We start from the raw sequence: 72,089 nt of genomic DNA, 5'->3' as shown, positions 1-72,089 counted from the left end.
CTCAACTTTTCCCGTAAACGCAGAAAAAGCACAATTTTCAGGAGAAACGAGACAGACATCCCCTCCCTCTGCCACCCACCCGCCCAACTGACAGCCCGCCATTAGACATGCACAGATAGTTCTGAGGGTCTGTCTGTGATGTCATAAAGGGCCTACTGATCAATGGGCAGCTTTCTGATTGGCTGCTGTATTTGATTGAAGAATGGAAGCTGGCAGCTGATTGGCTGTCTAGCCTAAAGTGCTTTACACACCTCCCTGATGGTACCACTGGCTAAGACTCCACCTCAGCTCGTTGGGAAATGAAAAATTTAGAACAATTGATGGATGAAAGCAGGCAGGCCGGCCATTTTGGGATGCTCATTGGACTTGTTTAATGAAATGCACCTTTGTATATTCACATGCATTCGCTTCATGCTGTAACCACTGTGCATAAAAATTTGGAAACATGGCATACAGTGTATCATTTGCTGTCTAAGTCATGTTTCCCATATTTTCCCTTCCCAGATACAAGCCCGTTTGAGTGTTTGGGGCACTTTTTAGCTAAAATCAACCTACGGGGCCTAACTGCATATGCTAAAGCCTGCCTATTTTGAATGGTGTAGTGGCCCCTGCAACCTCCAAAAATATCAGGACTTACTTCCCCAATAACCTGCTAACTCACCCCTGAAATACATACTTATTCACCCTATTTTGTTCATTGGACTCAATTCTCATTTGAAATGCCCATTTTTGGGGGGACAGAAATGTGCGTCTTTAAAAGGTGATTTCTACGATACCCCACTTTTGCGCGTCGGACCTCAACTTTTCCAGTAAACGCAGAAAAACCGCAATTTTAGGGAGAAACGAGACAGACATCCCCTCCCTCTGCCACCCACCCGCCCAACTGACAGCCAGCCATTAGACATGCACAGATAGTTCTGAGGGTCTTTCTGTGATGTCATAAAGGGCCTGCTGATCAATGGGCAGCTTTCTGATTGGCTGCTGTATTTGATTGAAAGATGGAAGCTGGCAGCTGATTGGCTGTCTAGCCTAAAGTGCTTTACACACCTCCCTGATGGTACCACTGGCTAAGACTCCACCTCAGCTCATTGGGTAATGAAAAATTTAGAACAATTGATGGATGAAAGCAGGCAGGCCGGCCATTTTGGGACACTCAGTGGACTTGTTTAATGCAATGCACCTTTGTATATTCACATGCATTCGCTTCATGCTGTAACCACTGTGCATAAAAATTTGTAAACATGGCAAACAGTGTATCATTTGCTGTCTAAGTCATGTTTCCCATATTTTCCCTTCCCAGATACAAGCCCGTTTGAGTGTTTGGGGCACTTTTTAGCTAAAATCATCCTACGGGGCCTAACTGCATATGCTAAAGCCTGCCTAATTTGAATGGTGTAGTGGCCCTGCAACCTCCAAAAATATCAGGACTTACTTCCCCAATAACCTGCTAACTCACCCCTGAAATACATACTTATTCACCCTATTTTGTTCATTGGACTCATTTCTCATTTGAAATGCCCATTTTTGGGGGGGCAGAAATGTGCGTCTTTAAAGGGTGATTTCTACGATACCCCAGTTTTGCGCGTCGGACCTCAACTTTTCCCGTAAACGCAGAAAAAGCGCAATTTTCAGGAGAAACGAGACAGACATCCCCTCCCTCTGCCACCCACCCACCCAACTGACAGCCAGCCATTAGACATGCACAGATAGTTCTGAGGGTCTGTTTGTGATGTCATAAAGGGCCTGCTGATCAATGGGCAGCTTTCTGATTGGCTGCTGTATTTGATTGACAGATGGAAGCTGGCAGCTGATTGGCTGTCTAGCCTAAAGTGCTTTACACACCTCCCTGATGGTACCACTGGCTAAGACTCCACCTCAGCTCATTGGGTAATGAAAAATTTAGAACAATTGATGGATGAAAGCAGGCAGGCCGGCCATTTTGGGACACTCATTGGACTTGTTTAATGCAATGCACCTTTGTATATTCACATGCATTCGCTTCATGCTGTAACCACTGTGCATAAAAATTTGGAAACATGGCAAACAGTGTATCATTTGCTGTCTAAGTCATGTTTCCCATATTTTCCCTTCCCAGATACAAGCCCGTTTGAGTGTTTGTGGCACTTTTTAGCTAAAATCAACCTACGGGGCCTAACTGCATATGCTAAACCCTGCCTATTTTGAATGGTGTAGTGGCCCCTGCAACCTCCAAAAATATCAGGACTTACTTCCCCAATAACCTGCTAACTCACCCCTGAAATACATACTTATTCACCCTATTTTGTTCATTGGACTCATTTCTCATTTGAAATGCCCATTTTTGGGGGGCCAGAAATGTGCTTCTTTAAAAGGTGATTTCTACGATACCCGACTTTTGCGCGTCGGACCTCAACTTTTCCCGTAAACGCAGAAAAAACACAATTTTCAGGAGAAACGAGACAGACATCCCCTCCCTCTGCCACCCACCCGCCAAACTGACAGCCAGCCATTAGACATGCACAGATAGTTCTGAGGGTCTTTCTGTGATGTCATAAAGGGCCTGCTGATTAAGGGGCAGCTTTCTGATTGGCTGCTGTATTTGATTGACAGATAGAAGCTGGCAGCTGATTGGCTGTCTAGCCTAAAGTGCTTTACACACCTCCCTGATGGTACCACTGGCTAAGACTCCACCTCAGCTCGTTGGGAAATGAAAAATTTAGAACAATTGATGGATGAAAGCAGGCAGGCCGGCCATTTTGGGACGCTCATTGGACTTGTTTAATGCAATGCACCTTTGTATATTCACATGCATTCGCTTCATGCTGTAACCGCTGTGCATAAAAATTTGGAAACATGGCAAACAGTGTATCATTTGGTGTCTAAGTCATGTTTCCCATTTTTTCCCTTCCCAGATACAAGCCCATTTGAGTGTTTGGGGCACTTTTTAGCTAAAATCATCCTACAGGGCCTAACTGCATATGCTAAAACCTGCCTATTTTAAATGGTGTAGTGGCCCCTGCAACCTCCAAAAATATCAGGACTTACTTCCCCAATAATCTGCTAAATCACCCCTGAAATACATACTTATTCACCCTATTTTGTTCATTGGACTCATTTCTCATTTGAAATGCCCATTTTTGGGGGGCCGGAAATGTGCGACTTTAAAAGGTGATTTCTACGATACCCCACGTTTGCGCGTCGGACCTCAACTTTTCCCGTAAACGCAGAAAAACTGCAATTTTCAGGAGAAACGAGACAGACATCCCCTCCCTCTGCCACCCACCCGCCCAACTGACAGCCAGCAATTAGACATGCACAGATAGTTCTGAGGGTCTGTCTGTGATGTCATAAAGGGCCTGCTGATCAATGGGCAGCTTTCTGATTGGTTGCTGTATTTGATTGACAGATGGAAGCTGGCAGCTGATTGGCTGTCTAGCCAAAAGTGCTTTACACACCTCCCTGATGGTACCACTGGCTAAGACTCCACCTCAGCTCATTGGGTAATGAAAAATTTAGAACAATTGATGGATGAAAGCAGGCAGGCCGGCCATTTTGGGACACTCAGTGGACTTGTTTAATGCAATGCACCTTTGTATATTCACATGCATTCGCTTCATGCTGTAACCACTGTGCATAAAAATTTGTAAACATGGCAAACAGTGTATCATTTGCTGTCTAAGTCATGTTTCCCATATTTTCCCTTCCCAGATACAAGCCCGTTTGAGTGTTTGGGGCACTTTTTAGCTAAAATCATCCTACGGGGCCTAACTGCATATGCTAAAGCCTGCCTATTTTGAATGGTGTAGGGGCCCCTGCAACCTCCAAAAATATCAGGACATACTTCCCCAATAACCTGCTAACTCACCCCTGAAATACATACTTATTCACCCTATTTTGTTCATTGGACTCATTTCTCATTTGAAATGCCCATTTTTGGGGGGGCAGAAATGTGCGTCTTTAAAAGGTGATTTCTACGATACCCCACTTTTGCGCGTCGGACCTCAACTTTTCCCGTAAACGCAGAAAAAGCACAATTTTCAGGAGAAACGAGACAGACATCCCCTCCCTCTGCCACCCACCCGCCCAACTGACAGCCCGCCATTAGACATGCACAGATAGTTCTGAGGGTCTGTCTGTGATGTCATAAAGGGCCTACTGATCAATGGGCAGCTTTCTGATTGGCTGCTGTATTTGATTGAAGAATGGAAGCTGGCAGCTGATTGGCTGTCTAGCCTAAAGTGCTTTACACACCTCCCTGATGGTACCACTGGCTAAGACTCCACCTCAGCTCGTTGGGAAATGAAAAATTTAGAACAATTGATGGATGAAAGCAGGCAGGCCGGCCATTTTGGGATGCTCATTGGACTTGTTTAATGAAATGCACCTTTGTATATTCACATGCATTCGCTTCATGCTGTAACCACTGTGCATAAAAATTTGGAAACATGGCATACAGTGTATCATTTGCTGTCTAAGTCATGTTTCCCATATTTTCCCTTCCCAGATACAAGCCCGTTTGAGTGTTTGGGGCACTTTTTAGCTAAAATCAACCTACGGGGCCTAACTGCATATGCTAAAGCCTGCCTATTTTGAATGGTGTAGTGGCCCCTGCAACCTCCAAAAATATCAGGACTTACTTCCCCAATAACCTGCTAACTCACCCCTGAAATACATACTTATTCACCCTATTTTGTTCATTGGACTCAATTCTCATTTGAAATGCCCATTTTTGGGGGGACAGAAATGTGCGTCTTTAAAAGGTGATTTCTACGATACCCCACTTTTGCGCGTCGGACCTCAACTTTTCCAGTAAACGCAGAAAAACCGCAATTTTAGGGAGAAACGAGACAGACATCCCCTCCCTCTGCCACCCACCCGCCCAACTGACAGCCAGCCATTAGACATGCACAGATAGTTCTGAGGGTCTTTCTGTGATGTCATAAAGGGCCTGCTGATCAATGGGCAGCTTTCTGATTGGCTGCTGTATTTGATTGACAGATGGAAGCTGGCAGCTGATTGGCTGTCTAGCCTAAAGTGCTTTACACACCTCCCTGATGGTACCACTGGCTAAGACTCCACCTCAGCTCATTGGGTAATGAAAAATTTAGAACAATTGATGGATGAAAGCAGGCAGGCCGGCCATTTTGGGACACTCATTGGACTTGTTTAATGCAATGCACCTTTGTATATTCACATGCATTCGCTTCATGCTGTAACCACTGTGCATAAAAATTTGGAAACATGGCAAACAGTGTATCATTTGCTGTCTAAGTCATGTTTCCCATATTTTCCCTTCCCAGATACAAGCCCGTTTGAGTGTTTGTGGCACTTTTTAGCTAAAATCAACCTACGGGGCCTAACTGCATATGCTAAACCCTGCCTATTTTGAATGGTGTAGTGGCCCCTGCAACCTCCAAAAATATCAGGACTTACTTCCCCAATAACCTGCTAACTCACCCCTGAAATACATACTTATTCACCCTATTTTGTTCATTGGACTCATTTCTCATTTGAAATGCCCATTTTTGGGGGGCCAGAAATGTGCTTCTTTAAAAGGTGATTTCTACGATACCCGACTTTTGCGCGTCGGACCTCAACTTTTCCCGTAAACGCAGAAAAAACACAATTTTCAGGAGAAACGAGACAGACATCCCCTCCCTCTGCCACCCACCCGCCAAACTGACAGCCAGCCATTAGACATGCACAGATAGTTCTGAGGGTCTTTCTGTGATGTCATAAAGGGCCTGCTGATTAAGGGGCAGCTTTCTGATTGGCTGCTGTATTTGATTGACAGATAGAAGCTGGCAGCTGATTGGCAGTCTAGCCTAAAGTGCTTTACACACCTCCTTGATGGTACCACTGGCTAAGACTCCACCTCAGCTCGTTGGGAAATGAAAAATTTAGAACAATTGATGGATGAAAGCAGGCAGGCCGGCCATTTTGGGACGCTCATTGGACTTGTTTAATGCAATGCACCTTTGTATATTCACATGCATTCGCTTCATGCTGTAACCGCTGTGCATAAAAATTTGGAAACATGGCAAACAGTGTATCATTTGGTGTCTAAGTCATGTTTCCCATTTTTTCCCTTCCCAGATACAAGCCCATTTGAGTGTTTGGGGCACTTTTTAGCTAAAATCATCCTACAGGGCCTAACTGCATATGCTAAAACCTGCCTATTTTAAATGGTGTAGTGGCCCCTGCAACCTCCAAAAATATCAGGACTTACTTCCCCAATAATCTGCTAAATCACCCCTGAAATACATACTTATTCACCCTATTTTGTTCATTGGACTCATTTCTCATTTGAAATGCCCATTTTTGGGGGGCCGGAAATGTGCGACTTTAAAAGGTGATTTCTACGATACCCCACTTTTGCGCGTCGGACCTCAACTTTTCCCGTAAACGCAGAAAAACTGCAATTTTCAGGAGAAACGAGACAGACATCCCCCCCCTATGCCACCCACCCGCCCAACTGACAGCCAGCAATTAGACATGCACAGATAGTTCTGAGGGTCTGTCTGTGATGTCATAAAGGGCCTGCTGATCAATGGGCAGCTTTCTGATTGGTTGCTGTATTTGATTGACAGATGGAAGCTGGCAGCTGATTGGCTGTCTAGCCTAAAGTGCTTTACACACCTCCCTGATGGTACCACTGGCTAAGACTCCACCTCAGCTCATTGGGTAATGAAAAATTTAGAACAATTGATGGATGAAAGCAGGCAGGCCAGCCATTTTGGGACACTCAGTGGACTTGTTTAATGCAATGCACCTTTGTATATTCACATGCATTCGCTTCATGCTGTAACCACTGTGCATAAAAATTTGGAAACATGGCAAACAGTGTATCATTTGCTGTCTAAGTCATGTTTCTCATATTTTGCCTTCCCAGATACAAGCCCGTTTGAGTGTTTGGGGCACTTTTTAGCTAAAATCATCCTACGGGGCCTAACTGCATATGCTAAAGCCTGCCTATTTTGAATGGTGTAGTGGCCCCTGCAACCTCCAAAAATATCAGGACTTACTTCCCCAATAACCTGCTAACTCACCCCTGAAATACATACTTATTAACCCTATTTTGTTCATTGGACTCATTTCTCATTTGAAATGCCCATTTTTGGGGGGCCAGAAATGTGCGTCTTTAAAAGGTGATTTCTACGATACCCCACTTTTGCGCGTCGGACCTCAACTTTTCCCGTAAACGCAGAAAAAGCGCAATTTTCAGGAGAAACGAGACAGACATCCCCTCCCTCTGCCACCCACCCACCCAACTGACAGCCAGCCATTAGACATGCACAGATAGTTCTGAGGGTCTGTTTGTGATGTCATAAAGGGCCTGCTGATCAATGGGCAGCTTTCTGATTGGCTGCTGTATTTGATTGACAGATGGAAGCTGGCAGCTGATTGGCTGTCTAGCCTAAAGTGCTTTACACACCTCCCTGATGGTACCACTGGCTAAGACTCCACCTCAGCTCATTGGGTAATGAAATATTTAGAACAATTGATGGATGAAAGCAGGCAGGCCGGCCATTTTGGGACGCTCATTGGACTTGTTTAATGCAATGCACCTTTGTATATTCACATGCATTCGCTTCATGCTGTAACCACTGTGCATAAAAATTTGGAAACATGGCAAACAGTGTATCATTTGCTGTCTAAAGCTGGCCATACATCAGAAAGATCGATCTTAAGATCGATTGCACTCATGATTGTGTACAATTTCCCTTGAAATCCCCAGCAGTCCTTGGTGGTTTTTGGACACACAATCTACACACAATCCATCATACAATCAGTCATACAATCCATCTGCTGCATGATTTTGTACACAAGATGTGCACACAATCTGCATACAATCCATCATACCATCAGTCATACAATCCATCTTATGATTGATTGTATGATTGTGTACACAAGATGTGCACACAATCTGCATACAATCCATCTTACAATCAATTGAGATTGTATGATTGGGTACAATATCTTTCTGATGTATGGCCAGCTTAAGTCATGTTTCCCATATTTTCCCTTCCCAGATACAAGCCCGTTTGAGTGTTTGTGGCACTTTTTAGCTAAAATCAACCTACGGGGCCTAACTGCATATGCTAAAGCCTGCCTATTTTGAATGGTGTAGTGGCCCCTGCAACCTCCAAAAATATCAGGACTTACTTCCCCAATAACCTGCTAACTCACCCCTGAAATACATACTTATTCACCCTATTTTGTTCATTGGACTCATTTCTCATTTGAAATGCCCATTTTTGGGGGGCCAGAAATGTGCTTCTTTAAAAGGTGATTTCTACGATACCCCACTTTTGCGCGTCGGACCTCAACTTTTCCCGTAAACGCAGAAAAAACGCAATTTTCAGGAGAAACGAGACAGACATCCCCTCCCTCTGCCACCCACCCGCCCAACTGACAGCCAGCCATTAGACATGCACAGATAGTTCTGAGGGTCTTTCTGTGATGTCATAAAGGGCCTGCTGATTAAGGGGCAGCTTTCTGATTGGCTGCTGTATTTGATTGACAGATAGAAGCTGGCAGCTGATTGGCAGTCTAGCCTAAAGTGCTTTACACACCTCCCTGATGGTACCACTGGCTAAGACTCCACCTCAGCTCATTGGGAAATGAAAAATTTAGAACAATTGATGGATGAAAGCAGGCAGGCCGGCCATTTTGGGACGCTCATTGGACTTGTTTAATGCAATGCACCTTTGTATATTCACATGCATTCGCTTCATGCTGTAACCGCTGTGCATAAAAATTTGGAAACATGGCAAACAGTGTATCATTTGGTGTCTAAGTCATGTTTCCCATTTTTTCCCTTCCCAGATACAAGCCCATTTGAGTGTTTGGGGCACTTTTTAGCTAAAATCATCCTACAGGGCCTAACTGCATATGCTAAAACCTGCCTATTTTAAATGGTGTAGTGGCCCCTGCAACCTCCAAAAATATCAGGACTTACTTCCCCAATAATCTGCTAAATCACCCCTGAAATACATACTTATTCACCCTATTTTGTTCATTGGACTCATTTCTCATTTGAAATGCCCATTTTTGGGGGGCCGGTAATGTGCGACTTTAAAAGGTGATTTCTACGATACCCCACTTTTGCGCGTCGGACCTCAACTTTTCCCGTAAACGCAGAAAAAGCGCAATTTTCAGGAGAAACGAGACAGACATCCCCTCCCTCTGCCACCCACCCACCCAACTGACAGCCAGCCATTAGACATGCACAGATAGTTCTGAGGGTCTGTTTGTGATGTCATAAAGGGCCTGCTGATCAATGGGCAGCTTTCTGATTGGCTGCTGTATTTGATTGACAGATGGAAGCTGGCAGCTGATTGGCTGTCTAGCCTAAAGTGCTTTACACACCTCCCTGATGGTACCACTGGCTAAGACTCCACCTCAGCTCATTGGGTAATGAAAAATTTAGAACAATTGATGGATGAAAGCAGGCAGGCAGGCCGGCCATTTTGGGACGCTCATTGGACTTGTTTAATGCAATGCACCTTTGTATATTCACATGCATTCGCTTCATGCTGTAACCACTGTGCATAAAAATTTGGAAACATGGCAAACAGTGTATCATTTGCTGTCTAAGTCATGTTTCCCATATTTTCCTTTCCCAGATACAAGCCCGTTTGAGTGTTTGTGGCACTTTTTAGCTAAAATCAACCTACGGGGCCTAACTGCATATGCTAAACCCTGCCTATTTTGAATGGTGTAGTGGCCCCTGCAACCTCCAAAAATATCAGGACTTACTTCCCCAATAACCTGCTAACTCACCCCTGAAATACATACTTATTCACCCTATTTTGTTCATTGGACTCATTTCTCATTTGAAATGCCCATTTTTGGGGGGCCAGAAATGTGCTTCTTTAAAAGGTGATTTCTACGATACCCCACTTTTGCGCGTCGGACCTCAACTTTTCCCGTAAACGCAGAAAAAACGCAATTTTCAGGAGAAACGAGACAGACATCCCCTCCCTCTGCCACCCACCCGCCCAACTGACAGCCAGCCATTAGACATGCACAGATAGTTCTGAGGGTCTTTCTGTGATGTCATAAAGGGCCTGCTGATTAAGGGGCAGCTTTCTGATTGGCTGCTGTATTTGATTGACAGATAGAAGCTGGCAGCTGATTGGCAGTCTAGCCTAAAGTGCTTTACACACCTCCCTGATGGTACCACTGGCTAAGACTCCACCTCAGCTCGTTGGGAAATGAAAAATTTAGAACAATTGATGGATGAAAGCAGGCAGGCCGGCCATTTTGGGACGCTCATTGGACTTGTTTAATGCAATGCACCTTTGTATATTCACATGCATTCGCTTCATGCTGTAACCGCTGTGCATAAAAATTTGGAAACATGGCAAACAGTGTATCATTTGATGTCTAAGTCATGTTTCCCATTTTTTCCCTTCCCAGATACAAGCCCATTTGAGTGTTTGGGGCACTTTTTAGCTAAAATCATCCTACAGGGCCTAACTGCATATGCTAAAACCTGCCTATTTTAAATGGTGTAGTGGCCCCTGCAACCTCCAAAAATATCAGGACTTACTTCCCCAATAATCTGCTAAATCACCCCTGAAATACATACTTATTCACCCTATTTTGTTCATTGGACTCATTTCTCATTTGAAATTCCCATTTTTGGGGGGCCGGAAATGTGCGACTTTAAAAGGTGATTTCTACGATACCCCACTTTTGCGCGTCGGACCTCAACTTTTCCCGTAAACGCAGAAAAACTGCAATTTTCACGAGAAACGAGACAGACGTCCCCTCCCTCTGCCACCCACCCGCCCAACTGACAGCCAGCAATTAGACATGCACAGATAGTTCTGAGGGTCTGTCTGTGATGTCATAAAGGGCCTGCTGATCAATGGGCAGCTTTCTGATTGGTTGCTGTATTTGATTGACAGATGGAAGCTGGCAGCTTATTGGCTGTCTAGCCTAAAGTGCTTTACACACCTCCCTGATGGTACCAGTGGCTAAGACTCCACCTCAGCTCATTGGGTAATGAAAAATTTAGAACAATTGATGGATGAATGCAGGCAGGCCGTCAATTTTGGGACACTCAGTGGACTTGTTTAATGCAATGCACCTTTGTATATTCACATGCATTCGCTTCATGCTGTAACCGCTGTGCATAAAAATTTGGAAACATGGCAAACAGTGTATCATTTGATGTCTAAGTCATGTTTCCCATTTTTTCCCTTCCCAGATACAAGCCCATTTGAGTGTTTGGGGCACTTTTTAGCTAAAATCATCCTACAGGGCCTAACTGCATATGCTAAAACCTGCCTATTTTAAATGGTGTAGTGGCCCCTGCAACCTCCAAAAATATCAGGACTTACTTCCCCAATAATCTGCTAAATCACCCCTGAAATACATACTTATTCACCCTATTTTGTTCATTTGACTCATTTCTCATTTGAAATGCCCATTTTTGGGGGGCCGGAAATGTGCGACTTTAAAAGGTGATTTCTACGACACCCCACTTTTGCGCGTCGGACCTCAACTTTTCCCGTAAACGCAGAAAAACTGCAATTTTCAGGAGAAACGAGACAGACGTCCCCTCCCTCTGCCACCCACCCGCCCAACTGACAGCCAGCAATTAGACATGCACAGATAGTTCTGAGGGTCTGTCTGTGATGTCATAAAGGGCCTGCTGATCAATGGGCAGCTTTCTGATTGGTTGCTGTATTTGATTGACAGATGGAAGCTGGCAGCTGATTGGCTGTCTAGCCTAAAGTGCTTTACACACCTCCCTGATGGTACCAGTGGCTAAGACTCCACCTCAGCTCATTGGGTAATGAAAAATTTAGAACAATTGATGGATGAATGCAGGCAGGCCGTCAATTTTGGGACACTCAGTGGACTTGTTTAATGCAATGCACCTTTGTATATTCACATGCATTCGCTTCATGCTGTAACCACTGTGCATAAAAATTTGGAAACATGGCAAACAGTGTATCATTTGCTGTCTAAGTCATGTTTCCCATATTTTCCCTTCCCAGATACAAGCCCGTTTGAGTGTTTGTGGCACTTTTTAGCTAAAATCAACCTACGGGGCCTAACTGCATATGCTAAACCCTGCCTATTTTGAATGGTGTAGTGGCCCCTGCAACCTCCAAAAATATCAGGACTTACTTCCCCAATAACCTGCTAACTCACCCCTGAAATACATACTTATTCACCCTATTTTGTTCATTGGACTCATTTCTCATTTGAAATGCCCATTTTTGGGGGGCCAGAAATGTGCTTCTTTAAAAGGTGATTTCTACGATACCCCAATTTTGCGCGTCGGACCTCAACTTTTCCCGTAAACGCAGAAAAAACGCAATTTTCAGGAGAAACGAGACAGACATCCCCTCCCTCTGCCACCCACCCGCCCAACTGACAGCCAGCCATTAGACATGCACAGATAGTTCTGAGGGTCTTTCTGTGATGTCATAAAGGGCCTGCTGATTAAGGGGCAGCTTTCTGATTGGCTGCTGTATTTGATTGACAGATAGAAGCTGGCAGCTGATTGGCAGTCTAGCCTAAAGTGCTTTACACACCTCCCTGATGGTACCACTGGCTAAGACTCCACCTCAGCTCGTTGGGAAATGAAAAATTTAGAACAATTGATGGATGAAAGCAGGCAGGCCGGCCATTTTGGGACGCTCATTGGACTTGTTTAATGCAATGCACCTTTGTATATTCACATGCATTCGCTTCATGCTGTAACCGCTGTGCATAAAAATTTGGAAACATGGCAAACAGTGTATCATTTGGTGTCTAAGTCATGTTTCCCATTTTTTCCCTTCCCAGATACAAGCCCATTTGAGTGTTTGGGGCACTATTTAGCTAAAATCATCCTACAGGGCCTAACTGCATATGCTAAAACCTGCCTATTTTAAATGGTGTAGTGGCCCCTGCAACCTCCAAAAATATCAGGACTTACTTCCCCAATAATCTGCTAAATCACCCCTGAAATACATACTTATTCACCCTATTTTGTTCATTGGACTCATTTCTCATTTGAAATGCCCATTTTTGGGGGGCCGGAAATGTGCGACTTTAAAAGGTGATTTCTACGATACCCCACTTTTGCGCGTCGGACCTCAACTTTTCCCGTAAACGCAGAAAAACTGCAATTTTCAGCAGAAACGAGACAGACATCCCCTCCCTCTGCCACCCACCCGCCCAACTGACAGCCAGCAATTAGACATGCACAGATAGTTCTGAGGGTCTGTCTGTGATGTCATAAAGGGCCTGCTGATCAATGGGCAGCTTTCTGATTGGTTGCTGTATTTGATTGACAGATGGAAGCTGGCAGCTGATTGGCTGTCTAGCCTAAAGTGCTTTACACACCTCCCTGATGACCAGTGGCTAAGACTCCACCTCAGCTCATTGGGTAATGAAAAATTTAGAACAATTGATGGATGAATGCAGGCAGGCCGGCAATTTTGGGACACTCAGTGGACTTGTTTAATGCAATGCACCTTTGTATATTCACATGCATTCGCTTCATGCTGTAACCACTGTGCATAAAAATTTGGAAACATGGCAAACAGTGTATCATTTGCTGTCTAAGTCATGTTTCCCATATTTTCCCTTCCCAGATACAAGCCCGTTTGAGTGTTTGGGGCACTTTTTAGCTAAAATCATCCTACGGGGCCTAACTGCATATGCTAAAGCCTGCCTATTTTGAATGGTGTAGTGGCCCCTGCAACCTCCAAAAATATCAGGACTTACTTCCCCAATAATCTGCTAAATCACCCCTGAAATACATACTTATTCACCCTATTTTGTTCATTGGACTCATTTCTCATTTGAAATGCCCATTTTTGGGGGGGCAGAAATGTGCGTCTTTAAAAGGTGATTTCTACGATACCCCACTTTTGCGCGTCGGACCTCAACTTTTCCCGTAAACGCAGAAAAAGCGCAATTTTCAGGAGAAACGAGACAGACATCCCCTCCCTCTGCCACCCACCCACCCAACTGACAGCCAGCCATTAGACATGCACAGATAGTTCTGAGGGTCTGTTTGTGATGTCATAAAGGGCCTGCTGATCAATGGGCAGCTTTCTGATTGGCTGCTGTATTTGATTGACAGATGGAAGCTGGCAGCTGATTGGCTGTCTAGCCTAAAGTGCTTTACACACCTCCCTGATGGTACCACTGGCTAAGACTCCACCTCAGCTCATTGGGTAATGAAAAATTTAGAACAATTGATCGATGAAAGCAGGCAGGCCGGCCAATTTGGGACGCTCATTGGACTTGTTTAATGCAATGCACCTTTGTATATTCACATGCATTCGCTTCATGCTGTAACCACTGTGCATAAAAATTTGGAAACATGGCAAACAGTGTATCATTTGCTGTCTAAGTCATGTTTCCCATATTTTCCCTTCCCAGATACAAGCCCGTTTGAGTGTTTGGGGCACTTTTTAGCTAAAATCATCCTACGGGGCCTAACTGCATATGCTAAAGCCTGCCTATTTTGAATGGTGTAGTGGCCGCTGCAACCTCCAAAATTATCAGGACTTACTTCCCCAATAACCTGCTAACTCACCCCTGAAATACATACTTATTCACCCTATTTTGTTCATTGGACTCATTTCTCATTTAAAATGCACATTTTTGGGGGACCAGAAATGTGCGACTTTAAAAGATGATTTCTACGATACCCCACTTTTGCGCGTCGGACCTCAACTTTTCCCGTAAACGCAGAAAAACCGCAATTTTAGGGAGAAACGAGACAGACATCCCCTCCCTCTGCCACCCACCCGCCCAACTGACAGCCAGCCATTAGACATGCACAGATAGTTCTGAGGGTCTTTCTGTGATGTCATAAAGGGCCTGCTGATTAAGGGGCAGCTTTCTGATTGGCTGCTGTATTTGATTGACAGATAGAAGCTGGCAGCTGATTGGCAGTCTAGCCTAAAGTGCTTTACACACCTCCCTGATGGTACCACTGGCTAAGACTCCACCTCAGCTCGTTGGGAAATGAAAAATTTAGAACAATTGATGGATGAAAGCAGGCAGGCCGGCCATTTTGGGACGCTCATTGGACTTGTTTAATGCAATGCACCTTTGTATATTCACATGCATTCGCTTCATGCTGTAACCGCTGTGCATAAAAATTTGGAAACATGGCAAACAGTGTATCATTTGGTGTCTAAGTCATGTTTCCCATTTTTTCCCTTCCCAGATACAAGCCCATTTGAGTGTTTGGGGCACTATTTAGCTAAAATCATCCTACAGGGCCTAACTGCATATGCTAAAACCTGCCTATTTTAAATGGTGTAGTGGCCCCTGCAACCTCCAAAAATATCAGGACTTACTTCCCCAATAATCTGCTAAATCACCCCTGAAATACATACTTATTCACCCTATTTTGTTCATTGGACTCATTTCTCATTTGAAATGCCCATTTTTGGGGGGCCGGAAATGTGCGACTTTAAAAGGTGATTTCTACGATACCCCACTTTTGCGCGTCGGACCTCAACTTTTCCCGTAAACGCAGAAAAACTGCAATTTTCAGCAGAAACGAGACAGACATCCCCTCCCTCTGCCACCCACCCGCCCAACTGACAGCCAGCAATTAGACATGCACAGATAGTTCTGAGGGTCTGTCTGTGATGTCATAAAGGGCCTGCTGATCAATGGGCAGCTTTCTGATTGGTTGCTGTATTTGATTGACAGATGGAAGCTGGCAGCTGATTGGCTGTCTAGCCTAAAGTGCTTTACACACCTCCCTGATGACCAGTGGCTAAGACTCCACCTCAGCTCATTGGGTAATGAAAAATTTAGAACAATTGATGGATGAATGCAGGCAGGCCGGCAATTTTGGGACACTCAGTGGACTTGTTTAATGCAATGCACCTTTGTATATTCACATGCATTCGCTTCATGCTGTAACCACTGTGCATAAAAATTTGGAAACATGGCAAACAGTGTATCATTTGCTGTCTAAGTCATGTTTCCCATATTTTCCCTTCCCAGATACAAGCCCGTTTGAGTGTTTGGGGCACTTTTTAGCTAAAATCATCCTACGGGGCCTAACTGCATATGCTAAAGCCTGCCTATTTTGAATGGTGTAGTGGCCCCTGCAACCTCCAAAAATATCAGGACTTACTTCCCCAATAATCTGCTAAATCACCCCTGAAATACATACTTATTCACCCTATTTTGTTCATTGGACTCATTTCTCATTTGAAATGCCCATTTTTGGGGGGGCAGAAATGTGCGTCTTTAAAAGGTGATTTCTACGATACCCCACTTTTGCGCGTCGGACCTCAACTTTTCCCGTAAACGCAGAAAAAGCGCAATTTTCAGGAGAAACGAGACAGACATCCCCTCCCTCTGCCACCCACCCACCCAACTGACAGCCAGCCATTAGACATGCACAGATAGTTCTGAGGGTCTGTTTGTGATGTCATAAAGGGCCTGCTGATCAATGGGCAGCTTTCTGATTGGCTGCTGTATTTGATTGACAGATGGAAGCTGGCAGCTGATTGGCTGTCTAGCCTAAAGTGCTTTACACACCTCCCTGATGGTACCACTGGCTAAGACTCCACCTCAGCTCATTGGGTAATGAAAAATTTAGAACAATTGATCGATGAAAGCAGGCAGGCCGGCCAATTTGGGACGCTCATTGGACTTGTTTAATGCAATGCACCTTTGTATATTCACATGCATTCGCTTCATGCTGTAACCACTGTGCACTAAAATTTGGAAACATGGCAAACAGTGTATCATTTGCTGTCTAAGTCATGTTTCCCATATTTTCCCTTCCCAGATACAAGCCCGTTTGAGTGTTTGGGGCACTTTTTAGCTAAAATCATCCTACGGGGCCTAACTGCATATGCTAAAGCCTGCCTATTTTGAATGGTGTAGTGGCCGCTGCAACCTCCAAAATTATCAGGACTTACTTCCCCAATAACCTGCTAACTCACCCCTGAAATACATACTTATTCACCCTATTTTGTTCATTGGACTCATTTCTCATTTAAAATGCACATTTTTGGGGGACCAGAAATGTGCGACTTTAAAAGATGATTTCTACGATACCCCACTTTTGCGCGTCGGACCTCAACTTTTCCCGTAAACGCAGAAAAACCGCAATTTTAGGGAGAAACGAGACAGACATCCCCTCCCTCTGCCACCCACCCGCCCAACTGACAGCCAGCCATTAGACATGCACAGATAGTTCTGAGGGTCTTTCTGTGATGTCATAAAGGGCCTGCTGATCAATGGGCAGCTTTCTGATTGGCTGCTGTATTTGATTGACAGATGGAAGCTGGCAGCTGATTGGCTGTCTAGCCTAAAGTGCTTTACACACCTCCCTGATGGTACCACTGGCTAAGACTCCACCTCAGCTCATTGGGTAATGAAAAATTTAGAACAATTGATGGATGAAAGCAGGCAGGCCGGCCATTTTGGGACGCTCATTGGACTTGTTTAATGCAATGCACCTTTGTATATTCACATGCATTCGCTTCATGCTGTAACCACTGTGCATAAAAATTTGGAAACATGGCAAACAGTGTATCATTTGCTGTCTAAGTCATGTTTCCCATATTTTCCCTTCCCAGATACAAGCCCGTTTGAGTGTTTGGGGCACTTTTTAGCTAAAATCAACCTACGGGGCCTAACTGCATATGCTAAACCCTGCCTATTTTGAATGGTGTAGTGGTCCCTGCAACCTCCAAAAATATCAGGACTTACTTCCCCAATAACCTGCTAACTCACCCCTGAAATACATACTTATTCACCCTATTTTGTTCATTGGACTCATTTCTCATTTGAAATGCCCATTTTTGGGGGGCCAGAAATGTGCGTCTTTAAAAGGTGATTTTTACGATACCCCACTTTTGCGCGTCGGACCTCAACTTTTCCCGCAAGCGCAGAAAAAGCTCAATTTTCAGGAGAAACGAGACAGACATCCCCTCCCTCTGCCACCCACCCACCCAACTGACAGCCAGCCATTAGACATGCACAGATAGTTCTGAGGGTCTGTTTGTGATGTCATAAAGGGCCTGCTGATCAATGGGCAGCTTTCTGATTGGCTGCTGTATTTGATTGACAGATGGAAGCTGGCAGCTGATTGGCTGTCTAGCCTAAAGTGCTTTACACACCTCCCTGATGGTACCACTGGCTAAGACTCCACCTCAGCTCATTGGGTAATGAAAAATTTAGAACAATTGATCGATGAAAGCAGGCAGGCCGGCCATTTTGGGACGCTCATTGGACTTGTTTAATGCAATGCACCTTTGTATATTCACATGCATTCGCTCCATGCTGTAACCACTGTGCATAAAAATTTGGAAACATGGCAAACAGTGTATCATTTGCTGTCTAAGTCATGTTTCCCATATTTTCCCTTCCCAGATACAAGCCCGTTTGATTGTTTGGGGCACTTTTTAGCTAAAATCATCCTACGGGGCCTAACTGCATATGCTAAAGCCTGCCTATTTTGAATGGTATAGGGGCCGCTGCAACCTCCAAAATTATCAGGACTTACTTCCCCAATAACCTGCTAACTCACCCCTGAAATACATACTTATTCACCCTATTTTGTTCATTGGACTCATTTCTCATTTGAAATGCCCATTTTTGGGGGGCCAGAAATGTGCTTCTTTAAAAGGTGATTTCTACGATACCCCACTTTTGCGCGTCGGACCTCAACTTTTCCCGTAAACGCAGAAAAAACGCAATTTTCAGGAGAAACGAGACAGACATCCCCTCCCTCTGCCACCCACCCGCCCAACTGACAGCCAGCCATTAGACATGCACAGATAGTTCTGAGGGTCTTTCTGTGATGTCATAAAGGGCCTGCTGATTAAGGGGCAGCTTTCTGATTGGCTGCTGTATTTGATTGACAGATAGAAGCTGGCAGCTGATTGGCAGTCTAGCCTAAAGTGCTTTACACACCTCCCTGATGGTACCACTGGCTAAGACTCCACCTCAGCTCATTGGGAAATGAAAAATTTAGAACAATTGATGGATGAAAGCAGGCAGGCCGGCCATTTTGGGACGCTCATTGGACTTGTTTAATGCAATGCACCTTTGTATATTCACATGCATTCGCTTCATGCTGTAACCGCTGTGCATAAAAATTTGGAAACATGGCAAACAGTGTATCATTTGGTGTCTAAGTCATGTTTCCCATTTTTTCCCTTCCCAGATACAAGCCCATTTGAGTGTTTGGGGCACTTTTTAGCTAAAATCATCCTACAGGGCCTAACTGCATATGCTAAAACCTGCCTATTTTAAATGGTGTAGTGGCCCCTGCAACCTCCAAAAATATCAGGACTTACTTCCCCAATAATCTGCTAAATCACCCCTGAAATACATACTTATTCACCCTATTTTGTTCATTGGACTCATTTCTCATTTGAAATGCCCATTTTTGGGGGGCCGGTAATGTGCGACTTTAAAAGGTGATTTCTACGATACCCCACTTTTGCGCGTCGGACCTCAACTTTTCCCGTAAACGCAGAAAAACTGCAATTTTCAGGAGAAACGAGACAGACATCCCCCCCTATGCCACCCACCCGCCCAACTGACAGCCAGCAATTAGACATGCACAGATAGTTCTGAGGGTCTGTCTGTGATGTCATAAAGGGCCTGCTGATCAATGGGCAGCTTTCTGATTGGCTGCTGTATTTGATTGACAGATGGAAGCTGGCAGCTGATTGGCTGTCTAGCCTAAAGTGCTTTACACACCTCCCTGATGGTACCACTGGCTAAGACTCCACCTCAGCTCATTGGGTAATGAAAAATTTAGAACAATTGATGGATGAAAGCAGGCAGGCCAGCCATTTTGGGACACTCAGTGGACTTGTTTAATGCAATGCACCTTTGTATATTCACATGCATTCGCTTCATGCTGTAACCACTGTGCATAAAAATTTGGAAACATGGCAAACAGTGTATCATTTGCTGTCTAAGTCATGTTTCTCATATTTTGCCTTCCCAGATACAAGCCCGTTTGAGTGTTTGGGGCACTTTTTAGCTAAAATCATCCTACGGGGCCTAACTGCATATGCTAAACCCTGCCTATTTTGAATGGTGTAGTGGCCCCTGCAACCTCCAAAAATATCAGGACTTACTTCCCCAATAACCTGCTAACTCACCCCTGAAATACATACTTATTAACCCTATTTTGTTCATTAGACTCATTTCTCATTTGAAATGCCCATTTTTGGGGGGCCAGAAATGTGCGTCTTTAAAAGGTGATTTCTACGATACCCCACTTTTGCGCGTCGGACCTCAACTTTTCCCGTAAACGCAGAAAAAGCGCAATTTTCAGGAGAAACGAGACAGACATCCCCTCCCTCTGCCACCCACCCACCCAACTGACAGCCAGCCATTAGACATGCACAGATAGTTCTGAGGGTCTGTTTGTGATGTCATAATGGGCCTGCTGATCAATGGGCAGCTTTCTGATTGGCTGCTGTATTTGATTGACAGATGGAAGCTGGCAGCTGATTGGCTGTCTAGCCTAAAGTGCTTTACACACCTCCCTGATGGTACCACTGGCTAAGACTCCACCTCAGCTCATTGGGTAATGAAAAATTTAGAACAATTGATGGATGAAAGCAGGCAGGCCGGCCATTTTGGGACGCTCATTGGACTTGTTTAATGCAATGCACCTTTGTATATTCACATGCATTCGCTTCATGCTGTAACCACTGTGCATAAAAATTTGGAAACATGGCAAACAGTGTATCATTTGCTGTCTAAGTCATGTTTCCCATATTTTCCTTTCCCAGATACAAGCCCGTTTGAGTGTTTGTGGCACTTTTTAGCTAAAATCAACCTACGGGGCCTAACTGCATATGCTAAACCCTGCCTATTTTGAATGGTGTAGTGGCCCCTGCAACCTCCAAAAATATCAGGACTTACTTCCCCAATAACCTGCTAACTCACCCCTGAAATACATACTTATTCACCCTATTTTGTTCATTGGACTCATTTCTCATTTGAAATGCCCATTTTTGGGGGGCCAGAAATGTGCTTCTTTAAAAGGTGATTTCTACGATACCCCACTTTTGCGCGTCGGACCTCAACTTTTCCCGTAAACGCAGAAAAAACGCAATTTTCAGGAGAAACGAGACAGACATCCCCTCCCTCTGCCACCCACCCGCCCAACTGACAGCCAGCCATTAGACATGCACAGATAGTTCTGAGGGTCTTTCTGTGATGTCATAAAGGGCCTGCTGATCAATGGGCAGCTTTCTGATTGGCTGCTGTATTTGATTGACAGATAGAAGCTGGCAGCTGATTGGCAGTCTAGCCTAAAGTGCTTTACACACCTCCCTGATGGTACCACTGGCTAAGACTCCACCTCAGCTCGTTGGGAAATGAAAAATTTAGAACAATTGATGGATGAAAGCAGGCAGGCCGGCCATTTTGGGACGCTCATTGGACTTGTTTAATGCAATGCACCTTTGTATATTCACATGCATTCGCTTCATGCTGTAACCGCTGTGCATAAAAATTTGGAAACATGGCAAACAGTGTATCATTTGATGTCTAAGTCATGTTTCCCATTTTTTCCCTTCCCAGATACAAGCCCATTTGAGTGTTTGGGGCACTTTTTAGCTAAAATCATCCTACAGGGCCTAACTGCATATGCTAAAACCTGCCTATTTTAAATGGTGTAGTGGCCCCTGCAACCTCCAAAAATATCAGGACTTACTTCCCCAATAACCTGCTAAATCACCCCTGAAATACATACTTATTCACCCTATTTTGTTCATTGGACTCATTTCTCATTTGAAATGCCCATTTTTGGGGGGGGGGCAGAAATGTGTGTCTTTAAAAGGTGATTTCTACGATACCCCACTTTTGCGCGTCGGACCTCAACTTTTCCCGTAAACGCAGAAAAAGCGCAATTTTCAGGAGAAACGAGACAGACATCCCCTCCCTCTGCCACCCACCCACCCAACTGACAGCCAGCCATTAGACATGCATAGATAGTTCTGAGGGTCTGTCTGTGATGTCATAAAGGGCCTGCTGATCAATGGGCAGCTTTCTGATTGGCTGCTGTATTTGATTGACAGATGGAAGCTGGCAGCTGATTGGCTGTCTAGCCTAAAGTGCTTTACACACCTCCCTGATGGTACCACTGGCTAAGACTCCACCTCAGCTCATTGGGTAATGAAAAATTTAGAACAATTGATGGATGAAAGCAGGCAGGCCGGCCATTTTGGGACACTCAGTGGACTTGTTTAATGCAATGCACCTTTGTATATTCACATGCATTTGCTTCATGCTGTAACCACTGTGTATAAAATTTGGAAACATGGCAAACAGTGTATCATTTGCTGTCTAAGTCATGTTTTCCATATTTTCCCTTCCCAGATACAAGCCCGTTTGAGTGTTTGGGGCACTTTTTAGCTAAAATCATCCTACGGGGCCTAACTGCATATGCTAAAACCTGCCTATTTTGAATGGTGTAGTGGCCCCTGCAACCTCCAAAAATATCAGGACTTACTTCCCCAATAATCTGCTAACTCACCCCTGAAATACATACTTATTCACCCTATTTTGTTCATTGGACTCATTTCTCATTTGAAATGCCCATTTTTGGGGGGCCAGAAATGTGCATCTTTAAATTGTGATTTCTACGATACCCCACTTTTGCGCGTCGGACCTCAACTTTTCCCGTAAACGCAGAAAAACCGCAATTTTCAGGAGAAACGAGACAGACATCCCCTCCCTCTGCCACCCACCCGCCCAACTGACAGCCAGCCATTAGACATGCACAGATAGTTCTGAGGGTCTGTTTGTGATGTCATAAAGGGCCTGCTGATCAATGGGCAGCTTTCTGATTGGCTGCTGTATTTGATTGACAGATGGAAGCTGGCAGCTGATTGGCTGTCTAGCCTAAAGTGCTTTACACACCTCCCTGATGGTACCACTGGCTAAGACTCCACGTCAGCTCATTGGGTAATGAAAAATTTTGAACAATTGATGGATGAAAGCAGGCAGGCCGGCCATTTTGGGACGCTCATTGGACTTGTTTAACCCCTTCCCGACATTTGACGTATATATACGTCATGGCCGGGATGTACTTCCCGACACATGACGTATATATACGTCATGACTTCAAAGTGCCACTGCGTCTAGAGACGCAGTGACAGAGGGACGATGTCTGCTGTCCCTGACAGCAGACATGTCCCTGAATGCCCAGGGGGGGCGGCGATGCCGCCCCCCCGTCGGCGATCGATGTGATTGGCTGTTCAATGTGAACAGCCATTCGCAGCGTTTTCCTGTGTTACCGGCGAATCAGACGCTCGGTAACACAGGTGTCAATCACCGCCGGGTGTGAGGGGGCATGAGGGGGTCATCGGTGACGACGACACCTAACCCCACCTGCCCCCAAGGCTGTGATTGGTCCGTCGGACCGACGGACCAATCACAGCCAGGGCGCGCCATTCAAACTAACGGTGACTGCGCTGCAGAAGCCATTCCGGTCCGGAATTGCGTGCAGAGCGGTCACCGGCCACTCTGTCCTGCTATACATACCTGAACCTTGCCTGATACTTACCTGATCACCGCTGATCACCGCTGGTAGCGTGCTGCCAGCAGCTGGATGCTTCCTGGATCTTGTGACTTCCTGTGTGCTGCTGCTGCAGTGTCATAGAGTCACATATAGTGATAGATAGTCAGAGATAGTCAGAGATAGTCAGAGATAGTCAGAGATAGTGAGAGAGAGTGCTATATTTTGTGTCTGCTGCACCCCCTTTTGTGCTGATCACTATATCTGAGCTGATCAGCAACTTTTTGGGGGTGCAGAGGTTTTTTTTATATATATATATACCTGTCAGTTGCACCAAAGGTTGTGCTGCCTGTGCAACTGACTGCTGCCCCCCCTGCTGACCCCCCTTTTGTGCTGATCAGTTTAAATTAATTAAGATCAGCAACTTTTTGGGGGTCCAGGGTTTTTTTTTATATATATATACCTGTCAGTTGCACCAAAGGTTGTGCTGCGTGTGCAACTGACTGCTGCCCCCCCTGCCCCCCCTTTTGTGCTGATCAGTTTAAATTAATTAATCAGCAACTTTTTGGGGGTCCAGGTTTTTTTTTTTATATATACCCTGTCAGGTTGCACCCACAGTTGTGTGCCTGCTGCCCCTCACTGCTAATCAGTGTTGCATCACTGCATCACTGATCTGCAGTTGTTGTTTTTTTGGAGAGTGCAGTGGGGTTTTGTTTTTTACACCCACGTTGCTTTTGTGGGTGTCCTGTGGCCGCTGAGCGCTGATCAGTGACGGACAATCACTGAACAGCATTTTTGGCACAGGGTTGATATAATTTTTTTTCTGCAGTTTTTTTAAATTGTTTTTTTTTTTTTGGAGAGTGCTGTGGTATATTTTTTTAAATTGTTTTTACACCCACGTTGCTTTTGTGGGTGTCCTGTGGCCACTGATCAGTGACGTACATCACTGAACAACATTTTTGGCACAGGGTTGATATAATTTTTTTTCTGCAGTTTTTTTAAATTGTTTTTTTTTTTTGTTTTTACACCCACGTTGCTTTTGTGGGTGTCCTGTTGCCTTTGAGCGCTGTTCAGTGACGGTCGTTACTGACCAACATCTGTGCTCAATTTTTGGCGCAGGACCTTTTTTTTTTTTTTTTTAACCCCTTCAATTTTTTTTTTTTTTTAACCCCTTCAATTTTTTTTTTTTTTATTGGGATCAAATTCCTGTATAAAGTATTTTTTTTTCTGCACTACATACACACTACACACTACATACCCCCCGTGTTGAAATAAAGTTTGTACCCCCCCTACACTATACACGTGTTGAAACATTACACTTACAGAAACACAAAAATAAAAATGGCATCCCAAATGTCATCCCAAATGTCATCCCAGTCATCCTGAAGAATGTATTCAGCGGAGGAGGCATATGCCATGCTTGCCTCTGACTCTGACACAGCCAGTGATGCAAGCGGGGAATTTGAAGGATTCGTCTTAAGCTCCTCTTCCTCCTCTGGTGATGAGGGACCCCCTCAAAGACACCCCCGTAGAGCAGCTGAGACCCCCCCCCCCAAATGATTGATCCCGTATGGACCCCACCACCAGACAATTTTGAGCCCCAGGTTCCTGAGTTTTTGGCCATCCCAGGAATCCAATTTGATTCAACAGGTCTCAGAGAAATTGACTTTTTCAAATTATTATTCTCTGATGATTTTATAAATTTAATGGTGGACCAAAGTAATTTATATGCCCAGCAGTTTATTGCTCGAAACCCCACGTCATCATTTGCTAGGTGGACCCCTGTAGATGCAGTAGAGATGATGACGTTTTGGGGTCTGGTGTTACATATGGGCATAGTAAAAAAGCCAGAAATTAGGCAATATTGGAGTACAGATGTTCTGTACAGCACCCCATTTTACCGTATGGCCATGACTCGGACTCGTTTTGAGATAATCCTTAAATTTTTACATTACACCGATAATGCACAGTGCCCACCCAGAGATGATCCCACCTTTGACCGGCTATTCAAAGTCAGGCCGGTCATTGATCATTTCAGTGCCAAATTTGCAGAGATGTACATCCCTGAAAAATTTATTTGTATCGACGAGTCCCTTATACATTTTAAAGGAAGGGTTAAATTCCGCCAGTACCTTCCCAGTAAGAGGGCAAGGTATGGCATAAAAATGTATAAACTGTGTGAAAGCACCTCAGGGTACACCCACAGGTTTAGGGTATATGAAGGGAAGGATTCAAGAATTGAACCGCCAGAATGCCCCCCCTCCCTCGTAGGTGTTAGTGGAAAAATTGTCTGGGATTTAGTGCACCCCTTCCTGGATAAAGGTTATCACCTCTATGTGGATAACTTTTACACTAGCATCCCCCTGTTTAAGGCCCTTGGTTCAAGAGGTACAGCAGCTTGCGGTACTGTGCGCAAGAACCAAAGAGGCCTCCCAAAAATGCACATTGCCCAAGTACTGAGAAGGGGTGAAAGCAGGGGAATATGCACCGAAAATATGTTGTTGGTCAAATATAAGGACAAGAGGGATGTCCTTATACTGACAACAATTCATGGAGACAGTACCACCTCCATCCCTGTACGAGGTACCAGTACCCACACCTCAAAACCTAATTGTATCCTGGATTACAATAAGTACATGGGCGGAGTGGATCTTTCAGATCAGGTACTGAAGCCGTACAGTGCCCTGCGGAAAACAAAAATCTGGTACAAGAAGCTGGCCGTGTATATCATCCAGATGGCACTGTATAACGCTTACGTGCTATTCCGTTCTACCAGCCAGAGGGGGACATTTATGCACTTTCAAGAGGAAGTCATAAAGGGCCTAATATTTAGGAACCAGCAGGCAGAGGGCCCCAGTACTTCTAGTACTGGCCCCCGTATTGTACCAGGGCAGCATTTTCCTAACGAAATCCCCTCCACTGCAAGAAAGGGCAGGGCACAAAAAAGGTGCAAAGTTTGCTATAAAAAGGGAATAAGAAAGGATACTATTTTCCACTGTGAAACTTGCCCCGACAAACCCGGCCTATGTATAAAGGAGTGTTTTAAAATATACCACACATCTATGGATTATTAGGTTAATCATTTCACCGTGCTTCGGGGGTCTTGCTAATGCCACATAGCACCCACCATTCATTCCACCAGAATCTGAGCTGCAAAAAACAAAAATCACTCCTTCCCTTCTGAGTCCTGCCATGCACCCAACTGGTATTTTTTGGTCACATGTGAGGCATTGCCGTACTCGGGAGAAATTGGGGCACAGATTTTGGGGTGCTTTGTCTCCTTCATTCCTTGTGAAAATGAAAAATTTTGAGCCAGAACTGCATTTTTGTGTAAAAAATGAAATTTTTCATTTGAACAGCCCAGTTGTATCAAAATTGGTGAAACCCCTGGGGGTTTGAAATGTACACTATACCCCTAGATGAATTCCCTGAGGGGTGTAGTTTGCAAAATGGGGTCACTTGTGGGGGGGTTCCACTGTATTGGTGCTTTGGGGGTCTTGCTAATGCGACATAGCACCCACCAACATTCCACCAGAATCTGTGTTGCAAAATCCAAATATCACTCCTTCCCTTCTGAGTCCTGCCATTTTTTGGTCACACATGAGGCATTGCCGTACTCGGGAGAAATTGGGGCACAGATTTTCGGGTGCTTTGTCTCCTTCATTCCTTGTGAAAATGAAAAATTTTGAGCCAGAACTGCATTTTTGTGTAAAAAATTTAATTTTTCATTTTCACTGCCCAGTTGTACCACAATTGGTGAAACCCCTGGGGGTTTGAAATGTACACTATACCCCTAGATGAATTCCCTGAGGGGTGTAGTTTGCAAAATGGGGTCACTTGTGGGGGGGTTCCACTGTATTGGTGCTTCGGGGGTCTTGCTAATGCGACATAGCACCCACCAACATTCCACCAGAATCTGAGCTGCAAAATCCAAAAATCACTCCTTCCCTTCTGAGTCCTGCCATGCACCCAAATGGTATTTTTTGGTCACATGTGAGGCAGTGCCGTACTCGGGAGAAATTGGGGCACAGATTTTGGGGTGCTTTGTCTCCTTCTTTCCTTGTGAAAATGAAAAATTTTGAGCCAGAACTGCATTTTTGTGTAAAAAATTTAATTTTTCATTTTCACTGCCCAGTTGTATCAAAATTGGTGAAACCCCTGGGGGTTTGAAATGTACACTATACCCCTAGATGAATTCCCTGAGGGGTGTAGTTTGCAAAATGGGGTCACTTGTGGGGGGGTTCCACTGTTTTGGTGCTTCGGGTGTCTTGCTAATGCGACATAGCACCCACCAACATTCCACCAGAATCTGAGCTGCAAAATCCAAAAATCACTCCTTCCCTTCTGAGTCCTGCCATGCACCCAAATGGTATTTTTTGGTCACATGTGAGGCATTGCCGTACTCGGGAGAAATTGGGGCACAGATTTTGGGGTGCTTTGTCTCCTTCATTCCTTGTGAAAATGAAAAATTTGGAGCCAGAACTGCATTTTTGTGTAAAAAAATTAATTTTTCATTTTCACTGCCCAGTTGTACCACAATTGGTGAAACCCCTGGGGGTTTGAAATGTACACTATACCCCTAGATGAATTCCCTGAGGGGTGTAGTTTGCAAAATGGGGTCACTTGTGGGGGGGTTCCTAACTTTTAGCATCTTATGGTGCCTAGAAACCTACATGGTGCCTAAAAAATAATCTCATAAAAAGGAGGCTCCAAAATCAAGTAGGTGCTCCTTATGAAGCCTGTGGTTTGGTCAACGTGCACACTAGGGCCACATATAGGATATTTATGAAAACAAAAGAATTGGGGGAATCAATTTTTAGTCACATTTCTCTAGTAAAATCTACTGTGTTCCTTAGAAAAATGTATTAAAATTGCAAATCTGCAAAATGGAATGAAATGGCATCATTTATGGGGGTGTCTCACATACAAGTCCCTCAAAGTCACATCAGAACTGAACTGGTCCCTAAAAACATCAGTGTTTGAAATTTTCTTGAAAATTTGAGAATTTGCTATTCATATTTTAAGCCTCCTAGTGTCCCAAAAAATTAAAAGGAGGCTGAAATAATGATGGAAACATAAAGTAGACATATGGTTTATGTTAGTTATTAACTATTTTGAGTGGTATGATTATTTGTCTCACAAGCAGAAAATTTTACATTTTGAAAATTGCTAAATTTTCCATTTTTTTACAACATTTTGGTATTTTTCACAAAAAAACACTGACTGTATCGACCCAAATTTACCACTAACTTGAAGTACAATGTGTCACGAGAAAACAATCTCAAAATCACTGGGATAAGTAAAAGCAAAAAAAGTTATCCCCACTTAAGTGATACATGTCAAATTTGAAAAAAAGGGCTCTGTCAGGAAGGCAAAAACTGGCTGCGTCAGGAAGGGGTTAATGCAATGCACCTTTGTATATTCACATGCATTCGCTTCATGCTGTAACCACTGTGCATAAAAATTTGGAAACATGGCATACAGTGTATCATTTGCTGTCTAAGTAATGTTTCCCATATTTTCCCTTCCCAGATACAAGCCCGTTTGAGTGTTTGGGGCACTTTTTAGCTAAAATCAACCTATGGGGCCTAACTGCATATGCTAAAGCCTGCCTATTTTGAATGGTGTAGTGGCCCCTGCAACCTCCAAAAATATCAGGACTTACTTCCCCAATAACCTGCTAACTCACCCCTGAAATACATACTTATTCACCCTATTTTGTTCATTGGACTCATTTCTCATTTGAAATGCCCATTTTTGGGTGGGCAGAAATGTGCGTCTTTAAAAGGTGATTTCTACGATACCCCACTTTTGCGCGTCGGATCTCAACTTTTCCCGTAAACGCAGAAAAACCGCAATTTTCAGGAGAAACGAGACAGACATCCCCTCCCTCTGCCACCCACCCACCCAACTGACAGCCAGCCATTAGACATGCACAGATAGTTCTGAGGGTCTTTCTGTGATGTCATAAAGGGCCTGCTGATCAATGGGCAGCTTTCTGATTGGCTGCTGTATTTGATTGACAGATGGAAGCTGGCAGCTGATTGGCTGTCTAACCTAAAGTGCTTTACACACCTCCCTGATGGTACCACTGGCTAAGACTCCACCTCAGCTCATTGGGTAATGAAAAATTTAGAACAATTGATAGATGAAAGCAGGCAGGCCGGCCATTTTGGGACACTCAGTGGACTTGTTTAATGCAATGCACCTTTGTATATTCACATGCATTCGCTTCATGCTGTAACCACTGTGCATAAAAATTTGGTAACATGGCATATAGTGTATCATTTGGTGTCTAAGTCATGTTTCCCATATTTTCCCTTCCCAGATACAAGCCCGTTTGAGTGTTTGGGGCACTTTTTAGCTAAAATCATCCTACGGAGCCTAACTGCATATGCTAAAACCTGCCTATTTTGAATGGTGTAGTGGCCCCTGCAACCTCCAAAAATATCAGGACTTACTTCCCCAATAACCTGCTAACTCACCCCTGAAATACATACTTATTCACCCTATTTTGTTCATTGGACTCATTTCTCATTTGAAATGCCCATTTTTGGGTGGGCAGAAATGTGCGTCTTTAAAAGGTGATTTCTACGATACCCCACTTTTGCGCGTCGGATCTCAACTTTTCCCGTAAACGCAGAAAAACCGCAATTTTCAGGAGAAACGAGACAGACATCCCCTCCCTCTGCCATCCACCCACCCAACTGACAGCCAGCCATTAGACATGCACAGATAGTTCTGAGGGTCTTTCTGTGATGTCATAAAGGGCCTGCTGATCAATGGGCAGCTTTCTGATTGGCTGCTGTATTTGATTGACAGATGGAAGCTGGCAGCTGATTGGCTGTCTAACCTAAAGTGCTTTACACACCTCCCTGATGGTACCACTGGCTAAGACTCCACCTCAGCTCATTGGGTAATGAAAAATTTAGAACAATTGATGGATGAAAGCAGGCAGGCCGGCCATTTTAGGACACTCAGTGGACTTGTTTAATGCAATGCACCTTTGTATATTCACATGCATTCGCTTCATGCTGTAACCACTGTGCATAAAAATTTGGAAACATGGCAAACAGTGTATCATTTGCTGTCTAAGTCATGTTTCTCATATTTTCCCTTCCCAGATACAAGCCCGTTTGAGTGATTGGGGCACTTTTTAGCTAAAATCATCCTACGAGGCCTAACTGCATATGCTAAAGCCTGCCTATTTTGAATGGTGTAGTGGCCCCTGCAACCTCCAAAAATATCAGGACTTACTTCCCCAATAACCTGCTAACTCACCCCTGAAATACATACTTATTCATCCTATTTTGTTCATTGGACTCATTTCTCATTTGAAATGCCCATTTTTGGTGGGCCAGAAATGTGCGTCTTTAAAAGGTTATTTCTACGATACCCCACTTTTGCGCGTCGGACCTCAACTTTTCCCGTAAACGCAGAAAAAGCGCATTTTTCAGGAGAAACGAGACAGACATCCCCTCCCTCTGCCACCCACCCACCCAACTGACAACCAGCCATTAGACATGCACAGATAGTTCTGAGGGTCTGTCTGTGATGTCATAAAGGGCCTGCTGATCAATGGGCAGCTTTCTGATTGGCTGCTGTATTTGATTGACAGATGGAAGCTGGCAGCTGATTGGCTGTCTAGCCTAAAGTGCTTTACACACCTCCCTGATGGTACCACTGGCTAAGACTCCACCTCAGCTTATTGGGTAATGAAAAATTTAGAACAATTGATGGATGAAAGCAGGCAGGCCGGCCATTTTGGGACACTCAGTGGACTTGTTTAATGCAATGCACCTTTGTATATTCACATGCATTCGCTTCATGCTGTAACCACTGTGCATAAAAATTTGGAAACATGGCATATAGTGTATCATTTGGTGTCTAAGTCATGTTTCCCATATTTTCCCTTCCCAGATACAAGCCCGTTTGAGTGTTTGGGGCACTTTTTAGCTAAAATCATCCTACGGGGCCTAACTGCATATGCTAAAACCTGCCTTTTTTGAATGGTGTAGTGGCCCCTGCAACCTCCAAAAATATCAGGACTTACTTCCCCAATAATCTGCTAACTCACCCCTGAAATACATACTTATTCACCCTATTTTGTTCATTGGACTCATTTCTCATTTGAAATGCCCATTTTTGGGGGGCCAGAAATGTGCGTCTTTAAAATGTGATTTCTATGATACCCCACTTTTGCGCGTCGGACCTCAACTTTTCCCGTAAACGCAGAAAAACCGCAATTTTCAGGAGAAACGAGACAGACATCCCCTCCCTCTGCCACCCACCCGCCCAACTGACAGCCAGCCATTAGACATGCACAGATAGTTCTGAGGGTCTGTTTGTGATGTCATAAAGGGCCTGCTGATCAATGGGCAGCTTTCTGATTGGCTGCTGTATTTGATTGACAGATGGAAGCTGGCAGCTGATTGGCTGTCTAGCCTAAAGTGCTTTACACACCTCCCTGATGGTACCAGTGGCTAAGACTCCACCTCAGCTCATTGGGTAATGAAAAATTTAGAACAATTGATGGATGAAAGCAGGCAGGCCGGCAATTTTGGGACACTCAGTGGACTTGTTTAATGCAATGCACCTTTGTATATTCACATGCATTCGCTTCATGCTGTAACCACTGTGCATAAAAATTTGGAAACATGGCATATAGTGTATGATTTGGTGTCTAAGTCATAGGTCCCATATTTTCACTTCCCAGATACAAGCCCGTTTGAGTGTTTGGGGCACTTTTTAGCTAAAATCATCCTACGGGGCCTAACTGCATATGCTAAAATCTGCCTATTTTGAATGGTGTAGTGGCCCCTGCAACCTCCAAAAATATCAGGACTTACTTCCCCAATAATCTGCTAACTCACCCCTGAAATACATACTTATTCACCCTATTTTGTTCATTGGACTCATTTCTCATTTGAAATGCCCATTTTTGGGGGGCCATAAATGTGCGTCTTTAAAAGGTGATTTCTACGATACCCCACTTTTGCGCGTCGGACCTCAACTTTTCCCGTAAACGCAGAAAAAACGCAATTTTCAGGAGAAATGAGACAGACATCCCCTCCCTCTGCCACCCACCCGCCCAACTGACAGCCAGCCATTAGACATGCACAGATAGTTCTGAGGGTCTTTCTGTGATGTCATAAAGGGCCTGCTGATCAATGGGCAGCTTTCTGATTGGCTGCTGTATTTGATTGACAGATGGAAGCTGGCAGCTGATTGGCTGTCTAGCCTAAAGTGCTTTACACACCTCCCTGATGGTACCACTGGCTAAGACTCCACCTCAGCTCATTGGGTAATGAAAAATTTAGAACAATTGATGGATGAAAGCAGGCAGGCCGGCCATTTTGGGACACTCAGTGGACTTGTTTAATGCAATGCACCTTTGTATATTCACATGCATTCGCTTCATGCTGTAACCACTGTGCATAAAAATTTGGAAACATGGCATATAGTGTATCATTTGGTGTCTAAGTCATGTTTCCCATATTTTCCCTTCCCAGATACAAGCCCGTTTTAGTGTTTGGGGCACTTTTTAGCTAAAATCATCCTACGGGGCCTAACTGCATATGCTAAAACCTGCCTATTTTGAATGGTGTAGTGGCCCCTGCAACCTCCAAAAAATATCAGGACTTACTTCCCCAATAACCTGCTAACTCACCCCTGAAATACATACTTATTCACCCTATTTTGTTCATTGGACTCATTTCTCATTTGAAATGCCCATTTTTGGGGGGCCAGAAATGTGCGTCTTTAAAATGTGATTTCTATGATACCCCACTTTTGCGCGTCGGACCTCAACTTTTCCCGTAAACGCAGAAAAACCGCAATTTTCAGGAGAAACGAGACAGACATCCCCTCCCTCTGCCACCCACCCGCCCAACTGACAGCCAGCCATTAGACATGCACAGATAGTTCTGAGGGTCTGTTTGTGATGTCATAAAGGGCCTGCTGATCAATGGGCAGCTTTCTGATTGGCTGCTGTATTTGATTGACAGATGGAAGCTGGCAGCTGATTGGCTGTCTAGCCTAAAGTGCTTTACACACCTCCCTGATGGTACCAGTGGCTAAGACTCCACCTCAGCTCATTGGGTAATGAAAAATTTAGAACAATTGATGGATGAAAGCAGGCAGGCCGGCAATTTTGGGACACTCAGTGGACTTGTTTAATGCAATGCACCTTTGTATATTCACATGCATTCGCTTCATGCTGTAACCACTGTGCATAAAAATTTGGAAACATGGCATATAGTGTATGATTTGGTGTCTAAGTCATAGGTCCCATATTTTCACTTCCCAGATACAAGCCCGTTTGAGTGTTTGGGGCACTTTTTAGCTAAAATCATCCTACGGGGCCTAACTGCATATGCTAAAATCTGCCTATTTTGAATGGTGTAGTGGCCCCTGCAACCTCCAAAAATATCAGGACTTACTTCCCCAATAATCTGCTAACTCACCCCTGAAATACATACTTATTCACCCTATTTTGTTCATTGGACTCATTTCTCATTTGAAATGCCCATTTTTGGGGGGCCATAAATGTGCGTCTTTAAAAGGTGATTTCTACGATACCCCACTTTTGCGCGTCGGACCTCAACTTTTCCCGTAAACGCAGAAAAAACGCAATTTTCAGGAGAAATGAGACAGACATCCCCTCCCTCTGCCACCCACCCGCCCAACTGACAGCCAGCCATTAGACATGCACAGATAGTTCTGAGGGTCTTTCTGTGATGTCATAAAGGGCCTGCTGATCAATGGGCAGCTTTCTGATTGGCTGCTGTATTTGATTGACAGATGGAAGCTGGCAGCTGATTGGCTGTCTAGCCTAAAGTGCTTTACACACCTCCCTGATGGTACCACTGGCTAAGACTCCACCTCAGCTCATTGGGTAATGAAAAATTTAGAACAATTGATGGATGAAAGCAGGCAGGCCGGCCATTTTGGGACACTCAGTGGACTTGTTTAATGCAATGCACCTTTGTATATTCACATGCATTCGCTTCATGCTGTAACCACTGTGCATAAAAATTTGGAAACATGGCATATAGTGTATCATTTGGTGTCTAAGTCATGTTTCCCATATTTTCCCTTCCCAGATACAAGCCCGTTTTAGTGTTTGGGGCACTTTTTAGCTAAAATCATCCTACGGGGCCTAACTGCATATGCTAAAACCTGCCTATTTTGAATGGTGTAGTGGCCCCTGCAACCTCCAAAAAATATCAGGACTTACTTCCCCAATAACCTGCTAACTCACCCCTGAAATACATACTTATTCACCCTATTTTGTTCATTGGACTCATTTCTCATTTGAAATGCCCATTTTTGGGGTGCCAGAAATGTGCGTCTTTAAAAGGTGATTTCTACGATACCCCACTTTTGCGCGTCGGACCTCAACTTTTCCCGTAAACGCAGAAAAAACGCAATTTTCAGGAGAAATGAGACAGACATCCCCTCCCTCTGCCACCCACCCGCCCAACTGACAGCCAGCCATTAGACATGCACAGATAGTTCTGAGGGTCTTTCTGTGATGTCATAAAGGGCCTGCTGATCAATGGGCAGCTTTCTGATTGGCTGCTGTATTTGATTGACAGATGGAAGCTGGCAGCTGATTGGCTGTCTAGCCTAAAGTGCTTTACACACCTCCCTGATGGTACCACTGGCTAAGACTCCACCTCAGCTCATTGGGTAATGAAAAATTTAGAACAATTGATGGATGAAAGCAGGCAGGCCGGCCATTTTGGGACACTCAGTGGACTTGTTTAATGCAATGCACCTTTGTATATTCACATGCATTCGCTTCATGCTGTAACCACTGTGCATAAAAATTTGGAAACATGGCATATAGTGTATCATTTGGTGTCTAAGTCATGGGTCCCATATTTTCCCTTCCCAGATACAAGCCCGTTTTAGTGTTTGGGGCACTTTTTAGCTAAAATCATCCTAAGGGGCCTAACTGCATATGCTAAAACCTGCCTATTTTGAATGGTGTAGTGGCCCCTGCAACCTCCAAAAAATATCAGGACTTACTTCCCCAATAACCTGCTAACTCACCCCTGAAATACATACTTATTCACCCTATTTTGTTCATTGGACTCATTTCTCATTTGAAATGCCCATTTTTGGGGTGCCAGAAATGTGCGTCTTTAAAAGGTGATTTCTACGATACCCCACTTTTGCGCGTCGGACCTCAACTTTTCCCGTAAACGCAGAAAAAACGCAATTTTCAGGAGAAATGAGACAGACATCCCCTCCCTCTGCCACCCACCCGCCCAACTGACAGCCAGCCATTAGACATGCACAGATAGTTCTGAGGGTCTTTCTGTGATGTCATAAAGGGCCTGCTGATCAATGGGCAGCTTTCTGATTGGCTGCTGTATTTGATTGACAGATGGAAGCTGGCAGCTGATTGGCTGTCTAGCCTAAAGTGCTTTACACACCTCCCTGATGGTACCACTGGCTAAGACTCCACCTCAGCTCATTGGGTAATGAAAAATTTAGAACAATTGATGGATGAAAGCAGGCAGGCCGGCCATTTTGGGACACTCAGTGGACTTGTTTAATGCAATGCACCTTTGTATATTCACATGCATTCGCTTCATGCTGTAACCACTGTGCATAAAAATTTGGAAACATGGCATATAGTGTATCATTTGGTGTCTAAGTCATGGGTCCCATATTTTCCCTTCCCAGATACAAGCCCGTTTTAGTGTTTGGGGCACTTTTTAGCTAAAATCATCCTAAGGGGCCTAACTGCATATGCTAAAACCTGCCTATTTTGAATGGTGTAGTGGCCCCTGCAACCTCCAAAAAATATCAGGACTTACTTCCCCAATAACCTGCTAACTCACCCCTGAAATACATACTTATTCACACTATTTTGTACATTGGACTCATTTCTTATTTGAAATGCCCATTTTTGGGGGGCCAGAAATGTGCGTCTTTAAAAGGTGATTTCTACGATACCCCACTTTTGCGTGTCGGACCTCAACTTTTCCCGTAAACGCAGAAAAACCGCAATTTTAAGGAGAAACGAGACAGACATCCCCTCCCTCTGCCTCCCACCCGCCCAACTGACAGCCAGCCATTAGACATGCACAGATAGTTCTGAGGGTCTTTCTGTGATGTCATAAAGGGCCTGCTGATCAAGGGGCAGCTTTCTGATTGGCTGCTGTATTTGATTGACAGATGGAAGCTGGCAGCTGATTGGCTGTCTAGCCTAAAGTGCTTTACACACCTCCCTGATGGTACCACTGGCTAAGACTCCACCTCAGCTCATTGGGTAATGAAAAATTTAGAACAATTGATGGATGAAAGCAGGCAGGCCGGCCATTTTGGGACACTCAGTGGACTTGTTTAATGCAATGTACCTTTGTATATTCACATGCATTCGCTTCATGCTGTAACCACTGTGCATACAAATTTGTAAACATGGCAAACAGTGTATCATTTGCTGTCTAAGTCATGTTTCCCATATTTTCCCTTCCCAGATACAAGCCCGTTTGAGTGTTTGGGGCACTTTTTAGCTAAAATCATCCTACGGGGCCTAACTGCATATGCTAAAGCCTGCCTATTTTGAATGGTGTAGTGGCCCCTGCAACCTCCAAAAATATCAGGACTTACTTCCCCAATAACCTGCTAACTCACCCCTGAAATACATACTTATTCATCCTTTTTTGTTCATTGGACTCATTTCTCATTTGAAATGCCCATTTTTGGGGGGCCAGAAATGTGCGTCTTTAAAAGGTGATTTCTACGATACCCCACTTTTGCGCGTCGGACCTCAACTTTTCCCGTAAACGCAGAAAAAGCGCAATTTTCAGGAGAAACGAGACAGACATCCCCTCCCTCTGCCACCCACCCACCCAACTGACAGCCAGCCATTAGACATGCACAGATAGTTCTGAGAGTCTTTCTGTGATGTCATAAAGGGCCTGCTGATCAAGGGGCAGCTTTCTGATTGGCTGCTGTATTTGATTGACAGATGGAAGCTGGCAGCTGATTGGCTGTCTAGCCTAAAGTGCTTTACACACCTCCCTGATGGTACCACTGGCTAAGACTCCATCTCAGCTCGTTGGGAAATGAAAAATTTAGAACAATTGATGGATGAAAGCAGGCAGGCCGGCCATTTTGGGACACTCATTGGACTTGTTTAATGCAATGCACCTTTGTATATTCACATGCATTCGCTTCATGCTGTAACCGCTGTGCATAAAAATTTAGAAACATGGCAAACAGTGTATCATTTGGTGTCTAAGTCATGTTTCCCCTTTTTTTCCTTCCCAGATACAAGCTCATTTGAGTGTTTGGGGCACTTTTTAGCTAAAATCATAATACAGGGCCTAACTGCATATGCTAAAACCTGCCTATTTTAAATGGTGTAGTGGCCCCTGCAACCTCCAAAAATATCAGGACTTACTTCCCGAATAACCTGCTAACTCACCCCTGAAATACATACTTATTCACCCTATTTTGTTCATTGGACTCATTTCTCATTTGAAATGCCCATTTTTGGGGGGCCGGAAATGTGCGACTTTAAAAGGTGAGTTCTACGATACCCCACTTTTGCGTGTCGGACCTCAAATTTCCCCGTAAACGCAGAAAATCTGCAATTTTCAGGAGAAACGAGACAGACATCCCCTCCCTCTGCCACCCACCCGCCCAACTGACAGCCAGCCATTAGACATGCACAGATAGTTCTGAGGGTCTTTCTGTGATGTCATAAAGGGCCTGCTGATCAATGGGCAGCTTTCTGATTGGCTGCTGTATTTGATTGACAGATGGAAGCTGGCAGCTGATTGGCTAACTAGCCTAAAGTGCTTTACACACCTCCCTGATGGTACCACTGGCTAAGACTCCACCTCAGCTCATTGGGTAACGAAAAATTTAGAACAATTGATGGATGAAAGCAGGCAGGCCGGCCATTTTGGGACACTCAGTGGACTTGTTTAATGCAATGCACCTTTGTATATTCACATGCATTCGCTTCATGCTGTAACCACTGTGCATAAAAATTTGGAAACATGGCATATAGTGTATCATTTGGTGTCTAAGTCATGGGTCCCATATTTTCCCTTCCCAGATACAAGCCCGTTTTAGTGTTTGGGGCACTTTTTAGCTAAAATCATCCTACGGGGCCTAACTGCATATGCTAAAACCTGCCTATTTTGAATGGTGTAGTGGCCCCTGCAACCTCCAAAAAATATCAGGACTTACTTCCCCAATAACCTGCTAACTCACCCCTGAAATACATACTTATTCACCCTATTTTGTACATTGGACTCATTTCTTATTTGAAATGCCCATATTTGGGGGGCCAGAAATGTGCGTCTTTAAAAGGTGATTTCTACGATACCCCACTTTTGCGTGTCGGACCTCAACTTTTCCCGTAAACGCAGAAAAACCGCAATTTTAAGGAAAAACGAGACAGACATCCCCTCCCTCTGCCTCCCACCCGCCCAACTGACAGCCAGCCATTAGACATGCACAGATAGTTCTGAGGGTCTTTCTGTGATGTCATAAAGGGCCTGCTGATCAATGGGCAGCTTTCTGATTGGCTGCTGTATTTGATTGACAGATGGAAGCTGGCAGCTGATTGGCTGTCTAGCAGAAAGTGCTTTACACACCTCCCTGATGGTACCACTGGCTAAGACTCCACCTCAGCTCATTGGGTAATGAAAAATTTAGAACAATTGATGGATGAAAGCAGGCAGGCCGGCCATTTTGGGACACTCAGTGGACTTGTTTAATGCAATGTACCTTTGTATATTCACATGCATTCGCTTCATGCTGTAACCACTGTGCATAAAAATTTGTAAACATGGCAAACAGTGTATCATTTGCTGTCTAAGTCATGTTTCCCATATTTTCCCTTCCCAGATAAAAGCCCGTTTGAGTGTTTGGGGCACTTTTTAGCTAAAATCATCCTACGGGGCCTGACTGCATATGCTAAAGCCTGCCTATTTTGAATGGTGTAGTGGCCCCTGCAACCTCCAAAAATATCAGGACTTACTTCCCCATAACCTGCTAACTCACCCCTGAAATACATACTTATTCATCCTATTTTGTTCATTGGACTCATTTCTCATTTGAAATGCCCATTTTTGGGGGGCCAGAAATGTGCGTCTTTAAAAGGTGATTTCTACGATACCCCACTTTTGCGCGTCGGACCTCAACTTTTCCCGTAAACGCAGAAAAAGCGCAATTTTCAGGAGAAACGAGACAGACATCCCCTCCCTCTGCCACCCACCCACCCAACTGACAGCCAGCCATTAGACATGCACAGATAGTTCTGAGGGTCTGTCTGTGATGTCATAAAATGCCTGCTGATCAATGGGCAGCTTTCTGATTGGTTGCTGTATTTGATTGACAAATGGAAGCTGGCAGCTGATTGGCTGTCTAGCCTAAAGTGCTTTACACACCTCCCTGATGGTACCAGTGGCTAAGACTCCACCTCAGCTCATTGGGTAATGAAAAATTTAGAACAATTGATGGATGAAAGCAGGCAGGCCGGCAATTTTGGGACACTCAGTGGACTTGTTTAATGCAATGCACCTTTGTATATTCACATGCATTCGCTTCATGCTGTAACCACTGTGCATAAAAATTTGGAAACATGGCATTTAGTGTATCTTTTGGTGTCTAAGTCATGTTTCCCATATTTTCCCTTCCCAGATGCAAGCCCGTTTGAGTGTTTGGGGCACTTTTTAGCTAAAATCATCCTACGGGGCCTAACTGCATATGCTAAAGCCTGCCTTTTTTGAATGGTGTAGTGGCCCCTGCAACCTCCAAAAATATCAGGACTTACTTCCCCAATAACCTGCTAACTCACCCCTGAAATACATACTTATTCATCCTTTTTTGTTCATTGGACTCATTTCTCATTTGAAATGCCCATTTTTGGGGGGCCAGAAATGTGCGTCTTTAAAAGGTGATTTCTACGATACCCCACTTTTGCGTGTCGGACCTCAACTTTTCCCGTAAACGCAGAAAATCTGCAATTTTCAGGAGAAACGAGACAGACATCCCCTCTCTCTGCCACCCACCCGCCCAACTGACAGCCAGCCATTAGACATGCACAGATAGTTCTGAGGGTCTGTCTGTGATGTCATAAAGGGCCTGCTGATCAATGGGCAGCTTTCTGATTGGCTGCTGTATTTGATTGACAGATGGAAGCTGGCAGTTGATTGGCTGTCTAGCCTAAAGTGCTTTACACACCTCCCTGATGGTACCACTGGCTAAGACTCCACCTCAGCTCATTGGGTAATGAAAAATTTAGAACAATTGATGGATGAAAGCAGGCAGGCCGGCCATTTTGGGACACTCAGTGGACTTGTTTAATGCAATGCACATTTGTATATTCACATGCATTCGCTTCATGCTGTAACCACTGTGCATAAAAATTTGGAAACATGGCATTAAGGGCCTTATTCTGGTTGGTGCGGGCGGGCCGTACGCGTACGTCCCGGGGTTTTTCATGATCTGCGCATGTGCAGATACGCTAATGCGCAGGCGCGACCACTGACTAACGTTTACGGACGGGTCTCAACGTGCGAAAAAACCTGTACGCGAGTGTACGGGTATTGGGGGCGGCATAGGGGCGTGTTGATGGGAGCGGCCGAAATAATGAGGGAAAATGGGCGTAAATATGGGCGTACACGGGGGTGTGCACCAAAAATGAGCGGTGCTACTACCGCACGATCGCCTAAAGCACCGTTCATTTCGGACACCAGACAGGCGCCCGGCAACCGCCAGCTCAGACCACCCCTACAGATACCGCATGCCAGCGTGCGCCTGGGTTTGCTAATTAACGCTGATTCCTACTCAAACACATACACCTGAATGTAATAAGCAATGCTGCAGTCTATTAAGTCCAAACCATTATTTCACTACCTGCAAGCCACACACAGCACGCAAACACATTGGAAGCTTATTTTTCTTTACTTCTCCACATTTAAAGGTTTGTTTAATTTAAGGTAAGAATCTTTTTAAGACCTGCTTATATACGCTAAGGTAGCTATTTGCTAAACAGTTAGACACATTCACTACGTGCTTTCATAGACTTTACACAGTAGCACACTCAATCTACACAAGTCGACATGTGTCAACGTGTTCACTGTAATACAAACATAGGTTTTGTATTTAGGATACAATAACATAAACCACATCTAACACCTACAAAGGATGTTTCAGCAATGTTTTAAGGCCATGACCACTATTTTGCACACAATCTTTGTATAGTACCCAAAATACTGAACTGTACCACTATCTTATCTGCTATGAATTGGATTTGACTACACTCTGGATGTAAGATGCCACCAATCACATTATTGCACTCACATCTCTCTAACAAAGGATTCCTACATCTGCTTATGACACTGTCAAATCATATATATTTAAAAAGTTATGCATGTTTGTTCACAAGCTATTTTATCATGTTTGGCCCATTCACACATCTTTTTTTAGGGAGGACACATATGCATTCCTACACAAATGTACCTTTTCACCCTTGTTTGTCTGCCTCACCCACTCCATGAGGAAAGCATTGTTCTGGACCTGCTTTTACCTACTACTGTAGGAGCTACCTCACCTGCACACAAACTGCTTTCTCACCTATGAAGTTGCTCTGCACATGTGCTGACACAAACTAATTAGCTGGGAAAAGTTGGATAGGAACATGGTAATGGCCATGGAGAGGGTTACACATGGGAAACTTCTACCACACTTCAACAAATGTTCAAAAATACCCTGGTCAGTAAGTACACATAAATCTAGTATTTGTTTCACACCAGAAATTACACATACCACAATTTTGATTTAATTGGGAAAATATATTTATTTGCTGTTCAGCATCACAGCTTATTTCACACTTTAATGTAAGAAATCAAATAAACAAATAAAATAGACACAAAAATAAAAAAAACTGCCAGAACAAGAGGTTGCATATCTCCAAACATGTGTTACCCTGCAAATGCAATGGTGAAAGAAATGGGGACACCAGAATACATACTGCAACAACCAGGGTGAATACTAAGCAAGATACACACCACCCAAAAAAAATATCCTGCATTTGTAGAGGTCAAAATACGAACTTTCATGCCCATGGCACGCAAATGGATCGATGGCCAACTCAGGAAGCGGATGTCCAGTGCAATTTAAACCTTTGGGGTCCAACCACAGAGGAAGTGAACCAGGTCTCATTTGGGCCCTTTTTTGCCCCTTTTAGATGGGGCCTTGGGGACAGGGGCCTTTGGCTCAGCTGGCTTGCGGCGTCTTCCCCTAGTCGACACAGGAGGGTCAGCAGAGGTGGAAGGTTGGGGAGCAGCTTGGGGTGGGGCAGCAGATGGGGGATTGTCCCTTAGGGACCTGGCGGTGGACAGCTGCTCCGCAAGAAGTTCATTCTGGCGGCTGAGGTGTTGGCCAATGCTTACTATGCCAGCCGCCAGAGTTTCATTAATGCGGTTCAAGGCCTCAACCTGCAGCCTGTTTGTGGCCTTCCACTCCGCCATAAATTCCCCCACCTGCTGCTGACGGATCGCAGCATCCAACCCTTGCTGCTCGATCCTCTCCAGCATTGCCAACATACTCTCATCCCATGTCTCCTGTGGCTGGGGCTGGGGGCGACGTCTTGGTGGAGGCTGGACCACTTGCTCCACCTGTGGCTCTGCAGAGGAAGATGCTGCCGGTACATCCTGGGTTTCTGCTTCTTCTAGGATAAGAATTGAAAACAATGTCACCATCACATACGCACTAAAAAATATCTTTCTAAATACAATGCATTACTGTGACTTACCATCAAAAGCAGCAGCAAAGACCTCCGCCGGGAGCTCACTGTCCATATTGGAGATCCCCCTGACCTCGCCCACATCTATCACGTCCAAGGAGTCCTCCTCCAGGGGGGTATACTCCAAATGGTCGGGCATAGGACCTCTCCCGGTGGACATGCTGTGGTTGTACCGGTCAGTCATCTTCCTCTTCATTGCCGTTTTGAAGTCAGTCCACCTACAAGTTTAAAAATACAAATATCACCATGAGATATGTGCACCACTGTGCTACGTGTAGGGTTACCACCTAGTCCCTTAAATTCCGGACACATGTTAATTACACAGGTTCTGTGGCAGTTTAAAATTAGGTGAAGTGGAGTCTTGAAGTCAGCCAGCCACAGAACCTGTGTAATTAATATGTGTCCGGAATTAAAGGGACTAGGTGGTACCCCTAGCTACGTGACATTTCCTAGTGTGGGTGATCTTATGTTTTTTTGCCATATGTGTCCCACACACACACTCATGTCTCCATTAGGAGGCATTTCAGTGTCTCATCTCATTCATTAGGCCACTAAATGCACATACATACATCACTATGCAGAAATGACATCATCCATGGCCAAATTATGCACCTCCACCTGGTGTGAAACTACACATTCCACCATAGCTTGACAATGTGGTTATTATGGAGTCATTTAACTATGGGATGGCATACTGGGATGTGTAGTTTCTCACCAGCTACATGTGCACAGTTTGGTCATTCTTGTTTCAGTAGCATCATATGGAACATGTTACAACAACTCTTTCAAAAAAACACTTTCTCTTGTCCCATCACATACTTCACATGAGCAGAACTGTGCCCATAACCTCACATCACACCAATGGTGCATGTTTCATATATCAATGTGGGTTATTAGACATGGTTGTGTTCACATGTGACATTGAAGTGTAGCACTATCTACAAACACACCTTTCTATTATTCTCAAAACATACATGTAACATATGTACACACATATGACATCAGGGGGACAAAGACCAGGGCAATTTTTCAGCAGTCTTCAGCAGGAACTGAGGCCCTTATTCTAGTTCACTCTTTCTGCCCAAATATTTCTTTGATGGACAAAACCATGTGCACTGCAGGTGAGGCAGGTGTAAAACCCCACCCAAATCTGATTATCTCTGCACAAGTAACACCTGCCTCACCTGCAGTGCACATGGTTTTGTCCATCTAAGAAATATTTGGGCAGAAAGAGTGAACTAGAATAAGGGCCTCAGTTCCTGCTGGAGACTGCTGAAAAATTGCCCTGACAAACACACTAACCTTTTCTTCACCGCGTCCCAATTTCTGACCACTGGTGCCACCTGGTTCACTTCCTCTGTGATCTTCTCCCAAAGTTTTCTCCTTGCACTGGCACCCGGCTTCCTGGTTGGCAATTCAATCCATTCGCGTGCCCTGGGCACTAGAATTCGCATTTCGGCCTCTACAAATGCAGGGTTTCTCTTTCTGGTGGTGGTATCCTGCTCAGTCCTCACCCTCGATGTTGCAGCTTGCTTTCTGGTGGCCCCAGTTCTCTCACCATGCACCTGCTGGGTCACACCTGTTTGGAGAGATGCAACCTCTTGTTCTGGCTGGTTGCTTGGCCCTTGTGGAGCTGGTGGAGGTTCAACAGGGCCTGTTACTGAGGGGCCCGCCTGGTCTTGCAGGCTACTCCTCTCTTGGGCCCTCCTTCTCCGCTCCTGTTCCCTCTTGTTCAGTGCATCAAGCAGGGATTGTGCTGTAGCTCTCTGCAGAGCGTCCTCAGCTGCGGAATCGTCTGAGTCAGACATGTTTGCAGCAATTGTGGGCTGCATCTGACTGAATATTTATATGTTAATCTCCCGCCATGAACAAGGGGGCGTATATTTTTCTACACAATGTAGATGCAAATTTACGCCGATATTTCCCGCCGATAATTCCCGCTTAAATTACGCAGGTCTCAACGCACCTGATCAATCACCTGTATATGCACATACACAGGTTGTGGAGCATTGTGAGCTACATCGTGAAATGTGTGCACCTGTCATTCCTATGATGAGTGTTGTCAGCTGGTATCTGTTGGAGTTCGTGTATGCTTTCCTTACATATGTCATGAGTATGAAATTGTCATACACCAACATGTTGCATTGTGCCCCCTTTAACCAGCGTATTTATAAGTAGATGGTTGCGTGCATTATTTTCCGCCTCTGTATACAATCACAACAACCACATATGTGTATCCAACATCAACATTAGTTGCAACATATCACTGCAGGGCGACCATGAGGTGTGTCCTGTCCTTCTCCAGGAACAAGGGTCCCCTTGGTGGTTTTTTTGAGTGTGGCCATGCCTCACCCCTTGAATAATTGACATAACAGTACATCCAATGAGATATCCGACATTAGTGGTGTGGTAGTTATGTGGCTCCAGGTGTTGGGTAACTCCAGTTCCCAGCATGATGTGCAACACAGGGCCGGATTATAATGGAGGCACAAGGGGTCAGTGCCCCTGGGCCCCCCTCTAGTTAGGGTCCCCCTGTGGTTGGCATGTATTTTTAAAAAAAATAATTGATTTGTTTTTTATTTTATTTTTTTAGCTAAAGGTTTTGTCCATGGGTGGGGTAGTGCTGCAGCTTCACCTATCTGCCAATGTGACAATGATTTATGGTGCTGAACATCGGGAGCCAAGGCACACTGATTGCACAAGTGTGCAGTGCATTTCTGGGACTTGACTAAGTCCCCTGACACTTTGCACCAGAGGACAGAGGCTGAGAAGTTTGTGCTGAGCTCTGATTGGTGGAGCTCATTACATGCTTCTCAGGTCCATGGAGAACAGCAGCAGCAGCTTAGTCATGGGAGGGTTTTTAATCAGAGGCAGCACTAGGACTGTGAGGTCTCCTCCAGAGTAAGGGGCAGAGGGACAAACACAGGCTTTTCATGTGGTGTGTGTGTGTGTGTGTGTGTGTGTATATATATATATATATATGTATATATATATATATATCCCCTGCAGTTAACCATTAACCAAGTTTACTCTGTGTTTTGACAGTATAATATTCTCCCATGCAGTGTGCGGCCAGTAATGACAAGTGCAAGGGGGCCCCCCGGTCTAAAGTACCCCGGGCCCCCCAAAGGCTTAATCTGGCACTGGTGCAACATAAATGTAGAGATTGTTTTGTTAATAGTGTGTGAGGCCATGCGGATGCATGCTTTACAAACATAGCTGTAGGCCTATAATTTATACAGCAATGTCCTAAATTTAAAATAGTAAGGAGTGCTTAAGCCAAAACAATGTCATAACCCTTAAATAGCACAGCCTAATTGTGAGGTTAGAGGACAGTCCCCCAAAACCAAAGTACCAATTGGGATACAGCATACATTCATCCATGAAGGAGTAATTGAATTAATGTTATTTACTATGTACAGTATGTGTGTGTTAACATATAATTTTGTAGTACTGTGTTTACAGCAGACCCATCTTCAATGTAGTTTAAAAATGTATGTGGCCTTCACACATAACTCTGAACTTTTTATTATGTACAAATACAACAAACATTTGTGTATGTTATATATTATTTTTTTTTTTTTATCCCTTCACTACAGACACTGAACAGCAGCAGGAGGAGGTGGCAGCCCTAATGCGGGAGATTGTACTGACCCTCCTGTACCTCCAGATACTGTTTGGACTTCTGGAGGCCCGAATTTAATTTTTTTTTATCCCCCCCCCCCCCCCTTATTATTTTTGCCCGAAATAAAAGTTTATGTACAGTTCGAAATTGCCTGTGTTTTTACTAATAAATATGTTAGAGGGCTTGTAAGGGTAGGTACATACAGATGTGTACTGTACGTTATACTTGTAATTTGAGGTGAGGGGTAATGATTGATGTGTGAATGTGTGTGTTTTTGATTAAAATAACACATAGTGAAAATGCATGAATGTTTAATGTTGTTAGATTAAAACATCACACATAACATCAGGGTAGGTATACATGTTACACATTGTGGACAAAGTAATTATGGACATAATTTAGTACATATACAGAAACACCAACATAACTTGATGTAAAAGTAACAGCAATATGGGGACACATAGATAGTGATTAAAATGCCACATTAGAACATAACAAATATACATGTAATGAGGGTTCAAATGTTGTTTTATTAGGTCTTTATTAAGGTAGACAATTGAGTTAATAGAAAACAATAATTGAATAACAAATAGATTAATTAATCAATTGTCAGATTTGTAGTTGAAAGGCAAGATTTGCAGGTCCATATATGTGAAGGGTATGGGAGCGTACACGGACGTACGCTCACTCTCACGAGCGGTGACATAAGCTGTGTTTTCCATTGAAAACAATATGGACCCGTCCGTGCAAGCTGGCGTACGCTCAGATCTCCGCAAGAAGTCGGTGGGAAGACAGACGAAAGAAGTCCGTAAACGGCGCCGTACGCTCGGTTGTACGCCTGTTGTCGGAGTGCAAGGGCTGGCCCGTCCGCGTACGTTGCCGTACGCTCATCTGTACGCCACTCCCCTTCTACGGTATTTCTGCCCGTACGTAAGCGGCTGATTTGTGGGAGGACTTAACCCTAACGGCCGCGTACGGCTAGCGTACGGTAATAGCGAACGTACGCACGTTTGGCCGCTCCGATCAGAATAACCTCCATAGTGTATCATTTGGTGTCTAAGTCATAGGTCCCATATTTTCCCTTCCCAGATACAAGCCCGTTTGAGTGTTTGGGGCACTTTTTAGCTAAAATCATCCTACGGGGCCTAACTGCATATGCTAAAACCTGCCTATTTTGAATGGTGTAGTGGCCCCTGCAACCTCCAAAAATATCAGGACTTGCTTCCCCAATAATCTGCTAACTCACCCCTGAAATACATACTTATTCACCCTATTTTGTTCATTGGACTCATTTCTCATTTGAAATGCCCATTTTTTAGGGGCCATAAATGTGCGTCTTTAAAAAGTGATTTCTACGATACCCCACTTTTGCGCGTCGGACTTCAACTTTTCCCGTAAACGTAGAAAAACCGCAATTTTCAGGAGAAACGAGACAGACATCCCCTCCCTCTGCCACCCACCCGCCCAACTGACAGCCAGCCATTAGACATGCACAGATAGTTCTGAGGGTCTGTTTGTGATGTCATAAAGGGCCTGCTGATCAATGGGCAGCTTTCTGATTGGCTGCTGTATTTGATTGACAGATGGAAGCTGGCAGCTGATTGGCTGTCTAGCCTAAAGTGCTTTACACACCTCCCTGATGGTACCACTGGCTAAGACTCCACCCCAGCTCATTGGGTAATGAAAAATTTAGAACAATTGATGGATGAAAGCAGGCAGGCCGGCCATTTTGGGACGCTCATTGGACTTGTTTAATGCAATGCACCTTTGTATATTCACATGCATTCGCTTCATGCTGTAACCACTGTGCATAAAAATTTGGAAACATGGCATACAGTGTATCATTTGCTGTCTAAGTCATGTTTCCCATATTTTCCCTTCCCAGATATAAGCCCGTTTGAGTGTTTGGGGCACTTTTTAGCTAAAATCAACCTACGGGGCCTAACTGCATATGCTAAAGCCTGCCTATTTTGAATGGTGTAGTGGCCCCTGCAACCTCCAAAAATATCAGGACTTACTTCCCCAATAACCTGCTAACTCACCCCTGAAATACATACTTATTCACCCTATTTTGTTCATTGGACTCATTTCTCATTTGAAATGCCCATTGTTGGGGGGCCAGAAATGTGCGTCTTTAAAAGGTGATTTCTACGATACCCCACTTTTGCGCGTCGGACCTCAACTTTTCCCGTAAACGCAGAAAAAACGCAATTTTAGGGAGAAACGAGACAGACATCCCCTCCCTCTGCCACCCACCCGCCCAACTGACAGCCAGCCATTAGACATGCACAGATAGTTCTGAGGGTCTTTCTGTGATGTCATAAAGGGCCTGCTGATCAATGGGCAGCTTTCTGATTGGCTGCTGTATTTGATTGACAGATGGAAGCTGGCAGCTGATTAGCTGTCTAGCCTAAAGTGCTTTACACACCTCCCTGATGGTACCACTGGCTAAGACTCCACCTCAGCTCATTGGGTAATGAAAAATTTAGAACAATTGATGGATGAAAGCAAGCAGGCCGGCCATTTTGGGACACTCAGTGGACTTGTTTAATGCAATGCACCTTTGTATATTCACATGCATTCGCTTCATGCTGTAACCACTGTGCATAAAAATTTGTAAACATGGCAAACAGTGTATCATTTGGTGTCTAAGTCATGTTTACCATATTATCCCTTCCCAGATACAAGCCCGTTTGAGTGTTTGGGGCACTTTTTAGCTAAAATCAACGTACGGGGCCTAACTGCATATGCTAAAGCCTGCCTATTTTGAATGGTGTAGTGGCCCCTGCAACCTCCAAAAATATCAGGACTTACTTCCCCAATAACTTGCTAACTCACCCCTGAAATACATACTTATTCACCCTATTTTGTTCATTGGACTCATTTCTCATTTGAAATGCCCATTTTTGGGGGGGGCAGAAATGTGCGTCTTTAAAAGGTGATTTCTACGATACCCCACTTTTGCGCGTCGGACCTCAACTTTTCCCGTAAACGCAGAAAAAGCGCAATTTTCAGGAGAAATGAGACAGACATCCCCTCCCTCTGCCACCCACCCGCCCAGCTGACAGCCAGCCATTAGACATGCACAGATAGTTCTGAGGGTCTGTTTGTGATGTCATAAAGGGCCTGCTGATCAATGGGCAGCTTTCTGATTGGCTGCTGTATTTGATTGACAGATGGAAGCTGGCAGCTGATTGGCTGTCTAGCCTAAAGTGCTTTACACATCTCCCTGATGGTACCACTGGCTAAGACTCCACCTCAGCTCATTTGGTAATGAAAAATTTAGAACAATTGATGGATGAAAGCAGGCAGGCCGGCCATTTTGGGACGCTCATTGGACTTGTTTAATGCAATGCACCTTTGTATATTCACATGCATTCGCTTCATGCTGTAACCACTGTGCATAAAAATTTGGAAACATGGCATACAGTGTATCATTTGCTGTCTAAGTCATGTTTCCCATATTTTCCCTTCCCAGATACAAGCCCGTTTGAGTGTTTGGGGCACTTTTTAGCTAAAATCAACCTACGGGGCCTAACTGCATATGCTAAAGCCTGCCTATTTTGAATGGTGTAGTGGCCCCTGCAACCTCCAAAAATATCAGGACTTACTTCCCCAATAACCTTCTAACTCACCCCTGAAATACATACTTATTCACCCTATTTTTTTCATTGGACTCATTTCTCATTTGAAATGCCCATTTTTGGGGGGCCAGAAATGTGCGTCTTTAAAAGGTGATTTCTACGATACCCCACTTTTGCGCGTCGGACCTCAACTTTTCCCGTAAACGCAGAAAAAAACGCAATTTTAGGGAGAAACGAGACAGACATCCCCTCCCTCTGCCACCCACCCGCCCAACTGACAGCCAGCCATTAGACATGCACAGATAGTTCTGAGGGTCTTTCTGTGATGTCAAAAAGGGCCTGCTGATCAATGGGCAGCTTTCTGATTGGCTGCTGTATTTGATTGACAGATGGAAGCTGGCAGCTGATTGGCTGTCTAGCCTAAAGTGCTTTACACACCTCCCTGATGGTACCACTGGCTAAGACTCCACCTCAGCTCATTGGGTAATGAACAATTTAGAACAATTGATGGATAAAAGCAAGCAGGCCGGCCATTTTGGGACACTCAGTGGACTTGTTTAATGCAATGCACCTTTGTATATTCACATGCATTCGCTTCATGCTGTAACCACTGTGCATAAAAATTTGTAAACATGGCATTTAGTGTATCATTTGGTGTCTAAGTCATGTTTCCCATATTTTCCCTTCCCAGATGCAAGCCCGTTTGAGTGTTTGGGGCACTTTTTAGCTAAAATCATCCTATGGGGCCTAACTGCATATGCTAAAACCTGCCTATTTTGAATGGTGTAGTGGCCCCTGCAACCTCCAAAAAATATCAGGACTTACTTCCCCAATAACCTGCTAACTCACCCCTGAAATACATACTTATTCACCCTATTTTGTACATTGGACTCATTTCTTATTTGAAATGCCCATTTTTGGGGGCCAGAAATGTGCGTCTTTAAAAGGTGATTTCTACGATACCCCACTTTTGCGTGTCGGACCTCAACTTTTCCCGTAAGCGCAGAAAAACCGCAATTTTAAGGAGAAACGAGACAGACATCCCCTCCCTCTGCCACCCACCCGCCCAACTGACAGCCAGCCATTAGACATGCACAGATAGTTCTGAGGGTCTTTCTGTGATGTCATAAAGGGCCTGCTGATCAATGGGCAGCTTTCTGATTGGCTGCTGTATTTGATTGACAGATGGAAGCTGGCAGCTGATTGGCTGTCTAGCCTAAAGTGCTTTACACACCTCCCTGATGGTACCACTGGCTAAGACTCCACCTCAGCTCATTGGGTAATGAACAATTTAGAACAATTGATGGATAAAAGCAAGCAGGCCGGCCATTTTGGGACACTCAGTGGACTTGTTTAATGCAATGCACCTTTGTATATTCACATGCATTCGCTTCATGCTGTAACCACTGTGCATACAAATTTGGAAACATGGCATTTAGTGTATCATTTGGTGTCTAAGTCATGTTTCCCATATTTTCCCTTCCCAGATGCAAGCCCGTTTGAGTGTTTGGGGCACTTTTTAGCTAAAATCATCCTATGGGGCCTAACTGCATATGCTAAAACCTGCCTATTTTGAATGGTGTAGTGGCCCCTGCAACCTCCAAAAAATATCAGGACTTACTTCCCCAATAACCTGCTAACTCACCCCTGAAATACATACTTATTCACCCTATTTTGTACATTGGACTCATTTCTTATTTGAAATGCCCATTTTTGGGGGCCAGAAATGTGCGTCTTTAAAAGGTGATTTCTACGATACCCCACTTTTGCGTGTCGGACCTCAACTTTTCCCGTAAACGCAGAAAAACCGCAATTTTAAGGAGAAACGAGACAGACATCCCCTCCCTCTGCCACCCACCCGCCCAACTGACAGCCAGCCATTAGACATGCACAGATAGTTCTGAGGGTCTTTCTGTGATGTCATAAAGGGCCTGCTGATCAATGGGCAGCTTTCTGATTGGCTGCTGTATTTGATTGACAGATGGAAGCTGGCAGCTGATTGGCTGTCTAGCCTAAAGTGCTTTACACACCTCCCTGATGGTACCACTGGCTAAGACTCCACCTCAGCTCATTGGTTAATGAAAAATTTAGAACAATTGATGGATGAAAGCAGGCAGGCCGGCCATTTTGGGACACTCAGTGGACTTGTTTAATGCAATGCACCTTTGTATATTCACATGCATTCGCTTCATGCTGTAACCACTGTGCATAAAAATTTGGAAACATGGCATATAGTGTATCATTTGGTGTCTAAGTCATGGGTCCCATATTTTCCCTTCCCAGATACAAGCCCGTTTGAGTGTTTGGGGCACTTTTTAGCTAAAATCATCCTACGGGGCCTAACTGCATATGCTAAAACCTGCCTATTTTGAATGGTGTAGTGGCCCCTGCAACCTCCAAAAAATATCAGGACTTACTTCCCCAATAACCTGCTAACTCACCCCTGAAATACATACTTATTCACCCTATTTTGTACATTGGACTCATTTCTTATTTTAAAATGCCCATTTTTGGGGGGCCAGAAATGTGCGTCTTTAAAAGGTGATTTCTACGATACCCCACTTTTGCGCGTCGGACCTCAACTTTTCCCGTAAACGCAGAAAAAGCGCAATTTTCAGGAGAAACGAGACAGACATCCCCTCCCTCTGCCACCCACCCACCCAACTGACAGCCAGCCATTAGACATGCACAGATAGTTCTGAGGGTCTGTCTGTGATGTCATAAAGGGCCTGCTGATCAATGGGCAGCTTTCTGATTGGCTGCTGTATTTGATTAACAGATGGAAGCTGGCAGCTGATTGGCTGTCTAGCCTAAAGTGCTTTACACACCTCCCTGATGGTACCACTGGCTAAGACTCCACCTCAGCTCATTGGGTAATGAAAAATTTAGAACAATTGATGGATGAAAGCAGGCAGGCCGGCCATTTTGGGACACTCAGTGGACTTGTTTAATGCAATGTACCTTTGTATATTCACATGCATTCGCTTCATGCTGTAACCACTGTGCATAAAAATTTGGAAACATGGCAAACAGTGTATCATTTGCTGTCTAAGTCATGTTTCCCATATTTTCCCTTCCCAGATGCAAGCCCGTTTGAGTGTTTGGGGCACTTTTTAGCTAAAATCAACGTACGGGGCCTAACTGCATATGCTAAAGCCCGCCTATTTTGAATGGTGTAGTGGCCCCTGCAACCTCCAAAAATATCAGGACTTACTTCCCCAATAACCTGCTAACTCACCCCTGAAATACATACTTATTCACCCTATTTTGTTCATTGGACTCATTTCTCATTTGAAATGCCCATTTTTGGGGGGGCAGAAATGTGCATCTTTAAAAGGTGATTTCTACGATACCCCACTTTTGCGCGTCGGATCTCAACTTTTCCCGTAAACGCAGAAAAAACGCAATTTTCAGGAGAAACGAGACAGACATCCCCTCCCTCTGCCACCCACCCACCCAACTGACAGCCAGCCATTAGACATGCACAGATAGTTCTGAGAGTCTTTCTGTGATGTCATAAAGGGCCTGCTGATCAATGGGCAGCTTTCTGATTGGCTGCTGTATTTGATTGACAGATGGAAGCTGGCAGCTGATTGGCTGTCTAGCCTAAAGTGCTTTACACACCTCCCTGATGGTACCACTGGCTAAGACTCCACCTCAGCTCATTGGGTAATGAACAATTTAGAACAATTGATGGATAAAAGCAAGCAGGCCGGCCATTTTGGGACACTCAGTGGACTTGTTTAATGCAATGCACCTTTGTATATTCACATGCATTCGCTTCATGCTGTAACCACTGTGCATAAAAATTTGTAAACATGGCATTTAGTGTATCATTTGGTGTCTAAGTCATGTTTCCCATATTTTCCCTTCCCAGATGCAAGCCCGTTTGAGTGTTTGGGGCACTTTTTAGCTAAAATCATCCTATGGGGCCTAACTGCATATGCTAAAACCTGCCTATTTTGAATGGTGTAGTGGCCCCTGCAACCTCCAAAAAATATCAGGACTTACTTCCCCAATAACCTGCTAACTCACCCCTGAAATACATACTTATTCACCCTATTTTGTACATTGGACTCATTTCTTATTTGAAATGCCCATTTTTGGGGGCCAGAAATGTGCGTCTTTAAAAGGTGATTTCTACGATACCCCACTTTTGCGTGTCGGACCTCAACTTTTCCCGTAAACGCAGAAAAACCGCAATTTTAAGGAGAAACGAGACAGACATCCCCTCCCTCTGCCACCCACCCGCCCAACTGACAGCCAGCCATTAGACATGCACAGATAGTTCTGAGGGTCTTTCTGTGATGTCATAAAGGGCCTGCTGATCAATGGGCAGCTTTCTGATTGGTTGCTGTATTTGATTGACAGATGGAAGCTGGCAGCTGATTGGCTGTCTAGCCTAAAGTGCTTTACACACCTCCCTGATGGTACCAGTGGCTAAGACTCCACCTCAGCTCATTGGGTAATGAAAAATTTAGAACAATTGATGGATGAAAGCAGGCAGGCCGGCAATTTTGGGACACTCAGTGGACTTGTTTAATGCAATGCACCTTTGTATATTCACATGCATTCGCTTCATGCTGTAACCGCTGTGCATAAAAATTTGGAAACATGGCATATAGTGTATCATTTGGTGTCTAAGTCATGGGTCCCATATTTTCCCTTCCCAGATACAAGCCCGTTTGAGTGTTTGGGGCACTTTTTAGCTAAAATCATCCTACGGGGCCTAACTGCATATGCTAAAACCTGCCTATTTTGAATGGTGTAGTGGCCCCTGCAACCTCCAAAAAATATCAGGACTTACTTCCCCAATAACCTGCTAACTCACCCCTGAAATACATACTTATTCACCCTATTTTGTACATTGGACTCATTTCTTATTTTAAAATGCCCATTTTTGGGGGGCCAGAAATGTGCGTCTTTAAAAGGTGATTTCTACGATACCCCACTTTTGCGCGTCGGACCTCAACTTTTCCCGTAAATGCAGAAAAAGCGCAATTTTCAGGAGAAACGAGACAGACATCCCCTCCCTCTGCCACCCACCCAACTGACAGCCAGCCATTAGACATGCACAGATAGTTCTGAGGGTCTGTCTGTGATGTCATAAAGGGCCTGCTGATCAATGGGCAGCTTTCTGATTGGCTGCTGTATTTGATTGACAGATGGAAGCTGGCAGCTGATTGGCTGTCTAGCCGAAAGTGCTTTACACACCTCCCTGATGGTACCACTGGCTAAGACTCCACCTCAGCTCATTGGGTAATGAAAAATTTAGAACAATTGATGGATGAAAGCAGGCAGGCCGGCCATTTTGGGACACTCAGTGGACTTGTTTAATGCAATGTACCTTTGTATATTCACATGCATTCGCTTCATGCTGTAACCACTGTGCATAAAAAATTTTAAACATGGCAAACAGTGTATCATTTGCTGTCTAAGTCATGTTTCCCATATCTTCCCTTCCCAGATAAAAGCCCGTTTGAGTGTTTGGGGCACTTTTTAGCTAAAATCATCCTACGGGGCCTAACTGCATATGCTAAAGCCTGCCTATTTTGAATGGTGTAGTGGCCCCTGCAACCTCCAAAAATATCAGGACTTACTTCCCCAATAACCTGCTAACTCACCCCTGAAATACATACTTATTCATCCTATTTTGTTCATTGGACTCATTTCTCATTTGAAATGCCCATTTTTGGGGGGCCAGAAATGTGCGTCTTTAAAAGGTGATTTCTACGATACCCCACTTTTGCGCGTCGGACCTCAACTTTTCCCGTAAACGCAGAAAAAGCGCAATTTTCAGGAGAAACGAGACAGACATCCCCTCCCTCTGCCACCCACCCACCCAACTGACAGCCAGCCATTAGACATGCACAGATAGTTCTGAGGGTCTGTCTGTGATGTCATAAAGGGCCTGCTGATCAATGGGCAGCTTTCTGATTGGCTGCTGTATTTGATTAACAGATGGAAGCTGGCAGCTGATTGGCTGTCTAGCCTAAAGTGCTTTACACACCTCCCTGATGGTACCACTGGCTAAGACTCCACCTCAGCTCATTGGGTAATGAAAAATTTAGAACAATTGATGGATGAAAGCAGGCAGGCCGGCCATTTTGGGACACTCAGTGGACTTGTTTAATGCAATGCACCTTTGTATATTCACATGCATTCGCTTCAGCTGTAACCACTGTGCATAAAAATTTGGAAACATGGCAAACAGTGTATCATTTGCTGTCTAAGTCATGTTTCCCATATTTTCCCTTCCCAGATACAAGCCCGTTTGAGTGTTTGGGGCACTTTTTAGCTAAAATCATCCTACGGGGCCTAACTGCATATGCTAAAGCCTGCCTATTTTGAATGGTGTAGTGGCCCCTGCAACCTCCAAAAATATCAGGACTTACTTCCCCAATAACCTGCTAACTCACCCCTGAAATACATACTTATTCATCCTATTTTGTTCATTGGACTCATTTCTCATTTGAAATGGCCATTTTTGGGGGGCCAGAAATGTGCGTCTTTAAAATGTGATTTCTACGATACCCCACTTTTGCGCGTCGGACCTCAACTTTTCCCATAAACGCAGAAAAACCGCAATTTCCAGGAGAAACGAGACAGACATCCCCTCCCTCTGCCACCCACCCGCCCAACTGACAGCCAGCCATTAGACATGCACAGATAGTTCTGAGGGTCTGTTTGTGATGTCATAAAGGGCCTGCTGATCAATGGGCAGCTTTCTGATTGGCTGCTGTATTTGATTGACAGATGGAAGCTGGCAGCTGATTGGCTGTCTAGCCTAAAGTGCTTTACACACCTCCCTGATGGTACCACTGGCTAAGACTCCACCTCAGCTCATTGGGTAATGAAAAATTTAGAACAATTGATGGATGAAAGCAGGCAGGCCGGCCATTTTGGGACGCTCATTGGACTTGTTTAATGCAATGCACCTTTGTATATTCACATGCATTCGCTTCATGCTGTAACCACTGTGCATAAAAATTTGGAAACATGGCATACAGTGTATCATTTGCTGTCTAAGTCATGTTTCCCATATTTTCCCTTCCCAGATACAAGCCCGTTTGAGTGATTGGGGCACTTTTTAGCTAAAATCAACGTACGGGGCCTAACTGCATATGCTAAAGCCCGCCTATTTTGAATGGTGTAGTGGCCCCTGCAACCTCCAAAAATATCAGGACTTACTTCCCCAATAACCTGCTAACTCACCCCTGAAATACATACTTATTCACCCTATTTTGTTCATTGGACTCATTTCTCATTTGAAATGCCCATTTTTGGGGGGGCAGAAATGTGCATCTTTAAAAGGTGATTTCTACGATACCCCACTTTTGCGCGTCGGATCTCAACTTTTCCCGTAAACGCAGAAAAAGCGCAATTTTCAGGAGAAACGAGACAGACATCCCCTCCCTCTGCCACCCACCCACCCAACTGACAGCCAGCCATTAGACATGCACAGATAGTTCTGAGAGTCTTTCTGTGATGTCATAAAGGGCCTGCTGATCAATGGGCAGCTTTCTGATTGGCTGCTGTATTTGATTGACAGATGGAAGCTGGCAGCTGATTGGCTGTCTAGCCTAAAGTGCTTTACACACCTCCCTGATGGTACCACTGGCTAAGACTCCACCTCAGCTCATTGGGTAATGAAAAATTTAGAACAATTGATGGATGAAAGCAGGCAGGCCGGCCATTTTGGGACACTCAGTGGACTTGTTTAATGCAATGCACCTTTGTATATTCACATGCATTCGCTTCATGCTGTAACCACTGTGCATAAAAATTTGGAAACATGGCAATCAGTGTATCATTTGCTGTCTAAGTCATGTTTCCCATATTTTCCCTTCCCAGATACAAGCCCGTTTGAGTGATTGGGGCACTTTTTAGCTAAAATCATCCTACGAGGCCTAACTGCATATGCTAAAGCCTGCCTATTTTGAATGGTGTAGTGGCCCCTGCAACCTCCAAAAATATCAGGACTTACTTCCCCAATAACCTGCTAACTCACCCCTGAAATACATACTTATTCACCCTATTTTGTTCATTGGACTCATTTCTCATTTGAAATGCCCATTTTTGGGGGCCAGAAATGTGCGTCTTTAAAATGTGATTTCTACGATACCCCACTTTTGCGCGTCGGACCTCAACTTTTCCCGTAAACGCAGAAAAACCGCAATTTTCAGGAGAAACGAGACAGACATCCCCTCCCTCTGCCACCCACCCGCCCAACTGACAGCCAGCCATTAGACATGCACAGATAGTTCTGAGGGTCTGTTTGTGATGTCATAAAGGGCCTGCTGATCAATGGGCAGCTTTCTGATTGGCTGCTGTATTTGATTGACAGATGGAAGCTGGCAGCTGATTGGCTGTCTAGCCTAAAGTGCTTTACACACCTCCCTGATGGTACCACTGGCTAAGACTCCACCTCAGCTCATTGGGTAATGAAAAATTTAGAACAATTGATGGATGAAAGCAGGCAGGCCGGCCATTTTGGGACGCTCATTGGACTTGTTTAATGCAATGCACCTTTGTATATTCACATGCATTCGCTTCATGCTGTAACCACTGTGCATAAAAATTTGGAAACATGGCATACAGTGTATCATTTTCTTTCTAAGTCATGTTTCCCATATTTTCCCTTCCCAGATACAAGCCCGTTTGAGTGTTTGGGGCACTTTTTAGCTAAAATCATCCTACGGGGCCTAACTGCATATGCTAAAACCTGCCTATTTTGAATGGTGTAGTGGCTCCTGCAACCTCCAAAAATATCAGGACTTACTTCCCCAATAATCTGCTAACTCACCCCTGAAATACATACTTATTCACCCTATTTTGTTCATTGGACTCATTTCTCATTTGAAATGCCCATTTTTGGGGGGCCAGAAATGTGCGTCTTTAAAATGTGATTTCTACGATACCCCACTTTTGCGCGTCGGACCTCAACTTTTTCCGTAAACGCAGAAAAAGCGCAATTTTCAGGAGAAACGAGACAGACATCCCCTCCCTCTGCCACCCACCCGCCCAACTGACAGCCAGCCATTAGACATGCACAGATAGTTCTGAGGGTCTGTTTGTGATGTCATACAGGGCCTGCTGATCAATGGGCAGCTTTCTGATTGGCTGCTGTATTTGATTGACAGATGGAAGCTGGCAGCTGATTGGCTGTCTAGCCTAAAGTGCTTTACACACCTCCCTGATGGTACCACTGGCTAAGACTCTACCTCAGCTCATTGGGTAATGAAAAATTTAGAACAATTGATGGATGAAAGCAGGCAGGCCGGCCATTTTGGGACACTCAGTGGACTTGTTTAATGCAATGCACCTTTGTATATTCACATGCATTCGCTTCATGCTGTAACCACTGTGCATAAAAATTTGGAAACATGGCAAACAGTGTATCATTTGCTGTCTAAGTTATGTTTCCCATATTTTCCCTTCCCAGATACAAGCCTGTTTGAGTGATTGGGGCACTTTTTAGCTAAAATCATCCTACGAGGCCTAACTGCATATGCTAAAGCCTGCCTATTTTGAATGGTGTAGTGGCCCCTGCAACCTCCAAAAATATCAGGACTTACTTCCCCAATAACCTGCTAACTCACCCCTGAAATACATACTTATTCATCCTATTTTGTTCATTGGACTCATTTCTCATTTGAAATGCCCATTTTTGGTGGGCCAGAAATGTGCGTCTTTAAAAGGTTATTTCTACGATACCCCACTTTTGCGCGTCGGACCTCAACTTTTCCCGTAAACGCAGAAAAAGCGCAATTTTCAGGAGAAACGAGACAGACATACCCTCCCTCTGCCACCCACCCACCCAACTGACAGCCAGCCATTAGACATGCACAGATAGTTCTGAGGGTCTGTCTGTGATGTCATAAAGGGCCTGCTGATCAATGGGCAGCTTTCTGATTGGCTGCTGTATTTGATTGACAGATGGAAGCTGGCAGCTGATTGGCTGTCTAGCCTAAAGTGCTTTACACACCTCCCTGATGGTACCACTGGCTAAGACTCTACCTCAGCTCATTGGGTAATGAAAAATTTAGAACAATTGATGGATGAAAGCAGGCAGGCCGGCCATTTTGGGACACTCAGTGGACTTGTTTAATGCAATGCACCTTTGTATATTCACATGCATTCGCTTCATGCTGTAACCACTGTGCATAAAAATTTGGAAACATGGCAAACAGTGTATCATTTGCTGTCTAAGTTATGTTTCCCATATTTTCCCTTCCCAGATACAAGCCTGTTTGAGTGATTGGGGCACTTTTTAGCTAAAATCATCCTACGAGGCCTAACTGCATATGCTAAAGCCTGCCTATTTTGAATGGTGTAGTGGCCCCTGCAACCTCCAAAAATATCAGGACTTACTTCCCCAATAACCTGCTAACTCACCCCTGAAATACATACTTATTCATCCTATTTTGTTCATTGGACTCATTTCTCATTTGAAATGCCCATTTTTGGTGGGCCAGAAATGTGCGTCTTTAAAAGGTTATTTCTACGATACCCCACTTTTGCGCGTCGGACCTCAACTTTTCCCGTAAACGCAGAAAAAGCGCAATTTTCAGGAGAAACGAGACAGACATACCCTCCCTCTGCCACCCACCCACCCAACTGACAGCCAGCCATTAGACATGCACAGATAGTTCTGAGGGTCTGTCTGTGATGTCATAAAGGGCCTGCTGATCAATGGGCAGCTTTCTGATTGGCTGCTGTATTTGATTGACAGATGGAAGCTGGCAGCTGATTGGCTGTCTAGCCTAAAGTGCTTTACACACCTCCCTGATGGTACCACTGGCTAAGACTCCACCTCAGCTCATTGGGTAATGAAAAATTTAGAACAATTGATGGATGAAAGCAGGCAGGCCGGCCATTTTGGGACACTCAGTGGACTTGTTTAATGCAATGCACCTTTGTATATTCACATGCATTCGCTTCATGCTGTAAACACTGTGCATAAAAATTTGGAAACATGGCATATAGTGTATCATTTGGTGTCTAAGTCATGTTTCCCATATTTTCCCTTCCCAGATACAAGCCCGTTTGAGTGTTTGGGGCACTTTTTAGCTAAAATCATCCTACGGGGCCTAACTGCATATGCTAAAACCTGCCTTTTTTGAATGGTGTAGTGGCCCCTGCAACCTCCAAAAATATCAGGACTTACTTCCCCAATAATCTGCTAACTCACCCCTGAAATACATACTTATTCACCCTATTTTGTTCATTGGACTCATTTCTCATTTGAAATGCCCATTTTTGGGGGGCCAGAAATGTGCGTCTTTAAAATGTGATTTCTACGATACCCCACTTTTGCGCGTCGGACCTCAACTTTTTCCGTAAACGCAGAAAAACCGCAATTTTCAGGAGAAACGAGACAAACATCCCCTCCCTCTGCCACCCACCCGCCCAACTGACAGCCAGCCATTAGACATGCACAGATAGTTCTGAGGGTCTGTTTGTGATGTCATAAAGGGCCTGCTGATCAATGGGCAGCTTTCTGATTGGCTGCTGTATTTGATTGACAGATGGAAGCTGGCAGCTGATTGGCTGTCTAGCCTAAAGTTCTTTACACACCTCCCTGATGGTACCAGTGGCTAAGACTCCACCTCAGCTCATTGGGTAATGAAAAATTTAGAACAATTGATGGATGAAAGCAGGCAGGCCGGCCATTTTGGGACACTCAGTGGACTTGTTTAATGCAATGCACCTTTGTATATTCACATGCATTCGCTTCATGCTGTAACCACTGTGCATAAAAATTTGGAAACATGGCATACAGTGTATCATTTTCTGTCTAAGTCATGTTTCCCATATTTTCCCTTCCCAGATACAAGCCCGTTTGAGTGTTTGGGGCACTTTTTAGCTAAAATCATCCTACGGGGCCTAACTGCATATGCTAAAACCTGCCTATTTTGAATGGTGTAGTGGCCCCTGCAACCTCCAAAAATATCAGGACTTACTTCCCCAATAATCTGCTAACTCACCCCTGAAATACATACTTATTCACCCTATTTTGTTCATTGGACTCATTTCTCATTTGAAATGCCCATTTTTGGGGGGACGGAAATGTGCATCTTTAAAAGGTGATTTCTACGATACCCCACTTTTGCGCGTCGGATCTCAACTTTTCCCGTAAACGCAGAAAAAGCGCAATTTTCAGGAGAAACGAGACAGACATCCCCTCCCTCTGCCACCCACGCACCCAACTGACAGCCAGCCATTAGACATGCACAGATAGTTCTGAGAGTCTTTCTGTGATGTCATAAAGGGCCTGCTGATCAATGGGCAGCTTTCTGATTGGCTGCTGTATTTGATTGACAGATGGAAGCTGGCAGCTGATTGGCTGTCTAGCCTAAAGTGCTTTACACACCTCCCTGATGGTACCACTGGCTAAGACTCCACCTCAGCTCATTGGGTAATGAAAAATTTAGAACAATTGATGGATGAAAGCAGGCAGGCCGGCCATTTTGGGACACTCAGTGGACTTGTTTAATGCAATGCACCTTTGTATATTCACATGCATTCGCTTCATGCTGTAACCACTGTGCATAAAAATTTGGAAACATGGCAAACAGTGTATCATTTGCTGTCTAAGTCATGTTTCCCATATTTTCAATTCCCAGATACAAGCCCGTTTGAGTGATTGGGGCACTTTTTAGCTAAAATCATCCTATGAGGCCTAACTGCATATGCTAAAGCCTGCCTATTTTGAATGGTGTAGTGGCCCCTGCAACCTCCAAAAATATCAGGACTTACTTCCCCAATAACCTGCTAACTCACCCCTGAAATACATACTTATTCACCCTATTTTGTTCATTGGACTCATTTCTCATTTGAAATGCCCATTTTTGGGGGGCCAGAAATGTGCGTCTTTAAAATGTGATTTCTACGATACCCCACTTTTGCGCGTCGGACCTCAACTTTTCCCGTAAACGCAGAAAAACCGCAATTTTCAGGAGAAACGAGACAGACATCCCCTCCCTCTGCCACCCACCCGCCCAACTGACAGCCAGCCATTAGACATGCACAGATAGTTCTGAGGGTCTGTTTGTGATGTCATAAAGGGCCTGCTGATCAATGGGCAGCTTTCTGATTGGCTGCTGTATTTGATTGACAGATGGAAGCTGGCAGCTGATTGGCTGTCTAGCCTAAAGTGCTTTACACACCTCCCTGATGGTACCACTGGCTAAGACTCCACCTCAGCTCATTGGGTAATGAAAAATTTAGAACAATTGATGGATGAAAGCAGGCAGGCCGGCCATTTTGGGACGCTCATTGGACTTGTTTAATGCAATGCACCTTTGTATATTCACATGCATTCGCTTCATGCTGTAACCACTGTGCATAAAAATTGGAAACATGGCATACAGTGTATCATTTTCTTTCTAAGTCATGTTTCCCATATTTTCCCTTCCCAGATACAAGCCCGTTTGAGTGTTTGGGGCACTTTTTAGCTAAAATTATCCTACGGGGCCTAACTGCATATGCTAAAACCTGCCTATTTTGAATGGTGTAGTGGCTCCTGCAACCTCCAAAAATATCAGGACTTACTTCCCCAATAATCTGCTAACTCACCCCTGAAATACATACTTATTCACCCTATTTTGTTCATTGGACTCATTTCTCATTTGAAATGCCCATTTTTGGGGGGCCAGAAATGTGCGTCTTTAAAATGTGATTTCTACGATACCCCACTTTTGCGCGTCGGACCTCAACTTTTCCCGTAAACGCAGAAAAAGCGCAATTTTCAGGAGAAACGAGACAGACATCCCCTCCCTCTGCCACCCACCCACCCAACTGACAGCCAGCCATTAGACATGCACAGATAGTTCTGAGGGTCTGTCTGTGATGTCATAAAGGGCCTGCTGATCAATGGGCAGCTTTCTGATTGGCTGCTGTATTTGATTGACAGATGGAAGCTGGCAGCTGATTGGCTGTCTAGCCTAAAGTGCTTTACACACCTCCCTGATGGTACCACTGGCTAAGACTCCACCTCAGCTCATTGGGTAATGAAAAATTTAGAACAATTGATGGATGAAAGCAGGCAGGCCGGCCATTTTGGGACACTCAGTGGACTTGTTTAATGCAATGCACCTTTGTATATTCACATGCATTCGCTTCATGCTGTAACCACTGTGCATAAAAATTTGGAAACATGGCAAACAGTGTATCATTTGCTGTCTAAGTCATGTTTCCCATATTTTCCCTTCCCAGATACAAGCCCGTTTGAGTGTTTGGGGCACTTTTTGGCTAAAATCATCCTACGGGGCCTAACTGCATATGCTAAAACCTGCCTATTTTGAATGGTGTAGTGGCCCCTGCAACCTCCAAAAATATCAGGACTTACTTCCCCAATAATCTGCTAACTCACCCCTGAAATACATACTTATTCACCCTATTTTGTTCATTGGACTCATTTCTCATTTGAAATGCCCATTTTTGGGGGGGCAGAAATGTGCATCTTTAAAAGGTGATTTCTACGATACCCCACTTTTGCGCGTCGGATCTCAACTTTTCCCGTAAACGCAGAAAAAGCGCAATTTTCAGGAGAAACGAGACAGACATCCCCTCCCTCTGCCACCCACGCACCCAACTGACAGCCAGCCAATAGACATGCACAGATAGTTCTGAGAGTCTTTCTGTGATGTCATAAAGGGCCTGCTGATCAATGGGCAGCTTTCTGATTGGCTGCTGTATTTGATTGACAGATGGAAGCTGGCAGCTGATTGGCTGTCTAGCCTAAAGTGCTTTACACACCTCCCTGATGGTACCACTGGCTAAGACTCCACCTCAGCTCATTGGGTAATGAAAAATTTAGAACAATTGATGGATGAAAGCAGGCAGGCCGGCCATTTTGGGACACTCAGTGGACTTGTTTAATGCAATGCACCTTTGTATATTCACATGCATTCGCTTCATGCTGTAACCACTGTGCATAAAAATTTGGAAACATGGCAAACAGTGTATCATTTGCTGTCTAAGTCATGTTTCCCATATTTTCAATTCCCAGATACAAGCCCGTTTGAGTGATTGGGGCACTTTTTAGCTAAAATCATCCTATGAGGCCTAACTGCATATGCTAAAGCCTGCCTATTTTGAATGGTGTAGTGGCCCCTGCAACCTCCAAAAATATCAGGACTTACTTCCCCAATAACCTGCTAACTCACCCCTGAAATACATACTTATTCACCCTATTTTGTTCATTGGACTCATTTCTCATTTGAAATGCCCATTTTTGGGGGGCCAGAAATGTGCGTCTTTAAAATGTGATTTCTACGATACCCCACTTTTGCGCGTCGGACCTCAACTTTTCCCGTAAACGCAGAAAAACCGCAATTTTCAGGAGAAACGAGACAGACATCCCCTCCCTCTGCCACCCACCCGCCCAACTGACAGCCAGCCATTAGACATGCACAGATAGTTCTGAGGGTCTGCTTGTGATGTCATAAAGGGCCTGCTGATCAATGGGCAGCTTTCTGATTGGCTGCTGTATTTGATTGACAGATGGAAGCTGGCAGCTGATTGGCTGTCTAGCCTAAAGTGCTTTACACACCTCCCTGATGGTACCACTGGCTAAGACTCCACCTCAGCTCATTGGGTAATGAAAAATTTAGAACAATTGATGGATGAAAGCAGGCAGGCCGGCCATTTTGGGACGCTCATTGGACTTGTTTAATGCAATGCACCTTTGTATATTCACATGCATTCGCTTCATGCTGTAACCACTGTGCATAAAAATTTGGAAACATGGCATACAGTGTATCATTTTCTGTCTAAGTCATGTTTTCCATATTTTCCCTTCCCAGATACAAGCCCGTTTGAGTGATTGGGGCACTTTTTAGCTAAAATCATCCTACGAGGCCTAACTGCATATGCTAAAGCCTGCCTATTTTGAATGGTGTAGTGGCCCCTGCAACCTCCAAAAATATCAGGACTTACTTCCCCAATAACCTGCTAACTCACCCCTGAAATACATACTTATTCATCCTTTGTTCATTGGACTCATTTCTCATTTGAAATGCCCATTTTTGGGGGGCCAGAAATGTGCGTCTTTAAAAGGTTATTTCTACGATATCCCACTTTTGCGCGTCGGACCTCAACTTTTCCCGTAAACGCAGAAAAAGCGCAATTTTCAGGAGAAACGAGACAGACATCCCCTCCCTCTGCCACCCACCCAACTGACAGCCAGCCATTAGACATGCACAGATAGTTCTGAGGGTCTGTCTGTGATGTCATAAAGGGCCTGCTGATCAATGGGCAGCTTTCTGATTGGCTGCTGTATTTGATTGACAGATGGAAGCTGGCAGCTGATTGGCTGTCTAGCCTAAAGTGCTTTACACACCTCCCTGATGGTACCACTGGCTAAGACTCCACCTCAGCTCATTGGGTAATGAAAAATTTAGAACAATTGATGGATGAAAGCAGGCAGGCCGGCCATTTTGGGACGCTCATTGGACTTGTTTAATGCAATGCACCTTTGTATATTCACATGCATTCGCTTCATGCTGTAACCACTGTGCATAAAAATTTGGAAACATGGCATACAGTGTATCATTTTCTGTCTAAGTCATGTTTCCCATATTTTCCCTTCCCAGATACAAGCCCGTTTGAGTGATTGGGGCACTTTTTAGCTAAAATCATCCTACGAGGCCTAACTGCATATGCTAAAGCCTGCCTATTTTGAATGGTGTAGTGGCCCCTGCAACCTCCAAAAATATCAGGACTTACTTCCCCAATAACCTGCTAACTCACCCCTGAAATACATACTTATTCACCCTATTTTGTTCATTGGACTCATTTCTCATTTGAAATGCCCATTTTTGGGGGGCCAGAAATGTGCGTCTTTAAAAGGTTATTTCAACGATATCCCACTTTTGCGCGTCGGACCTCAACTTTTCCCGTAAACGCAGACAAAGCGCAATTTTCAGGAGAAACGAGACAGACATCCCCTCCCTCTGCCACCCACCCACCCAACTGACAGCCAGCCATTAGACATGCACAGATAGTTCTGAGGGTCTGTCTGTGATGTCATAAAGGGCCTGCTGATCAATGGGCAGCTTTCTGATTGGCTGCTGTATTTGATTGACAGATGGAAGCTGGCAGCTGATTGGCTGTCTAGCCTAAAGTGCTTTACACACCTCCCTGATGGTACCACTGGCTAAGACTCCACCTCAGCTCATTGGGTAATGAAAAATTTAGAACAATTGATGGATGAAAGCAGGCAGGCCGGCCATTTTGGGACACTCAGTGGAGTTGTTTAATGCAATGCACCTTTGTATATTCACATGCATTCGCTTCATGCTGTAACCACTGTGCATAAAAATTTGGAAACATGGCATATAGTGTATCATTTGGTGTCTAAGTCATGTTTCCCATATTTTCCCTTCCCAGATACAAGCCCGTTTGAGTGTTTGGGGCACTTTTTAGCTAAAATCATCCTACGAGGCCTAACTGCATATGCTAAAGCCTGCCTATTTTGAATGGTGTAGTGGCCCCTGCAACCTCCAAAAAATATCAGGACTTACTTCCCCAATAACCTGCTAACTCACCCCTGAAATACATACTTATTCATCCTATTTTGTTCATTGGACTCATTTCTCATTTGAAATGCCCATTTTTGGTGGGCCAGAAATGTGCGTCTTTAAAAGGTTATTTCTACGATACCCCACTTTTGCGCGTCGGACCTCAACTTTTCCCGTAAACGCAGAAAAAGCGCAATTTTCAGGAGAAACGAGACAGACACCCCTGAAATACATACTTATTCACCCTATTTTGTTCATTGGACTCATTTCTCATTTGAAATGCCCATTTTTGGGGGGCCAGAAATGTGCGTCTTTAAAAGGTTATTTCTACGATATCCCACTTTTGCGCGTCGGACCTCAACTTTTCCCGTAAACGCAGACAAAGCGCAATTTTCAGGAGAAACGAGACAGACATCCCCTCCCTCTGCCACCCACCCACCCAACTGACAGCCAGCCATTAGACATGCACAGATAGTTCTGAGGGTCTGTCTGTGATGTCATAAAGGGCCTGCTGATCAATGGGCAGCTTTCTGATTGGCTGCTGTATTTGATTGACAGATGGAAGCTGGCAGCTGATTGGCTGTCTAGCCTAAAGTGCTTTACACACCTCCCTGATGGTACCACTGGCTAAGACTCCACCTCAGCTCATTGGGTAATGAAAAATTTAGAACAATTGATGGATGAAAGCAGGCAGGCCGGCCATTTTGGGACACTCAGTGGAGTTGTTTAATGCAATGCACCTTTGTATATTCACATGCATTCGCTTCATGCTGTAACCACTGTGCATAAAAATTTGGAAACATGGCATATAGTGTATCATTTGGTGTCTAAGTCATGTTTCCCATATTTTCCCTTCCCAGATACAAGCCCGTTTGAGTGTTTGGGGCACTTTTTAGCTAAAATCATCCTACGAGGCCTAACTGCATATGCTAAAGCCTGCCTATTTTGAATGGTGTAGTGGCCCCTGCAACCTCCAAAAAATATCAGGACTTACTTCCCCAATAACCTGCTAACTCACCCCTGAAATACATACTTATTCATCCTATTTTGTTCATTGGACTCATTTCTCATTTGAAATGCCCATTTTTGGTGGGCCAGAAATGTGCGTCTTTAAAAGGTTATTTCTACGATACCCCACTTTTGCGCGTCGGACCTCAACTTTTCCCGTAAACGCAGAAAAAGCGCAATTTTCAGGAGAAACGAGACAGACATCCCCTCCCTCTGCCACCCACCCACCCTACTGACAGCCAGCCATTAGACATGCACAGATAGTTCTGAGGGTCTGTCTGTGATGTCATAAAGGGCCTGCTGATCAATGGGCAGCTTTCTGATTGGCTGCTGTATTTGATTGACAGATGGAAGCTGGCAGCTGATTGGCTGTCTAGCCTAAAGTGCTTTACACACCTCCCTGATGGTACCACTGGCTAAGACTCCACCTCAGCTCATTGGGTAATGAAAAATTTAGAACAATTGATGGATGAAAGCAGGCAGGCCGGCCATTTTGGGACACTCAGTGGACTTGTTTAATGCAATGCACCTTTGTATATTCACATGCATTCGCTTCATGCTGTAACCACTGTGCATAAAAATTTGTAAACATGGCAAACAGTGTATCATTTGCTGTCTAAGTCATGTTTCCCATATTTTCCCTTCCCAGATACAAGCCCGTTTGAGTGTTTGGGGCACTTTTTAGCTAAAATCATCCTACGGGGCCTAACTGCATATGCTAAAACCTGCCTTTTTTGAATGGTGTAGTGGCCCCTGCAACCTCCAAAAATATCAGGACTTACTTCCCCAATAATCTGCTAACTCACCCCTGAAATACATACTTATTCACCCTATTTTGTTCATTGGACTCATTTCTCATTTGAAATGCCCATTTTTGGGGGGCCAGAAATGTGCGTCTTTAAAATGTGATTTCTACGATACCCCACTTTTGCGCGTCGGACCTCAACTTTTCCCGTAAACGCAGAAAAAGCGCAATTTTCAGGAGAAACGAGACAGACATCCCCTCCCTCTGCCACCCACCCGCCCAACTGACAGCCAGCCATTAGTCATGCACAGATAGTTCTGAGGGTCTTTCTGTGATGTCATAAAGGGCCTGCTGATCAATGGGCAGCTTTCTGATTGGCTGCTGTATTTGATTGACAGATGGAAGCTGGCAGCTGATTGGCTGTCTAGCCTAAAGTGCTTTACACACCTCCCTGATGGTACCACTGGCTAAGACTCCACCTCAGCTCATTGGGTAATGAAAAATTTAGAACAATTGATGGATGAAAGCAGGCAGGCCGGCCATTTTGGGACACTCAGTGGACTTGTTTAATGCAATGCACCTTTGTATATTCACATGCATTCGCTTCATGCTGTAACCACTGTGCATAAAAATTTGTAAACATGGCAAACAGTGTATCATTTGCTGTCTAAGTCATGTTTCCCATATTTTCCCTTCCCAGATACAAGCCCGTTTGAGTGTTTGGGGCACTTTTTAGCTAAAGTCATCCTACGGGGCCTAACTGCATATGCTAAAGCCTGCCTATTTTGAATGGTGTAGTGGCCCTGCAACCTGCAAAAATATCAGGACTTACTTCCCCAATAACCTGCTAACTCACCCCTGAAATACATACTTATTCACCCTATTTTGTTCATTGGACTCATTTCTCATTTGAAATGCCCATTTTTGGGGGGGGGGCAGAAATGTGCGTCTTTAAAAGGTGATTTCTACGATACCCCACTTTTACGCGTCGGACCTCAACTTTTCCCGTAAACGCAGAAAAAGCGCAATTTTCAGGAGAAACGAGACAGACATCCCCTCCCTCTGCCACCCACCCGCCCAACTGACAGCCAGCCATTAGACATGCACAGATAGTTCTGAGGGTCTTTCTGTGATGTCATAAAGGGCCTGCTGATCAATGGGCAGCTTTCTGATTGGCTGCTGTAGTTGATTGACAGATGGAAGCTGGCAGCTGAGTGGCTGTCTAGCCTAAAGTGCTTTACACACCTCCCTGATGGTACCACTGGCTAAGACTCCACCTCAGCTCATTGGGTAATGAAAAATTTAGAACAATTGATGGATGAAAGCAGGCAGGCCGGCCATTTTGGGACGCTCATTGGACTTGTTTAATGCAATGCACCTTTGTATATTCACATGCATTCGCTTCATGCTGTAACCACTGTGCATAAAAATTTGGAAACATGGCATACAGTGTATCATTTGCTGTCTAGGTCATGTTTCCCATATTTTCCCTTCCCAGATACAAGCCCGTTTCAGTGTTTGGGGCACTTTTTAGCTAAAATCAACCTACGGGGCCTAACTGCATATGCTAAAGCCTGCCTATTTTGAATGGTGTAGTGACCCCTGCAACCTCCAAAAATATCAGAACTTACTTCCCCAATAACCTGCTAACTCACCCCTGAAATACATACTTATTCACCCTATTTTGTTCATTGGACTCATTTCTCATTTAAAATGCCCATTTTTGGGGGGGCCAGAAATGTGCGTCTTTAAAAGGTGATTTCTACGATACCCCACTTTTGCGCGTCGGACCTCAACTTTTCCCGTAAACTCAGAAAAACCGCAATTTTCAGGAGAAACGAGACAGACATCCCCTCCCTCTGCCACCCACCCGCCCAACTGACAGCCAGCCATTAGACATGCACAGATAGATCTGAGGGTCTTTCTGTGATGTCATAAAGGGCCTGCTGATCAATGGGCAGCTTTCTGATTGGCTGCTGTATTTGATTGACAGATGGAAGCTGGCAGCTGATTGGCTGTCTAGCCTAAAGTGCTTTACACACCTCCCTGATGGTACCACTGGCTAAGACTCCACCTCAGCTCATTGGGTAATGAAAAATTTAGAACAATTGATGGATGAAAGCAGGCAGGCCGGCCATTTTGGGACACTCATTGGACTTGTTTAATGCAATGCACCTTTGTATATTCACATGCATTCGCTTCGTGCTGTAACCACTGTGCATAAAAATTTGGAAACATGGCATACAGTGTATCATTTTCTGTCTAAGTCATGTTTCCCATATTTTCCCTTCCCAGATACAAGCCCGTTTGAGTGTTTGGGGCACTTTT

Source organism: Crinia signifera, chromosome 5 (genome assembly GCF_055691185.1).
Source record: "Crinia signifera chromosome 5, ASM5569118v1, whole genome shotgun sequence".
In the NCBI taxonomy this organism is placed as follows: Eukaryota; Metazoa; Chordata; class Amphibia; order Anura; family Myobatrachidae; genus Crinia; species Crinia signifera.
This window is presented reverse-complemented; position numbering follows the sequence as displayed.